Source organism: Schistocerca americana, chromosome 4 (assembly GCF_021461395.2).
Source record: "Schistocerca americana isolate TAMUIC-IGC-003095 chromosome 4, iqSchAmer2.1, whole genome shotgun sequence".
Classification (NCBI taxonomy): Eukaryota; Metazoa; Arthropoda; class Insecta; order Orthoptera; family Acrididae; genus Schistocerca; species Schistocerca americana.
In genome coordinates, this window is record NC_060122.1 from 462,339,620 (window position 1) to 462,411,708 (window position 72,089).

Below are 72,089 nucleotides of genomic sequence, written 5' to 3' on the forward strand. Positions count from 1 at the left end.
GTTACAAGAGTCATCTGCCCACTTTCCATTAAGTTGTTTTCCTATGCCCTTTCTTTCTCTCGGAATCCAGGAATGAAGTTGCATAGTACTTCTGTCAGCCACTCGTCTACTAATATGATTCACTTACCTCTACCTCATTTTCAGTTCCTTCATTATTATGTCCTCCAATTCAGTCTGTTCCCCGATCAGTTCGTTTGTTATCTTGTTTCTTCCAGAAACTAAGGATGAGCACTTCTCCATTGTTCGTTGAACAGCCCTCAGGTTCTGAAAAATTTTCTCATTAAGAGTCATTGCGTAGTTGCCATTAATAAGAATTTCTATTACACAATCACTGTTAGGTTTACGTTTGGCACGTACCAGTTAATTGTTTTCCAAAATATTCCACGCGATTCTTACTCTTCTATTCCTACTCATCCAGTCGTTCTATTTTACAGCTCTAGCTGAGCTGGTGCGCCGTTGGCGCCAGTATCCATCGATTCTCATCTCGATCGTCCGAGTCGATTTTCGATGCCTGCTTGGCTTCGCATCTTTGGCGGATGGCTATTTAACTGCGGCGCGCACGCTCTCTGGTTCTTCAGTTCGGATATGAGCTGTGTCAGCGACAGTCACATGTTGCGTTGTGCCTGTATGCATCGTGGCGAGTGGCCGAGTCGGTTCGACGAAGGAGCGTGGGCCGCTGCTGCGGCGTGTTCAGCCGTTGTAATGCAGATCCGCTGCCGATGGTGATTGGATATGTGAAGAACAAATTTACTTCGTGTCCTTTGCATGTAATTCAGAGTCAATGAACTGGGGTCGTCGAAGTGTCCATCGGTGGGTTCCGTTCATGATAACTGATTAACCCTGTGCACTGAAAACTATCTTGGCTGTTTCAGTAACCTTTGATCTTGCTGCCTGATATGTTGACGGCATTTTAGGCAGTGCCAATGACGCACGACCAATAGACATGAAGCCGTGTTTAATGCATACCAAGTAGTGCGTAAGTTTGTGCCTGGTGTTCAGAAATGGGCCGAAATATTTTCCCTAATTCCTTTTCTATTTTACCATTTTATTTGTTTATTTAGAGGTTGTCTAATCAAATCTTAAAGAAACACTGTCACGTATTTTAAGTCTGCTTAGGGTTCATTTGTACCGCTTAGAATTAAAGGTTTATTGATAACTGGTTAGGTTAATATCCTTGTGTATCTGTTGCGTCTGAATGTTGTCTGCCGCTGATGTGTTTGTGTTTCTGATAATTGGCGGTGGTCGACGCTAGCAAGCTCCGATCGGGGTATCACGGTGGAAAAGTGAAAATTAAGGACCTGGATCGGTGTCTACGGTTATGTTGTGAACGTGAGGTAATTTCATCGTGCCGGTGGAGCGTTGTGGTTTTCCGCAAGCTTACTTGTAGATCAAAGTTGAGTTTATTTTTATTTCACCTTCTGGTCCTTGCACCTCCTCTGTCTGTTAGAACCTTTCGGTTTGCTCGCGTCCATTACCAATTTATCGTAAAGTTGAGGCGGTCCCATGTTTAGACGATTTCATACGTTATTATTAAATGTATTACAATCCTTTTAATTTGTCCGGAATTTTAAGACCAATTGTGGGAAAATCTGAGCTTATTGGACTTAAGTGGATTAATGTTCTTAACCGGGTACTGAGTTACATGAAAGCCAGTTTCTATGTTAGTTGAAGCATGTTTGGGGTTTGATAAGTTGTGGTTTCATGGATATTGTTTTAATTAATGAAAGTTGGCTAAGAAAATTTTGAAATATTTGTTTTTGTTGGACTTTATGCACCACCTCAGTTGTGGAAGTAGTTTTAGAGTTTTGAAGTGAATTATGTGAAAAACAGTTCCAATCTAAGTTATGAAGCTTGTGAGGCTTAGTTACGGCTGTTATATTTTATAAATAATGATTTTATGAATATTGTTTTATTTAATGAAAGTTGGTTAAGCAAATTTTGAAAGATCTGAGTTTGTTGGACTTAACGGATTCTTAAGCTGTTTGAACTAGTCAGAGTTTTGATGTGAGTCAGGTGAAAAACTAAGTCATGAAGTTTGTGTGATTTAGTTCACTCAGTCATATTTGATTAATGATGCTTTAATGAACATTATTTTAATTAATGAAATTTTGTAGAGACAATTTTGAAGAATATGTGTTGCTACTGTTAATTTGATAAGAACAATGTTTTTGTAATAAAGAAGTGTGTGGCAACTACAAATTAGTTATGTATTTAATTTCGATGTTTCGAAAGAGTTCCATACATCAATGGTAGCAGAGCGGGCTTTCGATTCACGGACCTTTCGGTTATGGGGCCAGTACGCTTCCACTAACCACTAAAATTCACCATCTGATTCTGTGCTCTCGTTTCTAATTGCTATAATTTTCTTTCCAGTTCCCTGATCGTACATAAATGTAGTCTCAGAATTGATTTTCAGATCTACTTCTTAACTTCCTTGATTAGGCATTTCTATTCGTCATTGGAGTTTAGCTACGGTTGACATAAACGGAATAAACCCTTCAACAAGTAGCAGTTGCTTGACTTGCTTTCCATTAACCATAGTTTTAGTGATGTAAGAGCGGCTAGCATGACTAAAATTTCTCATTGCTCTGATTCAATGAAATGGAAGCAGTAGCACTGACACATTATTCTTCAGATTCATAACATAACCCTAATTATAGCTTTTTTAAAGACTATTGCAATGACTATTACAATGATTAACGATCTACAAACCAAATCCTAGAGATTTTCGTGCTCGCATTAAGAAAAAATTTCTACTAAAGTCGTCAGTTTAAGGTGTTGTTAGCACTAGCTCTATAGTACACTAACGGGAGAGTTTCTTGACTAGTTTTTAGATTTGACTGTTCTGAATTTGTGACAGAGGCTTTCCGAGATTTTAGCGCTTACTTGTTGGCGTCTCCTACGCAGAATTTGCTGTTTTGCACAACCTTCTCTCGCTGTCTAAACGAGATAATCATGAAGCGCTCGTCTCACCTTCGAATCTTCCCTCGCTTCTTTAGCACATAAACAATACTTCCTTAGTCCGCTTAGAATAAATCTGGAATATACTTTCCCCGGCTAGACATATACACTCCTGGAAATTGAAGTAAGAGCACCGTGAATTCATTGTCCCAGGAAGGGGAAACTTTATTGACACATTCCTGGGGTCAGATACATCACATGATCACACTGACAGAACCACAGGCACATAGACACAGGCAACAGAGCATGCACAATGTCGGCACTAGTACAGTGTATATCCACCTTTCGCAGCAATGCAGGCTGCTATTCTCCCATGGAGACGATCGTAGAGATGCTGGATGTAGTCCTGTGGAACGGCTTGCCATGCCATTTCCACCTGGCGGCTCAGTTGGACCAGCGTTCGTGCTGGACGTGCAGACCGCGTGAGACGACGCTTCATCCAGTCCCAAACATGCTCAATGGGGGACAGATCCGGAGATCTTGCTGGCCAGGGTAGTTGACTTACACCTTCTAGAGCACGTTGGGTGGCACGGGATACATGCGGACGTGCATTGTCCTGTTGGAACAGCAAGTTCCCTTGCCGGTCTAGGAATGGTAGAACGATGGGTTCGATGACGGTTTGGATGTACCGTGCACTATTCAGTGTCCCCTCGACGATCACCAGTGGTGTACGGCCAGTGTAGGAGATCGCTCCCCACACCATGATGCCGGGTGTTGGCCCTGTGTGCCTCGGTCGTATGCAGTCCTGATTGTGGCGCTCACCTGCACGGCGCCAAACACGCATACGACCATCATTGGCACCAAGGCAGAAGCGACTCTCATCGCTGAAGACGACACGTCTCCATTCGTCCCTCCATTCACGCCTGTCGCGACACCACTGGAGGCGGGCTGCACGATGTTGGGGCGTGAGCGGAAGACGGCCTATCGGTGTGCGGGACCGTAGCCCAGCTTCATGGAGACGGTTGCGAATGGTCCTCGCCGATACCCCAGGAGCAACAGTGTCCCTAATTTGCTGGGAAGTGGCGGTGCGGTCCCCTACGGCACTGCGTAGGATCCTACGGTCTTGGCGTGCATCCGTGCGTCGCTGCGGTCCGGTCCCAGGTCGACGGGCACTTGCACCTTCCGCCGACCACTGGCGACAACATCGATGTACTGTGGAGACCTCACGCCCCACGTGTTGAGCAATTCGGCGGTACGTCCACCCGGCCTCCCGCATGCCCACTATACGCCCTCGCTCAAAGTCCGTCAACTGCACATACGGTTCACGTCCACGCTGTCGCGGCATGCTACCAGTGTTAAAGACTGCGATGGAGCTCCGTATGCCACGGCAAACTGGCTGACACTGACGGCGGCGGTGCACAAATGCTGCGCAGCTAGCGCCATTCGACGGCCAACACCGCGGTTCCTGGTGTGTCCGCTGTGCCGTGCGTGTGATCATTGCTTGTACAGCCCTCTCGCAGTGTCCGGAGCAAGTATGGTGAGTCTGACACACCGGTGTCAATGTGTTCTTTTTTCCATTTCCAGGAGTGTATACCACTTTAATCTTAAACAAACCCAGGCGAATACTTTGTGTTAGTTGACAGTTGTGAACTGTTCCATTGTCTCATCCCCGACCGCCATTTCGAACGACATGGATTTATCCCGTTCATTTATGCATTTTGCATTAGAGAAATGCACCTACGTTCTGAAGAGGACAGTTTTTTGGTTTTACGATGTGATAGAACTGACGTCTTTTTTCTTAAAGAAAATGAAATGCTGAAGCTACCTGGCTACAGGAATAATGCCGGGAAAGAAGACGCCACTGAAGGTGTATCTTTGGCACTGAAACCCCGCCGTTGAAGGCGGGTTGTAGGTAGAGGTTAACGGCACTAAAAATAAAAAGAGGTAGCGTGCTTGAGAAATAACCAAAATAACTTAAATACCAGGTTCATTCCCAGCCACTGCTTAAGTTATCATTAAAAATGATCAGCAATGGCAGCCGTAGACTTCCGGTATAAAGAGACACCCTCATCTACCAACGGCAAAATGAAAAACGGCGAACGAGCGGACATAGGCTCAACGCATCATTTTATTCTGTGTATGGAAACCTGCCCGTATAGCGCAGAAGAATCAGTGATGTTCAACGGCATGAGGACGTACCGGGTGTTCAGTAAGGAAATATTTAGTGCCATGTTACGGTGTGATTACTAATAACTGACGTGACTGTCAATTATCAATATATTATTTTCCACTGTTTAACGTATTTGAACCATATTTGACCAGGTATTTGTATTTGTTCGCAGGCCCGGTTTGATTGAAGAACAATGTCTTGTGTGACATCATTGTGATCCAGGTCATCATACTGACGATTCCACAAAGAGTGTTTCTTGTGGAGCGTGTGTTCAGCAATGGAGACAGGTTTACCCCAGCAGTAGAAGCTGCACTTGCAGCAAAGTGCTCAGGATTGAAGATGAGTAAGCGCAATGCAGTACGGAACCTCATCACCAAGTTTCGAAAGACCGGAAGCGTTCATAATCGTCCGAAACCAGGCCGGCCATCCACATCCACATCCGAAGAGAATGTGACGGAGATGCAAGACGTGATGCTGCGAAGTCCAAATAAATCGATTAGGCGACTAGCTCAGCAGGCCCACGTGTCCGTGGGTTCCGCTCACAAGGTTCTCCGGGAGTTACTGTCCATGTATCCGTACAAAACGTCGGTCGTGGATAAACTGAGAGACACTGATCGCCTCGCAAGTGTGAACTTTTGCAACTGGTTTCTGTCCTTCCTGCAGGACAGTAGTGAGGGTATTCTTGACACAACGTTTTTCACACATGAGGCACGATTTCACCTCTCCGGTTACATGAAGAGCCGGAATAGTGGTGTGTGGACTACGAAGAATCCGCATGAATTTAAAGTGTCCCCACCGCATGATCAAATGGTTGGTTTTTGGTGCGCCGTAAACGTATCATTAGGCCGATCTTCTTTGAGGACGCCATAAATGCAGAACGGTACTTTACCTGCATTCTAGAGCCCTTCGTTGGTGAACTGAATGAGGACGAAATTGAGAATGTCAAGTTCCATCAGGATGGGTCGACTGCACATCCCGCTCGCAAGGCGATGATCTTTTCAAAGGAAGTCTTTGGTGACCGCATCATCTCTCGAGGACTCTGACCTCCGCGTTCACCCGACTTGGCTCCACCGGATTACGTTCCGTGGGGTACGTTGGAAGGAAAGGCCTGTGGACGCAATCCGCACACCATACGAGAACTCCAAGCTGCACTAACGCGTCACATTTGGAACATCAGTCCCGATGCTCTGCACAACGTCATCAAGAACACGCAGACACACGTGCAACTGTGTCTTCAAGTTTAAGGGGCTTACTGCCAGCATCTCTTGACTAAAATATGACAAGTTATGAACTGCATAGTTACTTATTGAATACCCTGTAGAAGGCGACGAAAACTACTGCATTAAAGACTCATAATGTGTATCCACAAAAAAATGTGAATTGTAAATGAAAAAGTATCATAATGATGTCTCCAATGGCAAAAGACTCCGGATTAGTCCCGCATTCCTATCTGCGAGAGCGTACTGTCAACAATGATAAAAGGGTTGAATAACAAACGAAAGGGTAACGTTCTACGAGTCGGAACGCGAAATGCCAGATATCTGAACTTGGTAGATAAGCTGGAAAATCTGAAAACAGAAATTGAAAGGCTTTATTTGGCTTTCCTTGCAACATTTGTTGAAACGCTTTCCCCTCAGTCTCGAAATGAGTGTCAGATAAGGCATTACTCAAACAGCGCGGCAAGAATTTAGTAGTTTACAAATGGGGCAATTTAGAACAAACCGAACTGTCACGACATGGAGGGAACGTTCATTGATGATGGATGATTTTAGTAAGAAGTGCACAGTGTAGTGCGTCACAGGAAAAATCATTGGTTTAACACAACAGTTTCTCTTTTGTATCTCCACCTTCTTCATTTTTATCTGCAGATATACGTAGTATTAAGCCACTGAGTAGGCTGGCAGACGCGATTGCGCGAAAACGTAAACCGATCAGACATGCGTAGTTTTAATTCCAAAATATTGCAAGCAGTCGACAAATGATCGGAATAAGCCGGCCGTTCTGTCCGAGCGGTTCTAGGCGCTTCAGTCGGGAATCGCGCTGCTGCTACGGTCGCAGGTTCGATCCCTGCCTCGGACATGGAAATATGTGATGGCCTTAGGTTAGTTAGGTTTAAGTAGTTCTAAGTCTATGGGACTGATGGCCTCCGATGTTAAGTCCCATAGTGCTTAGAGCCATCTGAACCATTTGACCGGAATACACATCTCAGGGGGTTCGGGCTCTTAACTTAAAATTAATTAACGAATAGACACTATTTTTGATCGATCGTTCGGGTCCAAATGATCCGCCGCCAACCTCGCCTATTTTGCCTGCAACATGAGAAGAAAACAGCATAAATAATTAAAAGACAATGTAATGGCTTGAATTAATAACGGAGGCGACACAACAGATAAATGTAAATACCCTTTGTCATACAGATACTAATATACACTTACATCCACTCGATTCTATCTTCAAAGATGAAAACGCAATAGTACAAGCAGAAGATAAAAGAACAACGCTTTGTTTCATTTGTTCTGAGTGTCTTTGCATTCACCGCTTTTGCAACTTCTGCACGTTTCGGCATGTTAAAAACAGTCTTTGAATATATATCAGCCGGCACGTGTAGCCGTGCGGTTCTAGGCGCTTCAGTCTGGAACCGCGTGACCGCTACGGTCGCAGGTTCGAATCCTGCCTCGGGCATGGATGTGTGTGATGTCCTTAGGTTAGTTAGGTTTAAGTAGTTCTAAGTTCTAGGAGACTGATGACCTCAGAAGTTAAGTCCCATAGTGCTCAGAGCCATTTGAACCAATATATATCAAAATCATAGCTCCTTTTATAAGTTCAGAATGGCTCTAAGCCGTATGGGACTTAACATCTGAGGTCATCAGTCCCCTAGACTTAGAACAACTTAAAGCTAACTAACCTAAGAACATCACACAAATCCATGCCCAAGGCAGGATTTGAACCTGCGACCGTAGCAGCAGAGCGGTTCCGGACTGAAGCGCCTAGAACCGCTCGGCCATCACGGTCAGTCCATTACGAGAGCAATAATTTAGGGCAGAAACTGTGGTGTGCGTACTGTAAGACCTCCAGTACACACACCATCAGATTATTTGACTTGTCGCTCTAACGAAGTAGGCGAGTGTCATCAATATGTCTCGTGGTCTTATCGTGGCGTGTTTATCTTCTGCCGTTAGGTCAGACGATAGAAATGTCACTTGCACGCTTAGAGTAGCAGATTGACGGTGACCAACTTTAAACAGAACTTGATTAATTTTCGCACACATTTATTAAAATAATAACAAGCATAAAAATTACTTAACTTGGTTCTGGACGCTATTTACAATTGATAATCTGAAGTTCCTTTGGTATTGGTACATTAATTTTATTCTCACATGTATCTCTGATACTTGACAAAAGTATCTATACATTTATCTTCATGGCTATGTACAGGAATATGGTAATCTGATTAGGTGCAGACTGAAACCTGACTATAGACTGGTGGAGACAAATGAGGACTGACTAATCAGAGGTCTGTGCACTCGTTTTAATACCTGGCGCGTTCATGTATCACTGCGCGAGTGTGATCCGTGAGGAGAAAAGGTTCTACGTTGGCAGCAATCTCATTGGCTGCGTTACATATTAATAAGGGGATCGGCGGAAGCAGAATTAGGTCCGTGTCTATGGTAGCGCCCTCTCGTAGTGCGGAGACGGACGAGCGCTGCGCCTGCGCTACTGTGCCTAGCAGGGCGCACTCCAGTGAGAAAGTTGTGTACACACTGACTACGCGGAACTATGTACACAACACTAACGAAACGTTTTACTCTCTTTACCTAAAGGGTACAAAATAAGTATTTCAAATCAACTCATGCAATACTTCGCACATTTTTAAACTTGTGTCAACTGTGTCGTTAGAATACTGGAGCTTTATTCTGGTCTTAATGACACTATATCTTCTTAATAATTTCAAAAATACCACAGCCTAAAATCAGATTTTTTTAATTTCATTTCTCATTAAACACGGAACTCCAGTGCGGCGGAGCAAGGATTTATCTGGTGATTAAAATGCGAAGAAATCTCTTGCCACTTTGATAAGACATTGCCGCGGACGAGATGAAAGAAGGTCCCCTGTTATATATGTACAGACAGCAGCGACCCGCTGCGCGCGTCTTACTCTACTCTCGCAGAAAGGAAAAAAAATAAAGAGAAGCGCGGGCGTCGGAGCAAACAGCTGGGCGGCGCGGCGCGGCGTGGCGCGCGGTAATTTTCTGTCTGTCTTTAGCAAAATTTTTTAATTTCGCCCGCTAATTGCTTCCTTTGTGAGCGCGTCGGGTGCCGATGGCCGTGCTCCCTGTACCCGTCTCCTGGGAGCGCCGCGGAGCGGCCGCCTACCACGCAGCTCTCTGATCGCGCTTCCCGGCGCGAGGAGTCCTCTCCGCTCCTCTCTGCCCCTCCCCCCCCCCAACTTCCTCACCCACAACCCCCCCCCCCTCCACCCACAATTCTGCTTCAGATGGTCTGCGGGCTCTGTGGCTGCAGTCCGCCTCCGCCTGTGTGCGGAATTCCGCGGTCGCCAGTGTTGGAACTTCTGTCGCAAACGCGCTGAACAGAGGGGGAGAGCCGTTAGTGCAAACTGAAACGAGGTTTTTTCCTTTATGTTTCTGGATCAGTCGGCAGCCAGAGTTTCCCTTCCACCTGCCCTCTCTCGGGCGAGCGCCGGGAAATGATTTCCTGTCTCCGGCTCCCTTTTTCATACAGTCGTGTCCGGCTCTGAAAACCTTTGTTGTCCACTCGTTTCCACTCGTGGAGTTCGGGATTCCACTAACTATCCACGAAGCATTAATGTTTTTGTTAGTGACAGAAACATTGTCTGGCACGCACTCAACAAGAATCAGCGATTGATTCTGCTAATCATTAGAGCGAACGTCATAACTGATGATCATTTCGTGGAAAAATGGGTAATTTCCAAGAATGATTGCCTATCGAAGTCGCTGGGTCCAAACGATGCATACCGAAAGTGCGATCGGAAATCGATCACGCGACTCTAATGGCGGGCGTTATGAGTATGTTTACGTTGGTCACTACAGCAACGACAAAAGAAGAGCCTTACAAAAATACTTGTAATTGCAAGGGAGACGACTTACCATTTTCGTCGTCGTTGTTGTCGTCATGTGAAAATCCATTACGGTGGTCTGGATGGATAATATGGAAGAGTCAAACCATGTATTCTTCCTGATACTCTTTTGTTTTCCGCACTGTCCGCAATGAAATTTTAACGGTATTTCAGCATCGAAACTGTTGTTACGAAGTTTTACACACTTCGCACTACCACAGTCTACACAGTCCCTTCCTTCCTCGTCCGGTAGTACTCCATATTTGCGATAAAAAGTCGAACAATTTTCTACACTGGATAAACATGCAATTAGATTCTTCTACATCTACATCTACTTTTACATCTACATACATACTCCTCAATCCACCATACGGTGCGTGGCGGAGGGTACCTCGTACCACATCTAGCATCTTCTCTCCCTGTTCCACTCCCAAACAGAATAAGGGAAAAATGACTGCCTATATGCCTCTGTACCAGCCCAAATCTCTCTTATCTTATCTTTGTGGTCTTTCCGCGAAATATAAGTTGGCGGCAGTAAAATTGCACTGCAATCAGCCTCAAATGCAGGTGCTCTAAATTTCCTCCGTAGCGATTCACGAAAAGAACGCCTCCTTTCCTCCAGAGACTCCCACCCGAGTTCCTGAAGCATTTCCGTAACACTCGCGTGATGATAAAACATACCAGTAACAAATCTAGCAGCCCACCTCTGAATTGCTTCTATTTCCTCCCTCAATCCGACCTGATAGGGATCCCGAACGCTCGAGCAGTACTCAAGAATAGGTCGTATTAGTATTTTATAAGCGGTCTCCTTTACAGATGAACCACATCTTTCCAAAATTCTACCAATGAACCGATGACGACTATCCGCCTTCCCCACAACTGCCATTACATGCTTGTCCCACTTTATATCGCTCTGCAATGTTACGCCCAAATATTTAATCGACGTGACTGTGTCAAGCGCTACACTACTAATAGAGTATTCAAACCTCACCGGATTCTTTTTCCTATTCATCTGCATTAATTTAAATTTACCTGTATTTAGAGTTAGCTGCCATTCTGTACATCAACCACAAATCCAGTCCAAGTCATCTTGTGTCCTCCTACGGTCACTCAACGACGACACCTTCCCGTATACAACAGCATCATCAGCAAACAGCCGCACATTGCTATCCACCCTATTCAAAAGATCATTTATGTAGATAGAAAACAACAGCGGACCTACCTCACTTCCCTGGGGCAATCCAGATGATACCCTCACCTCCGATAAACACTCACCATCGAGGACAACGCACTGGGTTCTATTACTTAAGAAGTCTTCGAACCACTCACATATTTGGGAACCAATCCCATATGCTCGTACCTTAGTTAGGAGTCTGCAGTGGAGCACCGAGTTAAACGCTTTCCGGAAGTCTAGGAATATGGCATCCGTCTGATACCCTTCATCCATGGTTCGCAAGATATCATGTGAAACAACGGCGAGTTGCGTTTCGCAGAAGCGATGCTTTCTAAAGCCATGCTGAGGCATGGACAGCAACTCCTCTGTCTCAAGGAAATTCATTATATTCGAACTGAGAATATGTTCGAGAATCCTGCAACAAACCGATGTTAAGGTATTGGTCTGTAATTTATATACAGGCGTCACCTGAGCTTTTTCCATGTGAGAGAATACGCCGAAGAAACGTCAAAAACACCAGACATTCTGCTCACTAACGACATAAACCGCCTGGGTTTTCCTAGTAACTCACAAATAATTCGCGGAGGTGTGTAATGTAGAGCAAGTTAGGGAACGACGGAAGACAGATAAAAATGACGATCACAAACAATTGATAGCAACGCCCGCCACCGGAGTCGCATGATCGATTTCTGATCGCACGTTCGATACGTATCGTTTGGACCCAGCGACCTCGATAGGCAATCATTCTTGGAAATAACCGAAAAATGCATCTCGAAGCCTGTAACTTTCGCTCCTGTGGGATAGTAAACTGTTAACTGTATCATACATTAATTTTATTAGAGAATAAAGTTGAATTAAAATAAAATAAACCTTATCTCCCGATTATGTGTAAGTCCCGAACACTAGAATTAGACGGAAATTACAAGTCAACATGCCGTACTTACAGGAGTAATTCTGGACCAGGTTAATCTTACGCAAGACGCTAATTATCAGTGGCCCCGAGATCTCGATGAACCTCAGAGAAGCTACTTGGCTCAGTGAAGGAGGAGCCATGACCGCAGAGGTTCTTTATTTATTTATTGCAAATTTAAATACCTGTATCTGATACTTTAAAACCGGTCGTTTATATTACACTTATCATTTGTCATCTTTTTTTTTGTTCTTTGTTTCTTATTTCATCAGCAGCATTTGACACGGAATAATACTTTAAAAAAAAAAAAAACACACAATTTGAGATTGAAATACGGATGAAATTGGGTTGTTCTAAGAAGAATATAAAAAGATGATAATAGAGAGATGAGATTTGTTAGTCCCAGCACCGACTGTGACTAGCAGTGAATACCTCAGACCACCAGTCACAACAAAATAGTTCATTGTTAATAGTAAAGAAATGATATACATCCCTGCACCAAACTGGGTTCTTTCTTTCCTGGATTGCCAGCACTTCCCTTAAATATTAAATGACTCATATGCACAATTTGTCACTGGATTTTGGCATGTTAGATTGGTTCACAATTCTCAGTGTGTCACGCACTGTTACATCTCATCTTCCTCTTCCTCATGTTTTACACCGCCCCTGTTGTCACTGTCTCTGTGGGTGTCACTTTCTACCCTCTGGAGATACGTTGTCACGTTGTATATAAGCACGTCAGTTCAGTCGTGTCTGCAGCTACTCCTCATTTCTTGTTTTTGAAATACTACCTGTTAATACGTTTAATTGTGCCCGTTGTCCTTCATCTCTTACTGCTATGTATATATGTATTTCTGTTTCTGTGTAGTTTAAGTTTGGTGTATGTCTATATATCGCTAATTGCCTGCAAAAGAAGACAATGTTCTGGAGAATCTTCAATCTTTCATGTGTAAGGGAACGGATACCATGGTGGTACTTGACGATTAGGACCACTCATCACTCAAGTTCGGTATGTTAATTACAAGCTGGCCGAGTTGTTCTCGGCGCTTCAGTTCGGAACCGCGCTGCTGCTATGGTCGAGGGCTCGAATCCTGCCTCGGGCATGGCTGTGTGTGATGTCCTTAGGTTAGTTAGGTTTAAGTAGTTCTAAGTTCTATGGGACTGATGACCTCAGATGTTATGTTCCACACCTCTCAGAGCCGTTTGAACCATTTGTTAATTGCAAGTTGGCCAATGACTGGGGTGGCTCAGAGTGGAGAAAGCACGTGCAGCCCTCACATAGGCCTCTTGGGAAACAAACCCTGCCTCGGGGTCCTTTTCTCTATCTTTCGGCCACTCTTCCGATCGGATCGGTAGGCAAGTGCACCGAGCCGCATTGTTTTTGATGGAGGGCCCCCATGTTATTCTGTACGCATTTCGCAAGCGATGCTCTACGGTTCTAGTGAGCTGAAACGCTGTTGCCAGTTCTCCTCGCACCTACCAATAAAAAGTACTCTGCCACTGATCCACAGATGAACATTGCAGCACGCCCAGCAGTACAGGCCCACTATTCTTCGCAGTGCCGTAAAGTGTGTTTGGAGTACATAATAATGCTCAAATTTCACTGACCACATGTTTCCATGCACGCATAATAAAGATAGGCTATTTGACTGTGCTCTGGAAACTGTAATAAATATTATATTATGTCATTTTATTCTCATTCACATAATATTTTTTTAGATTTTACGTTTAAGAATATGAGTTAGGAATGGTGTGTAGTACCACCTTGTACAAATACATCTATAAAAACATCTAAAAAATTCTTCATTTTTTTCAGTTTTTTGTCGTTCCTTACTTGCTTCAAAATTCTTGGAGATATGTTCCATCTGTGCAATTAATTGAAGGCAATTTGTTTACTGCAATAAACAAACTGCTTTCAATTAGTTTCATGGACGAAAAATACCTTCATGGAACCAAAGACTTGTTTAAGAGATTATCAAATAATACCAAGATGCATAGAATGTGGTTGTCACTCACTCCTAGAGATCCAAATTATGAAGAAGCCTATTTCCCTATATGATATATTAACGATTTGGGTCTTAAAAACAAAATTTATGAAACGCCTTTTCGAGAGCGGGTGGACCAATGCAGCTAAATAAGTTCGTGGTAGTTTATAACATGCATCTGATGAATCAAAATGTTTCCTGTATCGTGGTATAGTCTAAAAATGTTATGGCGGGGATCTGTCTAGTGTTGTTAAGGACTCGATTGCTGATAAATACTTGAGACAAGCAAGAGTATAAAGATGATTACTGCTAGTTTCATTCGCAGTAATTTAATTCTTACTCTTAGATTCCTGTCTGACCACGCACTCGGAAATCCTACAAATTCCGAAAAATATTGTTGAATAACTTGTGACAACAAAAAATAGAAATGCCAATGTCAGACATTTCATTTTTCATTTCTTAAACGCATGGAAGTCAAGAAATCGAAAATACTCATTACTGAGAAAGTGCGCTCTTACATATAAATAAAAACGAATATTTTAGAAAAAATTTCATTTTATTGACAAGCTCGCCTGTGACGTGAAGTTTATGTCAGGGATCCTGCGCCCTTTGTACAAATGGACTACCGTTCGCCAAAGCATTGACCACCGAAAGCGAACTGGCGAGTGAAGCATTCAGTCCATGGTAACAGGTGGAATAGAAACAATCCTTGTAGTGCGTGATCGCAGCAATATCAGGCATATGATAGGCGTGTTACGGAGAATACGATAATCAGAGACAATAGGATGTGGCAATCATAGAACTATGCGGCCCAGTCCCGCGAAGGAATCCGCAAGGAAATGACAAAGAAAGGAATATGAGCAAAGACGGACTAGCGTCGATGGCTCTGACTTTAACCGCTAGTCGGAATTCAACGGCAATGAGCCTTACTCGTCAGTTAAGAAGACTTAAGGAGGAAACTTTCAGAAGGTGTCACTCAGTTCAACAACAGAACAGAAGACGTTGCTTTACACAGTGTTTGATGTGACATTGGAAGACGTAACTATACGACACATTTTGGGTTCAATCACCGGTGTCTCGGTACTCGATACGGATACGTATGGCATGTGTGATAAAGATAAGAAGAGGTCGATATTTAGGGTGTGTTGCTGTTCTGACTGTAGAAACAAGTTAGAAAAGTCTTGAACAGCAATGACGAAGATGAGCCATGGGGCACGTTGTTTGACATCAGAGATGAAAATAGTCAATAGGCACTGAAAATACGATAGATTAGGTAAGCAATCAGTTAATAATAGGAAACTGTACATTATGTGCGTGCAGAAGATAAACATTTACTTTGAAGTGAGCTATGAGACGCCTTGAAAAACTGGTGAGTGCAACGCGAAGATGTGAGTTCTATGATGACAATGTAGCGGTACTGAGGAGAAGAAAGAGATCTCACGAGAGCACATTTATGAGCCTTAAATTTGTTTACACGTACTGTGGACGATACAGTAAGGTATATTATACGTAAGAAATATGCTGAATTTGAGACCATCAGTAGTAGCACATGAAAAGATCGACGTCACATTTGACAGCTCAAGACATTCGTTGAAGAGATACTGTATAGAAAACCAACAACCACTGTCGTAACCATGGACGAGAGCACAAGGAAGAGTAAAAGAGATGATTTTTTTGTGAATGACTTCCTGGTAAGGTTTAAAGGTTTAAACTATTAAGGCAGTATTGGAAGATTACAGTAACGTCTCCGCTGGACGATATGTTGGATAAGTTTATCCTTTAAGAATAGTTTGCCTGATACTTGATGCCAGTAGCGAAAAGCAATGAGTGGTAATTAACTGTGGCAATAGAGCACCAAGGTTATCTTTGCAAACATATTGCGAACACCAGAGATCACAATGACCTAATAGTTAGTTATTATGTACATAGGTTTTTATCACCTAAAAATACTCTTTCATTGATAAATGATGATCTTTTCGACACAATTTGGATAAAATTCGGATCACTATCCAGTGATGACCTGTGGAGACAATGGTACAGAGTAAAAACCGTGGATACCATCTACTGAGGTCGACGTCGGTGGATGGAATCCACAGTTCTTGCGTCTTGCCATATGTAAGTAGCCTGTTTGTACGTTGGCAGCGCTATGGACTGTGTAAATATCGCTGACAGCGCTCTGCGCCCTCGGCAAGAGATTCTGTGGTTGGACGGACTAGCGAGTGGATAGGGAAGTGTATGGACATGATATTCCTAGTGGAGACTCTGTGTTGGTAGGACATGCATTGTAAAGTGAGATGAGATGGTGTGTTTATAAGAAAATACGCAAGGAAATATATGATGATGGATGTTTGGTTGGTAATGTTTGGGCACTGGAATTGTTGGCAACTATGTAATTTTTGGAACTGGATGTAACATGAATAAAGTAAAATTTTCTAAGTACATCGTTTGCTCTTCAACAGAATCTTTTTTCCACTAACCATATGCCTCCTAGTACTTAGAGTCTATAGCAGTTAGAATATTTTTATTTACCTGGGTGTAGATGCTGCTTGCTGTAATTGCTGTAGTTCGTGTTGTAAAGATTTTCTGTGAGTGATGTCAATTTACAGCAGTCACACGACGTTGGGCTTATATATTATGGGTAATAAATCAACAGTTTAAGTTTGAGTTGTCTTTGTCAGGAAAAATTCTGTAGGGCAGTATTTAATAAAAATAAATAAAGAAGTAGTTTCAGAAGTCGACGCTTAGCCGAAGATACTTCACTGTAATCTTCTAATTTCCTTGTAGTTTGAGTAATTAGTGCATCATTAGAAATTAGTTACTGTTTACTGCTAGCGCTTGCTTCTATGTATGTCATGGGAAAGCAGTTGTGGCATGCATGTAGGCTTGCACTGCGTATCTCGCAGTCGCTTTTGTAGCTAATTATATATTTATTATTTTCAGTGCTACTTCATTTTTTTGTTATATTAGCTTTTCAGTTGTTTTAAGTTTGCTATTGTGGGAAATAGTGTGATAATCACGGCGAGCGAAAAGCGTTACACTACGCTGCAAAGGAAATTGAGAAATGACAGTGACGACGAGCGTAGCGACACCTAGTAACGAGTTGACAAATGTTCAAGACACTAATTTGGTATCAGAGCATAGGGACATGGACCAGACAGTAAACAGTGGGGTAGAAATTGAAACAATAAGTGAACAGGGAACTGTTGGCGATCGATCGGTCAGTATCAGTTCGCCTCAGGTATGTGAAATAACAGAACAAAATCTTGCAAATACCGCAATTACAGGATTTGCATCAATACGCTTTTCTCAATTAAGTCAGGACGAACTCTCTGCTTTTCAAATAGGAATATTCCCGGTGCAAACGCACTGTCGAAAAATACAGAGGAACATGTTTCAGTTACTAACGCACTGTTACTGAAATTAATTCCAAAATTTGATCAAACAGACGAAAAACTTCAAAAGTTAGATACAATGGAAGAAAATCAGAAACAAACACAGCAAAAACTTCAAAAGTTAGACACAGTTGACGAAAACAAACAAACACTTTAACAAACATGTGAAGATTAACCACTGAGATACACAAAATCAAACCGAAATGTCAAACGTTTCTGAAGATCAAAAAACACAAATTTGTGAACATTTTCAGCCTATTTTTTCGGTCCGCCCCCCCCCCCCACCCCCCTTGAACTATGGACCTTGCCGATGGTGGGGAGGCTTGCGTGCCTCAGCGATACAGATGGCCGTACCGTAGGCGCAACTACAACGGAGGGGTATCTGTGAGAGGCCAGACAAACGTGTGGTTCCTGAAGAGGGGCAGCAGCCTTATCAATAGTTGCAGGAGCAGCAGTCTGGATGATTCACTGATCTGGCCTTGTAACACTAACCGAAACAGCCTTGCTGTGCTGGTACTGCGAACGGCTGAAAGCAAGGGGCAACTACAGTCGTAACTTTTCCTTTTCCTGGGGGCATGCACCATTACTGTATGGTTAAATGATGATGGCGTCCTCTTGGGTAAAATATTCCGGAGGTAAAGTAGTCCCCCATTCGGTTCTCCGGGCGGGGACTACTCAGGAGGACGTCGTTATCAGGAGAAAGAAAACTGCCGTTCTACGGATCGGAGCGTGGAATGTCAGATCCCTTAATCGGGTAGGTAGGTTAGCAAATTTAAAAAGGAATATGGAAAGATTAAAGTTAGATATAGTGGGAATAAGTGAAGTTCGGTGGCAGGAGGAACAAGACTTTTGTTCAGGTGAATACAGGGTTATAAATACAAAATAAAATAGGGGTAATGCAGGAGGAGGTTTAATAATGAATAAAAAAACAGGAGTGCGGGTAAGCTACTACAAACGGCGTAGTGAACGCATTATTGTGGCCAAGATAGGCACGAAGCCCACGCCTACTACAGTAGTACAAGTTTATATGCCAACTAGCTCTGCAGATGATGAAAAAATTGATGAAATGTATGGGAGGTAAAAGAAATTACTCAGGTAGTGAAGGGAGACGAAAATTTAATAGTCATGGGTGACTGGCATTCGAGAGTAGGAAAAGGGAGAGAAGGAAACATAGTAGGTGAATATGGATTGGGGGTAACAAATGAAAGATGAAGCCGTCTAGTAGAATTTTGCACAGAGCATAACTTAATCACAGCTAACACTTGGTTCAAGAATCATAAAAGAAGGTTGTATACATGGAAGAATCCTGGAGATACTAAAAGGTATCAGATAGATTATATAATGGTAAGACAGAGATTTAGGAACCAGGTTTTAAATTGCGAGACATTTCCAGGGGAAAATGTGGACTCTGACCACAATCTATTGGTTATGAACTGTAGATTAAAACTAAAGAAACTGCAAAAAGGTGGGAAATTAAGGAGATGGGACCCGGATAAACTGACTAAACCAGAGGTTGTACGGAGTTTCAGGGTGAGCATCAGGGAACAATTGACAGGAATGGGGGAAAGAAATACAGTAGAAGAAGAATGGGTAGCTTTGAGGGATGAAGTAGTGAAAGAAGCACAGGATCAAATAGGTAAAAAGACGAGGGCTAGTAGAAATCATTGGGTAATAGAAGAAATATTGAATTTAATTGATGAAAGAGAAAACATAAAAACGCAGTAACTGTAGCAGGCAAAAAGAAATACAAACGTCTCAAAAATGACATCGACAGGAAGTGCAAAATAGCTAAGCAGGGATGGCTAGAGGACAAATGTAAAGATGTAGAGGCATATCTCACTAGGGGTAAGACAGACACTGCCTACAGGAAAATTAAAGAGACCTTTGGAGAAAAGAGAGCCACTTGTATGAATATCAAGAGCTCAGATGGAAACCCAGTTCTAAGCAAAGAAGGGAAAGCAGAAAGGTGGAAGGAGTATATAGAGCGTCTATACAAGGGCGATGTGCTTGAGGACAATATTATGGAAATGGAAGAGGATGTAGATGAAGAGGAACGAGAGATACGATACTGCGTGAAGCGTTTGACAGAGCTCTGAAAGACCTGAGTCGAAACAAGGCCCTGGGAGTAGACAACATTCCATTGGAACTACTGACGGCCTTGGGAGAGCCAGTCCTAACAAAACTCTACCATCTGGTAAGCAAGATGTATGACACTGGCGAAATACCCTCAGACCGCAAGAAGAATATAATAATTCCAATACAAAAGAAAGCAGGTGTTGACAGATGTGAAAATTACCGAACTATCAGTTTAATAAGTCACAGCTGCAAAATACTAATGCTTATTCTTTACAGACGAATAGGAAAACTGGTAGAAGCCGACCTCGGGGAAGATCAGGTTAGGTTCCGTGGAAATGTTGGAACACGTGAGACAATACTGACCGTACGACTTACCTTAGAAAACAGATTAAGGAAAGGGAAACCCACATTTCTAGCGTTTGTAGACTTAGAAAAAGCTTCTGACAATGTTGACTGGAATACTTTCTTTCAAATTCTATAGGTGGCAGTAGTAAAAATCAGTGAGCGAAAGGCTATTTACAATTTGTACAGAGACCAGATGGCAGTTATAAGAGTCGAGGGGCATGAAAGGGAAGCAGCGGTTGGGAAGGGAGTGAGACAGGTTTGTAGCCTCTCGCCGATGTTATTCAATCTGTATATTGAGCAAGCAGTGAAAGAAACAAAAGAAAAATTCCGAGTAGGTATTAAATTCCATGGAGAAGAAATAAACATTTTGAGGTTTGCCGATGACATTGTAACTCTGTCAGAGACAGCAAAGAACTTGGAAGAGCAGTTGAAGGGAATGGACAGTGTCTTGAAAGGAGAGTATAAGATGAACATCAACAAAAGCAAAACGAGGATAATGGAATGTTGTCAAATTAAGTCTGGTGATCCTGAGGGAATTAGAGTAGGAAATGAGACACTTAAATTAGTAAAGGAGTGTTGCTATTTGGGGAGCAAAATAACTGATGATGGTCGAAGTATAGAGGATATAAAATGTAGACTGGCAATGGCAAGGAGAGCGTTTCTGAAGAAGAGAAATTTGTTAACATCGAGTATAGATTTAAGTGTCAGGAAGTCGTTTCTGAAACTATTTGAATGGAGTGTAGCCATGTATGGAAGTGAAACATGGACGATAAATAGTTTGGACAAGAAGAGAATAGAAGTTTTCGAAATGTGGTGCTACAGAAAAATGCTGAAAATTAGATGGGTAGATCACAAAACTAATGAGGAGGTATTGAATAGAATTGGGGAGAAAGGAGTTTGTGGCTCAACTTGACAAGAGGAAGGGATCGGTTGGTAGGACATGTTCTGAGGCATCAAGAGATCACAAGTTTAGCTTTGGATGGCAGCGTGGAGGGTAAAAATCGTAGAGGGAGACCAAGAGATGAATACACTAAGCAGATTCAGAAGGATGTAGGTTGCAGTAAGTACTGGGAGATGAAGAAGCTTGCACAGGATAGAGTAGCATGGCGATCTGCATCAAACCAACCTCTGGACTGAAGACCACAACAACAACAACATTTTCGGTACATAAAGATGCATTACAGAACAATGAAGCAGCAATAAAAGAACTGCAGACCATTGTACCGAAAATCATAACACCTTGCAGGCTAAAATTTACTGTGTTGGCTCTACCGATACGGTTGCGCAACTTGCAAATCTTAAAGGATACAGTGGGTACGATTACGACAGAAATGGAAGCTCTAAAATGACTGGAAAACTTAAAGGACACAGTAGGTACGATTACGTCAGAAATGGACGCTCTAAAACTTGCCTGAGCGAAACACAGGGAGGACATCAGCACATTATCGGGAAAAGTAGCCGAAGTTTCAGATCAGTTAACAAATTCATCTACGAAGGTAGATGATGATTTGAATGATACAAGACCGGTAGCCTTTACTGACACAGAGGAGTACGAGGTAATTTATACAGAGTTGGAAACAAATTTGTACGCAACACAAAAGAGAAGTGTGAGAAGTACAAGATCTGTTGGCACAGATGATACAAGAACTTCATATTTCAAAGGATACTCACGCTCCGACACGGGAAGAGGGATTTAGAAATACGGAAAAGTCACACAGCAATAATACATGTCATTTCGGAGATCTTGAAAGGAGTCGGCAGGGTGCACCGGGCCTTGAGATGTAACCGCCGACACGACGTAACAATGACCGATTTGCGACTCGCCGACACGATGACTTCATCACAACGCGTAAATTTAAAACATTCAAGAATTCTGGTAATGATATACATCCACGAGCTGGGCTTCATGAATTTTCTCATTATTTTCCTCCTAATTGGTCATTAGAGCATAGATTAGAATTTGTGTGGCTATTTGGAAAATGAACCAGCTTTAAGAATGCGATCGGTTATTCCCGACTGTCACAGTGAAGAAGATTTTCATCGTGTCTTCCTTTCTGCATATTGGCCTCAGGCTACAGAAGATCGAGTAAAACATATTATTAACATGATGAAGCATTTCGAATAGTCTGAATTTTCCAGTCCTGTAAAATATTTTGAAGGTATGTTACACAAGAATAAGTATTTTTCAAACCCGTACAGCCATTCGGAACTTATTCGCGTTTGCTTAGTTAATTTGTCTGAATACTTAAGACATATTATTTTGGAGAGACGTTGTAAAGATGATATCGAAGCTTTTCAGAGATTTTCGCAAGAACAGGAAATCGACAAGGACAATTGCATGAATCGCATGATGCGAAAACAGAAAAACAACAAAAATTCCAGGTCACTTCCATCACAATTTCGTGACGACAGAAACAATAACCGTAAACGACAAGTCTACCGTTATAACGCAAATACTGACGAAAAAAGACACCACCTTTATGAGTACCATTTGCAGAGTAACAATAATTATAGAGACACATCACATTTCTGTGATAATGACAACGACAAGGACAACCGTAGAAACAGACAATATGAGAACCAGAATAATTATTATCAAGGGAGACAAAATGACTTCAGACGCAACAGTCGACATCGTAATTATGATCCCGGGAGAAATTCTCCACCCCGTAACCGACAAGAAAGAAAGTACAGAAATTACCGACAAGACGACAGATGCTATAGTCATAACAACAGACCTGAATTTAATGACAACTGGCGTGATCCAAATAGCGCAAGACCCTCTTTACAGGTTGAAATTTTAGAAATTAGACCGCCAAGTCCCAGTAACGACACGACAACAAAGAGATAATAGACAATGATCGCACCACTGGCAGGTACAAAACGTACTTACGAGTCTGACGATGTAGCTGCCATGACTATCAGTTATGTGAAAATGGAAGAAATTAGGGGCATTCTACTCCAGGAACATGACATGAAACAGAACAATACTGCATATCCTGTAATTCACATCACAACAAATGACATAATATTTACAGCGTTACTTGACTCTGGCAGTCCTATTTCGGTACTTAGTGAAACAGCTTTCAGTAAATGCAACAAATCGAACGATCGCACCACACTTCCTTTACGTAAAATTAAATTACAATTTGCAAATTTTGGAAGAAAGTGTAGGTGTACACCAACAAACTAATTCAGAATTCTTTTGTCAAAGCCACAAATTTATTATGAACTTTCTAATTGTTCCATTATTATTGAAGGAGATTATATTAGGTGTGCATTTTGCGAATGAGTATAAAGCAGTTTTAAACTTTCACGACTCTGAAATAAGTTTAGAGAAAGAAGGTAAGTCTATAGCTTTGAAATTTGAAGATTGGATTACAAACCATGACGAGGAACACAGTCAGCCTTACCTTTTGTCAGATCACAGATTGCAAGATTCGACAGAATTTGAGACTAGTTATCACTTTCCAGGTACTGACAGGGATTATAATGATGATGTATTACATACTAACGTTTTAAATCAGGAAAAAATAACTGAGAACTGTAACTAGACTGATAGGAAGGACCTTTCTGACATCTTGGAATCACATTCCACAGTTTCTACTCACAAAACAGGAGCAATTAAGGGACTTCATTATAAATTTAGTGTTCGTGAGCATACAAAATTTTGTGTCAGACCATACGTAATATCAGCACGGATCAGGTTAGAACTGAAATACAATCTATCAACCTATGTGTGACGAGGGCATTATTGAACCAGTGGTAAGCTCATACATTAATCCATTACACGTTGTTGAGAAGTAATCATTCCTGAAACAGACAGGCCGCAAATGTTGAAAGAACTTTTTCAGAATTTCAGTGGCGTAATAGTATTGTCTTCTATCGATCTCAGTTAAAGCTTTTGGCAAACTGAACTTCATCGAAAATGTATAAAATATATCTTTTCTTTGTTTCGGTGTTTGTTATCAATTTCGGAAGCTTCCTTTTGGTCTGAATATTTCTTTGGTAGCATCCATTCATGGGCTAAATTCCATATTACCTGAGTTTTTAAAATGACACATCACCTCGCACGTGGATGATACTTAACAGCAGAAGAATGTTGGGAATAACATAATCGTATCCTCAACAGTTTGTTATGTATGTTTGCTGAATCTGGAATGTCAGTCAACTTGTAAAAATATGAATTCGCTAGGACCAAGGTGAAGTTTTGGCTCACGTTATTTCTTCTGAGGGATTCAGCAGGATCCTGAAAAGTTGCAAGCAATCTGAGCTATTCCTCTTCCATCCATAAAAAGACAAATTCGCAGCTTTCTAGGTCGATTGAATTTCTACCGTCGTTTCCTGAATATGCAAATTCCAGTAACTAAAAAACTTTGTTCTCTTACTGGCAAAAACAATTGTTTGGGACTGGGATGAACAGGCACAGTTGAATTTGATTCACTGAAAGAAATACTACTTAACCCACCAATTTTAGCTCACCCAGATCTGTCGCAGGATTTCTGTTTTAGCACGAACTTTTGCAAAGTAGGCCTTAGTGCGCCAGCTGCGTGCTAACAGAAACTGGAAAAACTATTCGTTACTGAAAGGGAAGCTTAGTCATCGTTTGGGCATTTGACAAATTTCGTTTCTTTCTTTCTGACAAACATGTAAAAATTTATAGTGACCATCGAGCATTGCAATTTCTTATGCCTTAAAAATTAAATCATGAGCAGTTGAAGCATAGGATATTACTTCTGCAAGAATTCCGCTACAACATAGTCTACATTCCTGGCACAGAAAACAATCTTGTGGACGCACTGGCTGGTCTTGAGAAAAGCAGCACAAAAGGTAACCCTGAGAAAATTTTCAGTACTCTTTACATTCAAAAAATAGCTTTTGAAAACTTCATAACAGCATCTTTAAAGGACAGTGCCCTGTTGATGACAAGATATGAGTATTTTGTGTTCCTGACGATTTTTTTTAATAAACTCATTCGGTACATTCATTTCAGCTACGCCCATTTTGGCCCACGAAAATGTTATCATATTCTTCGGACGACTTGTTATTTTAACAACATGGAAAAGAGAATTAGTAGAGTTCTGTCTACTTGCAAACTTTGTCAAAAAGCTAAACCGTCTGCCATGTGTCAACGTGCTCCATTGTTTCTTATTATTCCTATTAGATTAAAAGAGTTAGCTGCAGTTGGTCTTCTGGGACCCCTTGTTAAAACATTGAGAGGATTTTCGTACGTTTTCGTTGCTGTTGAACTTACTTCAAAATTTGTCTCTTTCACACCATTACGTAAATCCACTGGACGTTCTGTATCCAACGCCTTTGTTAAAAATTTCTTACATGGAGTTGGCCTCATTGACAAGGTCATTTCAGATTACAGATCGCAATTCAGATCTGCTATTTGGTCACCCATGCTTCAGAACAGAAAAATCAAATCCTTTTTTTTTTTCATTGCACTCTCCATATTATAACCCGTTTGAATGCATTATGAAAGAAGTTGATACGTCTTGCAGATTTTATTGTCTACAGGAGGAATCAGTATTGGGACAGATACTTACACTTACTTCAAAATATACTGAATGAAATACCTCATGACTCCACAGCCTTACCAACTACACTTGTGCTGAAGAATGAAGAATCTCCGAACAGAATCAGAGAGCTTGTACCTTGCACGAATACACTTAACCTATGACATAAAGACATAATTTATTTCTCTATCAAAAATATAAATTCTGCTCCAGACAAAAGGAGAAAATTACACGGTAAGACAAATACAAAGAAACTACACATAGATCAAAAAGTTCTCATTGAAGCCCATTCATTGTCACATAAGAAGAAACATTTGAGTGAGAAATTCTTTCTGATTTATAATGGACCTTGCAGGATCCGATGTATACTGCATTATAATTGAAGTTGAATCTCTGCATACTAAGAAATGTAATCAATTACACGACATTAAAGATTACTCGACATTTCTCATGTAAAACGGCTTATTGAGAAATAATTTGCCTTTTGACTCAGTCTTTGCTATAAAATTTTTCACTTCAAGTTACTATTAAGCTTTGTCACATTTAGAAACTGTTAACATGCAGCGATGTTATGGAGTTAACTATCCAGTCAAGAATCTATGGAACATATTAAGACAGTAATTTTATGAGTACAATTTCGTAGAGAACAGACGACAGAGTCTTATTTTGAGTACATAATTGCTTCTCAGTTGCACTATTAGATCACGACTATAATGCTCACATTCTTGGAACATATACTGGTAATGAGGTTCTACTGAACTATTTTGGTTTACTTGAAAAGACATTCTTAACTACAGTACTTTCTGAGAGATCACAGATGACACAGTATTTGGTTTGTTTGACAGTTACACGATTATATTACGGCGCTACTAATGAATGGCACAATTTTAATTATTGCTCTTACCCTGTACGTGTTTTATGTCTGCAGTTTCTCTACGTTCTTCTGAAAAATTAAACACGTTCTGGTAATGACTTTCGTGACATGGCTACAATGAGTCAGTTATTTTCGTAATACAACAATACATTACAGTATTGTACTTTCAAGGTCATGCCAATGGACCTTATATCCACAACATTTATACGCAAAGGACTTTACTTTTGTATATAACAAGGTAAATACATTGTTTTCTGGAGAACTTTGCTTATGAACGTCGGTAACTACGGCACTTGGCACATTTTTACCGTTAGGTGATGACTGAAATTTTCTTACAGCAAGAAGTACAGTTTAGCGAATGGGGTTTGCACAATTGGCATTCATTACTGAAATGAGTTTAGGCAATTAACATAGTTGGAGGTACTTTCATGTTTCTTTAATTTGATATTTTTTTATTTTTGTTATTGTTAGGATTTCTTTCGACTCAGGGCAATGTGTGTTAAATATTGGAAGTGATGTTGTCAATTTATGGCAGTCAGATTGCATTGGGCTTATATATTGTGAGTAGTAAATGAATAGCTGAAGTCTGAGTTGTGTTTGTTAGGGAAAATTTTGTAGGTCAATGTTTAATAAAAATAATTAAAGGGATAGTTTCACATAGTCTGGTATACGGTCCAAGGATGATCCACATCGGTACGACATTGGTCACCACTTATGAATAAAATCGTGTTTTTATGCGATAAAGACTATTCTTTATCATATGTTATTACTAACACCAAGATATAGTTATGTTTACCAAGACTTGATGGAGCACTGAGCTTGTGACGTATTTTTGTAACTTTGGTTAAACACACCAATTGAGTGAGCACTGAGCAGTAGTGAACACCATGATAAAGGTTCGTGTTTTGTGATGTCGTCTTACATGTATTATGCACACGTGTCTTCATGTATGTCAGAGCTATCAACCGGGACATTGATTAAATGGATATATTTATTACTTGAGGATGGTTAAAGTAAGGAAGTATTAGAGAGAGAGAGATAATCAAGGAATATGTCAGTGACCGTATTAACGCAATAGATACCTGTAGGGCACTGTATGGCATACCAATAATCTATGTCAAGTATTTCCTAAAATGCATAGAGAGGATCACATTTAGCATTAACTGCATGTCCACTAACTGTTGATACAGAACTATTTGATCAGCTTTATTCCAATGTATGTTATAGGTAGTAATTCATAAAAGTTTAACTGACGTAAAGTCATGTTTACATTTTGATGAATAATTGAGTTGACTATTTCATAAGAAGCCCAGTAGCTTGGAACTAGACGTTCCACTTTTAGAGGGCATGGGGCACAGTCATATTTGTAAGGTAATAAACACTTCATAGAAATTTGTATAACTTTTGAAGACATAACAGCTGTTTTTGCTTGACATTTGAGCCCAAAAAAGCCATAATTTGTAGTTGTATCATCCAAGAATATTGACTGTAATTGTTTGTATGTAAATTTGATTATGGCATGCAATTCTTTTTAATGTAAAATTTATTTCTGTGTGTTTAATATTGTCACGTGACACTGTTTGCGGACTTTACGAGTAACATGCACAATACGACCTGCATGAGAACACGAAGCCGACACTTGACCTGAGAGGCAGCTGTCCAGCATTCTTTATGGGACTGGTGAGCTGTTGAAGGATGCCATACAGAACAATTTCTGTGAGGAGAGTGCACCCAAATGCACCTCATCTGTGACCAGCTTTTGAAAGCCACATACCTATGGCACATGCCAGCTGCTCCTTCCAGCTGGAGTCGCTCCTCTTTGCAACTGTTTCTCGCCAGGAGCGGCACCTGACTCTACTCACCTCGGGAAACCTCCGAAAGAGATTATGCCGTGTTTGACCGACTTAAGATAGCCGTCATACCAACCATTCATCAGACCACGATGTGACACTGCAAAGGTCATCTGATCAACTTCGACAACATAAATTATCAGGCAAGCTGTAGGACGATCTGAATCATTAGCAAACCCATGTTGAAGGCCTGAACAACGAACTATGAACATTGTGAAGTTTACTAGGTCATGCTAAACATATAAACATTACACATCTGTCAATGGACATGAACTCTTGCATGATTATCCATTACGGTTTTGAATAATGAGGCACAGATAAAAGGATTGTACTGTTGCAAATTTTGCGATCTTTCTTCAGGGCTTTTGTGAGGGAGAGTGAACATTATAATGACAATCGCCACAACATCAAATTGTTGGTGTATGGAGACATTTTTCATTGTTGCTGACAAGGTAATCGAAGACCAGTCAGATATTCCTTGGGCTCGACAGTGTCCGTATGTTAATTGCAGCCTTGTATATGAGTACCAGGAGAAGACATTGGACCGTACAGGGCACGTCTGTAACAAGCAGCTTGCTTGAGGTCCTCCTGCCTACTTCCACCTCACCAACAGTGTCTGTCAGCCGCAATGTGCCTCATTTGTCTCACATTTCGACCTTTTTTGTCCACTGTAGCTACATACATACCTTTCTCCCAGATAAGAGTTCACCCAGGAATAAGTATTTTTACATCCTAATACTTCGCTGTCTTCCCCAGAATTTGATCGAGACCAAACATCCCTCCATCCAGTGGCCCGTTGTGTGTATTACCATCCACTACCCCTTGCTCCCTATGGATGTCTGGATACTGTGGTATCACATAGTCAACAGGAAGTTTACCACAGAACAGCGACTGCACAACATTGGTTTCTCGGAATCCCCGTTTTGTCTGTTTTGCCAGCACCTCCGCACTGATGACCAACATCAGGCATGTGCCTCTTCGCAAGGTGTCTGACGGTTCATGCAGCAAATCATTGTCATCTCGGGGTGTCACCAGACACAACCAAACCGCGTCGGCAGCTAGTGGTCTAGTAGCTAGCGTTGCTTCCTCCATATCACAGGTTCTCAAGTCCGATTCCCAGCCAGGTTGGGGATTTTCCCTGCCCGGGGACTGGGTGTTTGTGTTGTTCTCATCACTTCATTATTGTCATCATTCGTGACAGTGGCTCGATTGGATTGTCTGAAAAATTTGACTGTGAAAAATGGGGACTTTGTACGGCCGCTGATGACTGAGTAGTTGAGCACCCCAGAAATCAAACATCATCATCATCATCATCAAGACGATACCCAGAGGACAAACATGTTGCCGCCTATGAGTATCATGTATTACGTGGGTCAAGGAGGTGGGCAGTCGCTTAGCTGTTTCAAAGAGGGCCTCGATCCTACCTCGACTTCCGAACCTATTTAAAAACATCTCATGCAACTCTCAAAAACACGCTACATTGCTGAATAGTATTTGCTAACTATCTTCGAGGGGTCTTTGTTAGACCTCCACTGAGGTGGGGGGGGGGGGATGTCTGGAGCTGAGGGCACTTACCCGTCCCCCTCCCCGTGGCGGTGTCTGAGCTTAGGTCGCCTATGATCAATTCTGCCACCGACCTCTGCAGATGGAAGACCGTGTCGTAGATTGTGCAGATGTTATTTCTTTTTCTTCTTCTTTTATTTTGTTTACCCAGCATTTATATTTTATCTCTGTTGCCAACGTACGTTCTCCACAATTTTATAATAATAGTGAAAATTCCAAAAACAAAATGCAAATAAATAAACAACAACAAAACCTTCCACTTCTATTGATCCCCTGTGTCTCCCACTTTCCTGTGATCCACAGACTCAGTGGCGGTGAGGGGGACAGTGTGGTCAGGCCCCAGGATTCAACCCCTGCCCACTTTGATCCCTGAGACACCACTGGTCCACTACCCTTAAAAAAAGGTGTTGATATAACACTTTCCCGCAAAGGGCAAAGCTACCAAGTTCAAGTCTTGGTCTGGCACATAGTGTTAATCTCACAGGAAGTTTCATATCTGTGCACCATCTGCTGCAGACTGAAAATTTCATTCTGCCAGTAAAACGTATGTTTAGCAATCAGCATGTTCTGGTACATATTTTATTCCCATGTATCATTTGTTCCTCTGTAAAAAATTGAATATTTTGAAATGTGTACTTGTGGTGTCTTGAGAAAGTAGTATGTTGGTGTACATCAAGCTGTGGGGGATGGGGCGGGGGGGGGGGGGAGGGGGGTTGAAGGAGTTAGAAGTCTTAAATACTGAACTTTGCTTAACACATACCTCAATATGATTTTCTAACATAGCTATTACCCATTTTTCACAGCACTAAAAAAGATGATTATGTGTCAGGCCATATGAGGTAAAGCAAATCGAATTCATTGTATATGATAGATATAGTCATTAGAATATTTTTTATTCTTTGAAAATGTAGATTTGTCACTATACTGCGTGTAAAATTCAGATATTTGTAAAGAAAGTTGGGAATTCACCATTTGTATGTACTTACGTACAGTAAATTCTCGAACTGACACCTATTCTAATCCTTTTCCTTTTGAAACAGAGTTCTCTCAGACCCACTGTTCATTTTAAGGCTCGATAGTGGTAGCATTGCAAAATACACAATCTCTCATTGTCTGTTCCTTAGTCTTAATAATTGTTTCATGTAATGTAACATTCAACAAAAAGTCTATAAATAAAATATATTATTTTGCGCTGCCTGTCAAATTGGATGTCATTATATCCAGTAATTAGGGAAGTCAAATAAACTACATGTTTCTAATTAGCATATATTTTGTTTTCAGTTTCTTTTCTGGATTGTCGTATTTTATAGTATTTTAAATATGCATGAATTTACTTTGCTGCTATAGCATGGAGTGAGTTTCTAAGACAAACAAGATACCTTTTGGTGATCCAAATTTTGAAGCTTGGGAACAACAGCTGTTATGAGCCATTGGTGAAGAGGAAAATGGGAATGGTTATGGCGCTTACCAAGGGAGAGAATGGAAAAGGGGAAGACATACACATAGTGGTCAGGGTCCGAGAAAGGGAAAACAGTGTATAAGTGCACCAATGTGGTCAACCAGTTTATGTGGAATATATTAGGAAAATGTGCTTCAACTGTTCAAAAGTACTGTGATTTAATATTTTCAGTTCATTTCATTATCAACTGCTATTACATTTTCTGCAATTATTCATATTCATGCATGAGAACTGTGACTGGTATAACAGTATTAAGAATCATCTGAAGACAGACACTAAATGACTGTACATACTCATGATATTTCGTGTTCATTTCAGGTAATATAAGCAAAGAAGTTATTAAAAAATTTACTTATTACATGAATTATCGGATAATCCTCTTGATTTTTGTCAACTAATGTGGAGTTACATGATATGGAAACAGTATGAGGTCTTATAGATCACTTATTTCTAGTGATACCATCTAATACTTATTTCAGTTTTAAGGTTTGAACTTTTTTCATTCAAGAATAATTACTCATTTTTAAAATAATTTCAGATGAAATGTGGGACTTAGGGAAAACAGAAAAAGGTGTGGACAGGGCCTTACTCAGTTACTGTTGGTTGCTCTGTTTCTTTTTTTTTTTTTTAGTCACCTACATTTTATTTGGAATCAATTGGAAATAAGCTTAACAACAAGGAACAATTACGAAATTTGACTCTTAAGACAGTATCTAATTAAAAATTCCTTGGACAAATTGTATTCATGGCTGAAAGCGTTATTGACCAGATACTCTGATTATTTGTAGGCTGAAGGTCTGAATAATAACTACTCAAAACAGTCTGATGCCTGAAGGCCTAGATAGCAAATTCTTACTAAAGTATTATAAAAAGAACAATCATATCAAGAAAAAATATCTAAATTAAAAAAAAAATTCCTAAGTCAAAATTGCATTCACAGCTGAAGGCCGTGTTGACCAGATATCCAGATTATTTGTTGGCTGAAGGCCAGGAGCAATACTTCAGAACAATTAATGGCTGAAGGCCTGAATTACAAACGAGGAAGACACACTGTAAATACCAGAATCATTTTTTAAAACAATCATATTAAAATATTGACTGTAACACAAGCTACACTGACTGCCGAAGGCCTCTTTAAGAAGAATTCAAATTATTTGTCGACTGAAGGTTACAATCAACAGGAATAATTCAAACAAAATATTATTTTTAAACAATTAACATAATCAGACCAAGTAAAGAAGGAAGCGATCCACAGATAATGCTCCAAATATCGACATGAGAAGAAGTCGCTACAACTGCGTAAGCGGTGAGACAGGAAGCCAAGTGTTATGCTCCCATAAGAGGGTAGCAACTCGAACTTGGGACAACTTAAACGCCAACCAACACGCTCGCAAAATCCAACTAAGATGCGATAACCAATACTACGATACAATAACAGTTCGCATCGTCAAATGACAAGCATTTAATTACACAAGTTGGCTCCACCAAATCCTAGTATGCAGACAGGGTCAAGACCAAACTGACTATTCAAAATCTGACTAGATGCACGTAGAACCGCGAAAGACAGTTCCACAAACTACTCAAACAATGCTAAAACAGTCACTACACAGCAACAAGACGAATTGCACGTAGACATGAAAGCTAAGAACACAGAAACGGTCGAAAGACCAGATACACGTCGTCCACTGAGACGAACGATGAACCATCGGTCGTTACCAGTCAAGTCACGCAAGAAAACGTCGGAGTATAAAACCGCCAACTGACAGCTTGATGGCATGAGGTCACTTCGACAGACGGACACACACACAAGTGAAAGCTGCGCTACTCGAATATAACGATCCATTCAACTTAAAATCACTGAATCCGGACCTGAACGTGGTCGTGGTCTCTCGCAACCACATCCTTCCATCAGTCAGTGGGCGAGTACTGGCGCTGTCGTACCTCACTGCTGCTCCGTCCCAACTGAACTCCGACACACCACGGCCCGGAAGTACTAGAGGTCGCTTCAAAGATAGTACCACGGTACTCCCTATTGATCAACTCTGCTGCTGCCATTCACGGACAGACAAAGCGAGCAAACGTAGTGGCGTCAGTGAACGGACTAAGAAAACGAGAGGTCACAATCCGAATACACGATGCCAACCTGTCCACGGCACAAACGCGAGCCGGAACACGGCTCACCAGTCTTCCATACTAATATAAAGATGAAAACATTTTTAGAAACTTGTATTGATATCATTGAATAGATAAAGCCACAGGAAGGAAGACGCTGAGGATAACTTAAGTTGTGATGTGAATGCTGAAAACAAGGAAGGGGCTAAAACAGGATAATGTAAAGAACATCAATACTACGAATAAAACTGGACTAAAGACAATGAGTATATAAAGACAATTATTTTGCCTTGTTAAATATTTGTGAACTGGATGATATCTGAACCATTATTGAGTTGTGGTGAAAACAAAGAGGGAGTGTTATGGAGAAAGAATGTTTTTTGTATGTGTGAAATTTCGTGCATTATTTGTATTTTTTTTAACTGTAAGAGTGCAATAGCTGCACGAACATTAGTTTAAAAATGAAAAAAAAACATAATAATACAAATTTTTACAACATTTTTAGGTATTTGTAAAGCATTATTTTTGCATTTGAGCTAAAGAAAATTATGATTTGATTTCACACTGTTGTGTTTTACTAAATTACAGAGTATAGGAATATCTGTCCAAATATCTCTTTGATATCTACTTCAGTATATTATATTACTTTCAAAATAACGAGCAAAGTACTTGAAGCATCATTTAGCTAAAGAAATCATCAGTCTGTATTAGTTTTACGAAAACTTGTATATGTGATCCTTATGAGATACTGTAAAATTTATTACAGTATCAGATCTCCCTTAAAATTCAGATTAATGTTGACAGAATTAAGATTAAATAATACATTATAATTAATGTTATAATAAATACCCATGCTGCATAGTGACGCAAAAGCCCATGCACCATTAATGCATGGTACTGTGTGTAGGTTGGGGGTATTGAAACGAATGTGTACTATTATGTCAGTTGATCAATAGTAGTCGACAATACATCTCTGATTAATCCACTATTTGATACCATTAAAATATGGATGAAGTTTGTCCAAAAGCTGTATATCTTATTTTAACTGGGTGTTTTTGGGAGCTTTATATGCTTCGGTGACAAGTAGTTGAAATTCCATTTCTCTTTTTATATTTTTCCCTTTAGATTTTGAAAATCCCTTACTTTAACAATTGTTACACTTATGAAATCGTTAATGTTTCTGTGAAGTAGTATCTGTTACTTTCATCAGTAAGTTCCATACAACTGAGTATTTAAAATCATTTAAATAGCAAAAAGGGCTTTAGAAAATTAAAGGCAACATTACTTTATTGAATTATTACTCAAATATCTGTTAATGACTGGAGTATCTGTTTCGGCAAATGTTAACTTAATTGTTCTTATTGACACATTTTACCAATGATTCATATTATCTTTGTTTACTATGCATCCTGTAACAGTTTTTAGAATAATCTTTGGTGTGTGCTGGTAGAGGACAGATGTGGCTAGAAATGACAGTGACTTGTTTCTAAGTTACATGCAGTATAATTTTTGCGTTGTGAACTGAATAGTGTCAGATATGTGTGAAACGCAAGTGTTAGTTCTTGTAATTAAACAATTTTGAGAAGAAATGTGAGTACAAGAAACGGAATGCCAGTGTTTGTTTCCAAAGTGACCAACTACATTCAGACTGTAATGTTATCTGAGAGTTATATAATAACAATGAGAATAAGTACCACAGTTTATTTATTAACAATGGAGTATCTTCATAGAAATTTATCAGATCTTGGCCCATTTTAAATCATTACCTAGTAGACTACAGGACGACGAGATGAGATACCGATTCAGTGAAAAAGGCGAGATGAGTATCTCCATTATTTTATATCTTAAGTAACAACAATTTCAAAGTGAATATTTACAGCTCTTTTACCGATCAGATGCTATTATACATTCATGCATCACATTTTACTGAGAGGAATGTGTTAGAAAACTATAGCTTTATGATTTTTATTTTCTCATTATTAATGAGATGAAGTGGGTGGACTGTTTAGAAGTATCGTCTGGTTCCACTCATTTCCCCAATGCTAACCATTACAGGAATAGCTTTGTTAAATGATTTGGAGGAAGTTGTTAAAAAGATTAGACACAATTTTTTTCTCAGTTCAATCAAAGATAGGACCCATTGTGATTCTTAGATGACAGTAGCAATAAATTTAGCCTTCATGCACGAGCTTTATTATCACTCACTGCTTTTGAACGCTAATGTGTGTTTTATAAATTAACCCTCATACACAAGAAGCCTTAACAGTAACCGACATTTTAAGTAAACTGGAATCCATTTGAGACCAGCGATCTACAGTGTCCGCTGAATACTGAAATGTAAATACGAACGGTAGTCAGTTGCAGATCTCGATTTCGACTGTAACATATTTGTCACTGGAGCACTACCAGAAGAGTCGGAACTGAAGCTTTGTTTCTGCCATTAGATGTTTGCATTAGTTGAGAAATGTTTATGCTCTGACATAGTTAAGCCAATATGAGTCTTCTGGCAATGCACGAATGATAACTATTCAGAGTGGAAATCTAGATCTATAATAAATTATGGATTCCGCGACTGACTTTGTCCTTCAAAAGGTGGTGAGCATCCTATTTAGAATTACAGAGATATTTATTTACTTATCTCGAGTTGTAGGCGAATGGAGTGTTTTGTGTAGAGTTTGAGTCTGTTTGCTAGTATTTTCAAGTGATATTGTGAATTTTTTTGGGCAGGATAACAGCTGTTGTGTGACAGTGTCAATTTTAGGCTGTATTGTCATCTATAGAAATAAATAATTGGCTTGAAATCTATCTCTGAAAGTTGTTTAAATGAACAATATTCTGCACCATATTGACTCCTGAAAATTGTTTAAGTAAGCAATATTCCAATGCCCTACACAATTTAATGCAATGTGATTGATGATCAATTAGTGTACTGTCATGAGATCTTCCTAGTCTAACAGTCAAAAACTGAGTTAACAATTTTTAGCGCCATCTCCAAGGATGAGGTGCTGGTGGGTGTAGTGTGGCGTCACAGGGGTTTACGGGGGTTAGGTTACTGTAGGTAGTCCTATCGCCCTATTTTTCCACTAAAATTTGAATTTCCTTCTATATTTTTCTATGTAGATGGGAGGGGGGAAGGCTGCCCATGAGAGGGACATGTGCCAGCAGGGGAAACCCATGATGTCATCAGCAGGAGGGAGAATTCATTGGTAAATTAGTTAATTTACATAAATAATTTGATATCAATTTGATATCAAAAGTGCGCTCGTTCCCACTTTGCCCTACTAATTTCCTGTAGTGTAAATTCTCTTTCACTATAGCATTTGCACTGGAGACAGCATCACCTTCTTCAGTATGAGGGCATACTGGCTATTATGAAGAGTTTCCTCAGTTCTATGAAACATCCCTGCACCCCTTGCAGATATCTAACCCCAGCAGAAACCCATTATCCGGCCACCTCATGTGGTCGTCAGTACGTATTCTTCATAACGTCTTGTCTCTCGAGGCCAGTATAGTACTCTTGGTGTGTCGTTGCTCGTGGAAAACAGCTTCTCAGCTGTGAAAATTGGGTTATCCCACGCCGTATTCAGATGGAGCTCTGCGAGTTTTCCTCGCTCAGTTCCTGTCCTATGGCAGATCTTCGAGTGTGCAGTCCAGCTTCACTTAGCCTTTGGCGAGCTGTGTCATTGGAACTCGGAAAATTGCATCATCCATAGACAGAGTGAATATAGGCCCGAAAGACTGCATTCCTGTTTTACACACTTATTAATCCGAAAACTCCATCCCTGGTCTTGGGGTCTTCTTCTTCCCCTCTTATCTACTGCTCGTACTGTAACGAGACGTCGGGTCTGTGTTTTTTTTTCTTCTTCTTTTCATTGTACCTCAGCAGCGTTAACGAGCTGTGAACTATGTTTCCACTCCAGAATAAATACGTACTGCAACAGAAACTGGCATTTGTCAGCTATGAAAGAGCAGGGAACCTGAAACGTATTGCACAATAATAATCTGAACGATGTTGACGGTATAAAATTTCCGTAGAAGCGACAAGCAGCGACGTAACATCTGGAAATAGGACCTCCCCATGTATTACAAGAAACCACTGAGCCTCTGTCCTTCTGAGCCCTCGTTAACTACAGAATAAGGGGACCGCAATAGGGACGGCGAAAGAATTGCGAATGGGCGGCTCACGCCCTCTTTCTCCCCTGCGCCTCACGAGTGGCTTCTCACGGACGTTGCTTATAGCAGAGTTGGTGAGGCACTGAAGCCGAATAGAAGACCTTCCCTCGGACGTTGTGGGGATTATCCGGGCAGGGCACGCTGTCTGTCATCCCGAGGGCTGAGGGCTGGGGTCTGAGGGCTCGGAGGACCACGGCCTTTCCTCCGCGGAACAAAGGGCGGCATTCTGGCCGAGGCACACGCACGTAACTCAGCGGACTCGCCGCCCCAGACTATGAAGAAGCGCTCATCCTGATTAATCGGCAGTGCTATCTGGCCCACGTCGTAATGCCAAGAGAGTGTACGTGTGTGCCGTGATTGTGGCAGATATTGCACATAACTTCGGGTGGCTGGACGCAAGGATTTTTCTCAAGATTTATTCAAAACTCAGCTACCGAAGCATTACATCCATACGTAATCAACACATGATTCTATTTCCGAGACAGTGAAATTTTAAAGAAGCCAGCTATGTTAAACCGTTCGACACTTATATACAAGGTGACCCAAATGTCAGTTTGCAAGACGTGTATATTTCTATTGTCTATTGTCAAATCACAATTTATGAAAGATGTTTATATTTTATTAATAAGATTAAGTAGAAATAATTAATATTTGTCATGTTGGAAATAATTATGGTAGCAGGGAATGTCTGCACCAAAGTATTGTTGACGGGAGAGACCGCACATTCATAAAATTTTAAAAAGGGCGGGAGAGACCGCGTATGGATACATTTTAAGAAAAGAGCGGGAGAGTCCGCGCATTGATACATTTCCGCACATTGATACATTTTGTAATGGTAGCGGGGATAGTCTGCAACAGAAAGCATTGTTGGCAGGAGAGACCGCACTTTAGCATTCGTAGGAAGTCAGTAGTAAGCGAGAAGTGAAGCGAGTCGGTAGCAGGTCTGAAGCAAGAGGTTGAGAGGAGTAGTGTGGCTGCCAGCCACCAGCTATGATGTACAAGAGATTATAAACGAATGTACAGAGACATCAACTAATTATTATCATAAGAGGAACTAATATTATTGAATTATTTTCTTTGCCAAACTCAGACTACTGAAGGTATGTTTGCGCAATGCTAGTTGTAAGATTATTGTAAAAAGTAAGTCCCATTTGAACGTTTGTAAAATCATTACCAAAAGTAAATATTTGAAGCGTTTTCTGAATATAATTAATTTTTGCCAGCAATGTTGCATTACTGATTATAATCCATCCCAGAAACCATCAATTAAAACTTTGCAAAAATTTTATTGTTGTCAAGAAAAAGAGTAACTATGAATTACGTAACTTCAGTCAAATTAATTAAAGAATAACGTCAGCTTTGTTATTAAAGAATAACGTCAGCTTTGGTAATAAATACAGCCACTTGTTACGAAAGCCCACCAGCAGCTAATAGAGTATAGTAAAACAGAGTAAGTATATTCATGACACAGTTCGATGTAGCAGTCAGATGGCGATCTAGTAACAGTAAAAAAAGGTAAGGAACAGTTTTGGGTCATAGCAGGTAACGACTGAGGGCCACGACGACGACACATTCTATGCTTCGTCGAAATAATCAGAAAATCACTTTTAATAAGCAGCAATTAAATTTGTATGCGAAGAGTGAGAAAGAGAATTAATTTCAAAGGGAAGATTTCATTTGTTATTATTAAGCAAGAGATAGAAATCCTAAGGGAAGTTTACATAAGTTATTGTAAAAGGGAAGGTTATCATTAACAAAAAAGGTATAGAGGAGACGGGAAGGTTTCAAGTTGACATTTAAAAATGCATTCGCCTAACAATGTAGATAGAGAAGTAAAACTTGACACAGCTAAAATAGCACTGGATGTTACTGAAACCAAAAACGTCTGCGAAAGCAGGCGAATAGATGGTCCTTTCTTGGAGGAAATGCTTCCCTGAATTTGTGAGTGGTGTGGCTTACCATGGACGATCTTCATGGTGAGCCAATACTGCTTTAGGCTGTTTACCATGTTGTTCGAAAATTATTGGACTGTAGAAACGTTGGAGCACCAAGCAACATAAATATGTCGATGAGGTTGTAGGCTACTTCTTCCTCTCTGAATGATTTTAGAGCGCTGAGAACCACAAACTTCGTGAGCTGATCTTAGTAGGTAATTGTTAACTTGTACTATCTATTAGGATGGAATTGAATATCAATGAAATCGAACTGACAACGGGAACTAAATTCCAGAAAAGAAACCACTGGCTTGACCACAAAACACTTTTTTCAAATTTTTTAATACCTTTTTGCTTCTTCTGATAAGGCTCACAGAGTTGAATTTATAGCTCAGTATCGTGACAGGTAATGTTATACTCTGGAGAATGTTCTTTCAACATCCAATCCCACCCACCATGATCAATAACCAATTAGGCCTTACGGAGTATGTCAAATAACTCGGAGCCCGCGAAGTAAAACTGAATAGCAGTCGTGCCTTCTTTAACGGGATAGATCAACTTAGTCTTATTTTCCACCACCAGTATGCCATAGTGTTTCAGCAGCCAATAGTTTCGTGATTTCTTCTTAATGGTCATCTTAGCTTTTTTCACATCGTTTGAAACGTAACCTTCCAGTACTGGTGGGGTAAAAGTCTACCTATGTAGGAAGATTACCGTCGCTTTGTCATGTCCTACCGCTCCTACAAGCTACCGTCTGTAGAAAGTGGTTTGTTTAATTCGTGTGGTCCACGAAATTACTGGCACCTGCGAGTTAGTTCCGGGTATTAATAATTTCTAGCGGACAGTTTTAACCAACCGGTAAAAATTTGAACGCAACGGATAACGCAATATTTTTTGAATCACTGTAGAAGGCAACTATACAGGGCTTAATAGAGAGTATAAAGCTTTTATTTGCTTTCATGACCCAGAATTCGACTGTGGTACTGTCTTTCACCTATTCTTTATGATGGAGGGAGCAAATAATCAGTCGAGGACAGAGATTAATTGATATTTATTCAGTACCGATGGTATTTCAGCAACTAGTCGCGCTCTTGCAATATGCATCATCAAAACTGTCCTCTCTAGTTACATGGTTGAGTTTCGCCATGTAATTATGGAATGGGACAGAGGAGAGCAGACCTGGCTTCAATGCAATTTTATACAAATCACAATTATACCTAAACCCAAGCTTATCACATTCAATCGCCATAGGTGACTCAGAACAAGTACAGTAAGGACACTACAAGCAAACTTAGGTTAGGGTGGAAGAGTATTTCGCAAGTCTTTATCAAATCAACGGGCATTAAAATCCGATACTTTTCCTAGTGGCACGAGTTTAAACCATGTATTCTACTTGACGCACAACATCGCCAAGAAATCAAATAGTTATGGGGGAGCACCAGAAACATCATCATTTCAATGCTATTCACACGCGGTCAAGTTTCGGTAACCAACAGAAATCCAGAGAAATACGGACATACAAGATTATTCCTTCCTTATTTTACACTCGCCGACGTTTTCAGAACAAAACAAAAATTTATCAATGTTGCGGTGGCTCTAACTGACCACGTGGCACGAAATTAATTTCACAAAGGACACATGCGGAAAATAAATAAAAATGCCCCAAAATGAAAGAGCAGATTACAATACATTCTCAGACCAAAACTACAGTTTATCAAGGTGGCAGTTGCTCCAACCGCCGACGTGGGGCGAAAGCAGGTTCACAAAGGGAACATCCTGCTGGAACGTAGGGTTTTCAGGGATCGAATGAAGGTTAGAGCCACATCTGAAATGTAACGTCCACTGTTCACAGTGCCGTCAATGCGAACAAGAGGTGAGCGACATGCAGCGTCAAGGTTAACTGCAGCCATGCTCTCTGACCTGATAGTCCATGCTGCTACAAACGTCGTCGAACTGTTCGTACAGTTGTTTGTTGTCTTGCAAACGTCCCCATCTGTTGACTCAGGGATGGAGATGTAGCTGCACGATTCGTTACAGCCATGCGGATAAGATGCCTGTCATCTCGATTGTTAGTGATACGACGCCGTTGGGATCCAGCACGGCGTTCCGTATTACCCTGCTGAACCCACCGATTCCATATTCTGCTAACAGTCATTGGATCTCGACCAACGCGAGCAGCAATGTCGCGATACGATAAACCGTAAATGCGATAGGCTACAATCCGACATCTACCAAAGTCTGAAACGTGATGGTATGCATTTCTCCTCCTTACACGAGGCAACACAACAACGTTTCACCAGGCAACGCCGGTCAACTGCTGTTTGTGTATGAGAAATCTGTTGCAAACTTCCCTCATGTCAGCACGTTATAGGTGTCACCACCAACGTCAACCTCGTGTGAATCCTCTGAAAAGTTAATCATTTGCATATCATACCATCTTCTTCCAGTTGGTTAAATTTCGCGACTGTAGCACGTCTACTTAGTGGTGTAGCAATTTCAATGGCCAGTAGTGTATACGCACATCTGCGTCACGGTATTCCGTTCGCACGCTTATAAACATTAACGCGATTCTGCCATTCCTAATTGAAGGAATGAGTGAGGATGAAGCAGCAGAGAATGTCAAGAATTTGGTTCATTTTATCAGATAGCAAATAGCACCTGAAGATACGGCAGGTGCGCTGTCTGACGGGGACGGACGTGGCGGCAGGAGCACCCAGCGCAGCACGGTGTGGCGTGCGGAGGCAGCGTCTGAGGGCGTCGCTGATCCAGATTAATATCGCGCTGCGGCGACCGAATACTGTCGGCGGTGTAGAGCGGCGCAGCTCTGCGCGGCGGCCGGATAAGGTAATCCCATTAGGGCGCGATACGTCTTGCTTACCGCTCGCCGGCCGCCACAGCACGCCCGGCACCGTTAATGAGCATAAGTCCGCGAGCCAGACACGCCTCCGGAGCCGCAAGTGCCTCTCCTCAGCCAGGAGGGACGTGCGCCGGCACCGTCTACGTGTCTTGTCGCTAGAGCTGCTGCGGTTTAACGAGGCAGCGTGAACGCAGTGTTTGATCACGCAGTGAAGATTGCCATAGCTACTGGTGAATCTTTCGTACTGTACGCTAGGGGTCCACAAACGTTTTTGTTGTTTTTTTTTTTTTTTTTTTTTTTTTTTGCACTTCGGCCATAGCTTTGTTGTACAACTTAAGAGGTTCACCTTGTTCCGCTGAACCTAGCCGACTTTCTAGTCGGACATCGTAGAGTGTTATAAATATCGCGATAGGGGAGCGTGGTGATGGAAGTTGGTTCGTGATCAGCTGAGATGATTGTTCCCGAAGGTGAAAGTAAGCTACGAACTACTGTTTGTCAAAGATACACTATGTGATCAAAGGTATCCGAACATCTCAAAAAATATACGTTTCTTAGGTGCTTTGTGCTGCCACCTACTGCCAGGTACTCCATACCAGCAACCTCAGTAGTTATTAGACATCGTGAGAGATCAGATTGGGACGCTCCGTGGAACTCAGGGACTTCGAACGTGGTCAGCTGATAGGGTGTCACTTGTGTCATACGTTTATACGCGAGATTTCCACACTCCTAAACATACCGAGGTCCACTGTTTCAGATGTGATAGTGGAGTGGAAACGTGAAGGGACACGTACAGCACGAAAGCCTACAGGCCGACCTCGTTTGTTGACTGACACGGACCGCCGACAATTGAAAAGGGTCGTAATGTGTAATACGCAGAAATCTATCCAGACCATCACACAGGAAATCCAAACTGCATTAGGATCCACTTCAAGAACTATGACAGTTAGGCGGGAGGTCAGAAAACTTGGTTTCCATGGTAGAGTGTCTGCTCATAAGCCACAAATCACGCCGGTAAAAGCCAAACGACGCCTCGCTTGGTGTAAGAAGTGTAAATTTAGGACGATTGAACTGTGGAAAAACGTAGTGTGGCGTGACGAATCACGGTACACAACGTGACGATCCGATTTCAGGCTGTAATAATGGCGACTGTCCGGTGAACGTCACCTGTCAGCGCGTGTAATGCCAACAGTAAAATTCGGAGGCGGTAGCGTTATGGCACGGTCGTGTTCTTCATAGAGGGGGCTTGCACTCCTTGTTGTCTTGCGTGGCACTATCGCAGCACATGCCTACATTGACGTTTTAAACACCTTCTTGCTTCCCACTGTTGAGGAGAGATTCAGGGATGGTGATTGCATCTTTCGACACGATCGAGCACCTGTTCATAATGCACAGTCTGTGGAGGAGTGGTTACAGGACAATAACATCCCTGTAAAGGACTGACCTGCACAGAGCCTTACCTGAATCCTGTAGAACAGCTTTCGGATGTTTTGGAACGCCGACTTCGTGCCAGGCCTCATCGACCAACATTGATACCTCTCCTCAGTGCATCACTCCCGAGGAATGGTTTGCCATTACCCAAGAAACCTTCCAGCACCTGATTGGACGTATGCCTGCGATAGTGGATGCTGTCATCAAGGCTGTGGCCAGCACCATATTGAATTCCAGCAATACCTATGAAGGAGGCCAGGAACTTTTATTTTCAGCCAGGTGTCGGATACTTTTGATCACATATTGTATGTACGTGTAATTGCTGAAGACAAAGGAGTCCATAAAAGGTCAAATGGTGGAAAAACTCATGCAGTCACTATTTTTTTATGCAGTGGTAGAATGTAATGCCATCAACAATATACTAAAATTCCTGACCTGTGGGATGTGAGCGCGGAGGTGGGGGAGTATCTGAAGGTGACTTTTTTATATTTTCTCGAAGAACTCGTAAATCGCGGCCCTAGTGTAAACGTATGAAAGTACAAAATAAAACGACATTGAACTTCCAAGGAACAAGATCCTATTCATATTTTCTTTGGAACTAATATCTTCCAAGATGCAAGGGATTAGTAAATAGCAAATCATTGGACATTGATGTCCATTGTTTAAAGAAGTGGGGTAAGAATAAAATTTCATACCACATCTAAGTGCAGAAGTAGAGTGGTACCATAATAAAGCGGTGTAGGGAAGACGCTTGAGGGAATGTACGAAGGTTGTTCAATAAAGAATGATCTTCTTTTTTATGGTCATAATTTCTCGTGCTAAAATTTGTTCTTATGATATTCTGTTTGCTTAATGCGCAACAAACACGCCGTAGTCACTGTTGGGACTCTTGGTTCCCGCCTCTGAAAGGCAGCCTACCGCTGCAATAGAGGTAACATCCGAGGAACAGTATGCGGCTTCGAAATTCTGCTGTCGTCTCAACAAATCTTCAGCTGAGGCCCATACAGTGTTACAGGAGGCCTATGGAGAGACTATTCTTCCCTACAGCACAACTCGAAGGTGTTTTAAAATGTTTAGAGAGGGGACACTACAAATTTCAAAGGAAGGTGGATCTGGTGCTCCACTTACTGCTCTTACGGAAGAAAACATCAACACTGCTGCTATCATTGTGAGAAAAGATGTATTTGCAGACTGGCAGAAACGCTGGGACAAGTGCATCGCATTCATGGGACACTACTTTGAGAAGGACCATCAAAATGATGAGGATGAGTAAAGGAAAGTTGTTAAAAAAATTGTGATCATTCTTTTTTTGAACAGCGATCGTAGATGGATTCTGGTCGTGCGGTTTCCACTTTCGTACGTCTGCAGACTGAAGAATGAGCACGCGATTCCCCATTCCACACACCACACTGTTTTGGAAGAAGAAACTACAGTGTGTTCCACAAAGGTATATCGCCTCTTGCTACTTACGAATCACTGGCGATGCAGTGAGCAGGTACGTCTAGATGTTTGTTTGCATGTTTTTTCACGACTGCGTTAACAGTGCATGGAATACAAATTATCAATAACAATAACGTAATAAACGCATACAAATAGAATTTACGGAAATCTCTGAACACTGTTCTACATTGCTAGAGCACAAATTAATTTTTAATCATATAGTATGACAGCTGTAGCGTTTTCCCGGGAAGAGCTATTTTCCCAATCAGGAACATTGTTCGCTTTTCAATTTACGGTCATACTATACATCCGCAGTATTTGCGACCCAGTTCTCATGTGAGAGTTGACGAGATGACGTCACTGCCCCAGTGTTTTTGCTAATAGCTACAGTCAGTTTATTCAGTGAACACTTATTTCCAGGAGGTAAGTGTGCTGGTATACAAAAAAGAAAGGTAAACAGCAGGAGCTGCCAGCTATCTACCATTTCGAAGAGCGTGGCGGAAGGGTAACATTCTGTCAAAACGTATTCAGTAATGTCGATGTCATAGACATTGCTCTCGATTTCTGGATTACTTTTCACAGCTTGAGAGTATCAAATGCCGCACTCCAGTCTCAGCTCTCCTAACATCTGAAGAGATCCAGAGCCTTAAACTGTCTCCCTTTGCAATGAAAGTAGGTCATCTAAGTATTAAGGACTTTCAGATAGTTCAACGTAAGTCAAGCAATGCATTACAGCAGATTAATCTTTAGACCTCTAACACAATCTGTTCCAGTCCATCAGAAACATTGGCACCCACCTTGCAAGATATACTGTGTAAGTTTAGTACGTGGTGCCACAGTGCAGATCCCTCTAGTATGCCAGCAGTTTCTGAAAGGAAGAGAATGGTGTAGTCTAACATTACCACGGGCCTTGATTAGAGAAGTGCAGCAACATTTTGGGAATTAGTTAATTTACCACTAACTGATTACAACACAGCTACACAGATTTACAGCACGTTGTCAATGACAGACACAGCAAGTTGCCACATTTAGCAATCCAATACCCTCTCTTCAACGCACGATTGGTTACTGACAATATCACCATTATAAATAAGCATATAGGGACGCATTTTACATAATATCTCACTTAAGTGCAAATAAATACTCAGTAAACTAAAAATAACTACACTATATAAAGACGAGCTCAATGAAATTATTTGTCTAATGGCATGCCCTGTAGTTGCTTCTTGCAACGTAGTGCGATAGAGGGACTTGCCTGATCGCGCTTTAGTTTGCAGAACTGCGAAGGAGAGGAGTGCATCTCTACAATCCGGCAGCTTGGTTTCCCTCACTGACCTATCTTCCACCCACCCACTCCCCCTCTGCATGCCGGCCGGAGTGACCGAGCGGTTCTAGGCGCTACAGTCTGGAACCGAGCGACCGCTACGGTCGCAGGCTGTAATCCTGCCTCGGGCATGGATGTGTGTGATGTCCTTAGGTTAGTTAGGTTTAAGTAGTTCTAAGTTCTAGGGCACTGCTGACCTCAGAAGTTAACTCCCATAGTGCTCAGAGCCATTTGTAACACTTGAACCCCCTCTCCATACCCCACAATGTATCGCTTACTACGGTAATGCTGCAATTAGACGTGGCACAGATATTTAATATTTGTCCTTAACCCTTTTCATTCAACAATAAAAGTCAACATTATACCGATAAAAAACATTATTCTTCATAATTTTCTACTGTTCAGTCCCCTGAATAGTGGAAACTATTAGTCCCAGAGAGAAAATCAATTGGATCTTATTTGTTGGAAATTTACTGCGGTTCTGTACTGTAATACATTTTCGATAGAGGTCGCAGTTTGCGTGTTATTCAACATGCAAAACATAAAAAGTCCACCTTAAAAACATGAAGAAAGAAAGATTCGGGTCTGACGTCCCGTCGACATCGACGTCATTAGAGACGGGGCACAAGCTTCAATTGTGTCAAGGATGGGGAAGGAAATGGTCCGCGCTCCTTCAAGGGAACCATCCCGGCATTTGCCTGTAGCGATTTAGAGAAATCACAGAACATGTAAATCTAGATGGCCGGACGAGGATCTGAGGCACTGCCCTCCCAAACACGGGTCCAGTGCGCTAACCACTATGCAGCCTTGCTCCGTAAATCACCTTCAAATGCTCCCCAGTCTCCAAGCTCACACAACACACGACTTTTAGCATTTTGTTAACGGCACTCCTTTCTACCAACGCACGAACAATGGCGAATACGCAGTTTTCTTTCCTATATTTATTTCGTTGACTGCGATTGTGCACAGTTCCTCCCACCATATGGTAACAAGGAAAATGTAAATCGAATAAATATAGCCAAATCCTGTCCGTTCTAATGCTCTGATCGCGAATATCACAAAGACAATTCAAAATTAACTCTAGTTTCCATTTTACACCGTTTTATCACGGTGAGATAATTATATACCGATTTTCCTGTTGCGTTTAAAATCAAGTATTATAATGGTCTGTCAAAGTCATAATAACTAGTAACAATGGATTATATTATTGTTTCTGGTCTTACTTGTGTGCAATATTTTGGAGATAAACATTTTTGTAACAGTTTTAGTGATCCTTTCGTCTCTCTCTTCTTCAAATTCAGGGACAGATTTGTCGTGACTGGAAAGCGGTTGCATTGTTAGGATATACTAAATATTGCTGCTTTCTCTGTGAATGGGATAGCCGAGCTCTTGCACCTCACTACAGTAAACATGAATGGCCCATCAGAAAATCTCTTCAACAAGGTGTAAAGAACATTAAGGGTGAACATCTAGTAGACCCTAAAAAGATTCTCCTCCCGCCCTTGCACATCAAGTTGGGTCTCATGAAAAACTTTTTTAAGGGGATGAACAAATATGGTGACGTGTTTAAGTACTTAAGGCAAAAATTTCCTTACTTAAATGGCGCCAAAGCAAATGGGGGCATCTTGGTACGCCCACAGATTCGAGAGCTTTTTGGAGACCATACTTTTGATGGAATCATACAATGTGATGAGAAGGGTGCATGGGAATGTTTTAAGACAGTCTGTTTACAGTTCATAGGGAACAAAAGAGCAATTAATTACAAGGAGATTGTAGATAACCTGTTGTCATCTTATGAAAAACTTGTTGCAACATGTCACTGAAAATGTATTTCTTACATAGTCATCTTGACTTCTTCCCCAAAGATAAGATATTGCCTCATTTGAGAAGCGATATGCCGGAAAATTGACCCCTACGATTTTAGCAGATTACTGCTGGACTGTAATAAGGGATGTTTCCGAGTATGTGTATAAACGTCAAGCCAAGCGAAAACCGTCATCTTCTGAATTTATCTCTCAACAAAATATGTAATTGTATATACTCTACATACGGACATATAACATTTGTAATCTTTTATATACAGTTGTGACCAGTTAATTTACATATTTTCTTTTGTGCTTTACATAGTTCTGGCACAAAGTAGACTTAAAAATTATTTTCATTCAAGTAATATTCATTTTTTGTTAAAATTTTGCTTTTATACTTCCGCAGTTGCACTGAAATTTAACAATGCATAACACATAACATAATTCAAGTAATTATACTGAATGTTGGAACACGATGCTTAATTAGTTAATGAGTCATTTATACAAAAATTTAGATTACTTTTTAAAAAACTAGAGCTAAATATTTATAAAGATGATGATTTTGTATCATTTTATATTGAAAAAAACATAACCAACTCAAAATCACGCAATACAAACATTTTCACTGAATATTTGTTGTTCAGAGTAATTATTCGGAGTGGTTAGGGAAATGTGCAGTGAGTTTATATTAAATACAAAAGAGTGTAAGTAAACACCATCTAAACCATCTGCCACTTTCTGTCAGGAAATCAGAATACCGAAATGAATTTGACCCATGACATGGAGTGTCTGATCACTCTCATATTCACATTTCAGTAATTTGTAGAACGTTTCTTGGACAATTAGTCATCACAGACATAGTCTTAGGGTGCCTCTTGTCCAACTTGTGCACCATGATTCCATACAGAACACTCAAGATATCTGTACAACAATTCTTTGTCTTAATCTCCTTCTCCAAAGAAACAGAATAACTCATTAGGTTTCTGTTACGCGCACGTATTGATTTCAGTGCGCCAGTAGCGCCATCGTCGCAAATGCTGGAAACGTCCGATACTTCCAATGACTGGTATTTCATCCTTACTAATTGTTTTCCCTTTCTTTTTTTCTGACTGCTCAGTATAGCGCCCGCGTACAGTTTTACTATTCTTGTTCTTCAAGCCAGTCTGGGGATTGTTTTCGGATTTTATTTCCTTCTTAATCTCAGTTTAAAGAAGCTTCTTTTTCACAAAGTGCTCGCCTTTGTCTTTCAGCTCACCATTCCATCAGAACCCAGCAGTACATACTAACTCGATCAGATTCCTTAAGTCAAATTGTTGTAAACTCTAAGACAAAGAAAAGACGACGCACCACAGAGGAATTATTCAAATTGGACGGAAATCGATAGAGATGACGTACATGTGAAGACCAAAAAATGAGTACAGTTTCAGAAAAACTGGATGATTTATTCGAGAGAAAGAACTTCACACATTGAGCAAGTCAATAATGCAGTGGTCCACCTCTAGCCTTTAAGGACGTTGTCATTCGGTTTGGGACTGATTGAGAGAGTTGTTGGAAGTCCTCATGAGGGATATTGTGCCAAGTTCTGTGAAACTGCCGCGTCAGATCGTCAAAATTCCCAGGTGGTTGGAGGGCCCTGGCCATAATGATGCTACAGTTCTCGATTGGTGAGAGAACGAACGACTTTTATGGCCAAGGTGTGGTTTGTCAAGCACGAAGACAAGCGGTAGAAACCGATGTTCTGTGCAGGGGTGCATTATCTTGCTGAAATGTAAATCCAGGATCGCTTGCCATGAAGGGCAACAAGACGGGGCGTAGAACACCGTCTACGTAGAACTGTGTTGTAAGGGTGCCACGGATGACGACTAAAGAGGTCCTGCTATGAAGAGAAGTGGGACCACAGACTATTATTCATAGTTGTGGGGCTGTATGCAGGGCGATAGTCAGCATGGTATCCCCCCTCAGTTAGGGGCGTCACCAGACACGTCTTTCTCCTGGAACCTCATTGCCTGAAGTAAAACTGTCTTCAGTGAGGTGTTCCGCTTCCAATTGAGCCCCCATGACATCGAAGACCTGTCTGGAGACGTCCCTGACAGCTATGGGGTACCAACCTGATTGTTGCCTGCCGTACAGTCAGTCAATGAGGAGTGATGGTATGGCGTATCATTTCTTAGCGGGACCCCTGTTGTTGTCTTCCGAAGCACCCTTAACACCACAGTGGCAAGTCGATGATACTCTATGTCTCGTTCTTTCGCCCTTATTGGCAAGTCATTCTGGGCTTTGGAACATTAAGGGCAGTGTCCTCCAACCAGCTCGGGTTTTGGCGATATAACATGCCATTTGGACATAATTTGCCACGATATCGCTCATAAGGATATTCAACAATTCTATTAACTAATGCCAATGCGTTATTCATTCGCTCAATTTGAAAAACTCCTCCTCTTGAATGATTTGCATCCCATTCGGATAATTCCTTTGTGGCGACTCGTTTTTCTCTCATACACACACACACACACACACACACACACACACACACAAACACACACATACACACACACAAATGGTCCAAATGGCTCTGAGCACTATGGGACATCTGAGGTTATCAGTCACCTACAACTTAGAACTACTTAAACCTAACTAACCTAAGGACATCACACACATCCATGCCCGAGGCAGGACTCGAACCTGCGACCGTAGCAGTCGCGCGGTTCCGGACTGAAGCGCCTAGAACCGCTCGGCCACTGCGGCCGGCGCACACACACACACACACACACACACACACACACACACACATATATATATATATATATATATATATATATATATATATATATATGTGTGTGTGTGTGTGTGTGTGTGTGCGGGGTTGGGGGGGGGGGAGGGGGGCGCTACACGATATTAGGCGGGTGTACACATTTATATATATACCGAAAAGCGAAAGAAATGTGTACACTTGCCTAATATCCTGTAGCGAGTATGCAGAAGTGCCGCAACACGACGTGGCATGGACTCGACTAATGTCTGAAGTAGTGCTGGAGGTAACTGACACCATGAATCCTGCAGGGCTGTCCATAAATCCATAACAATAAGAGTATGAGGTGGTGGAAATTTCTGAACAGAACGCTGACACTTTTTCATGGCCCGGCATTGAAATCTGCAGGAATTTATGTTGAACCATTCTCTTCAGTCGTCATTGCTACCGTTCTTGCAGGATCTTTCTCCAGCCGCAGCGATGTCGGAGATTTGATGTTTCACCGGATTCCTGATATTGACGGTACACTCGTGAAATGGTCGTACGGAAAAATCTCCACTTCATCGCTACCTCGGAGATGCCGTGTCGCATCTCTCGTGCACCGACTATATCACCACGTTCAAACTCACTTAAATCTTGATAACCGACTATCGTAGCAGCAGTAACCAATCGAACAACTGCAGCAGACATGTGTTTATAAGCGTTGCCGACCACAACTTGGTATTCTGCATGTTTACATATTTCTATATTTGAATACGCTTTCCTATACCAGTTTCTTTGGTTGCCGTATTCTGGTTCGAATCCTGCCTCGCGCATGGATGTGTGTGATGTCCTTAGGTTAGTTAGGTTTAAGTAGTTCTAAGTTCTAGGGGACTTAGGACCTCAGATGATAAGTCCCATAGTGCTCAGATCCATTTGAACCATTTTTTGCGGTATTCTGCCTGTTTACATGTTTCTGTATTTGAGTACTCTTGTCTATACCAGTTTCTTTGGTGGTTATATACTAGGTTGTCAATGCTGTAACACAACGAAATACAGGCTTTGACAACATATTCAGGTGAGAGTATGTCAGCAATAGCTGTAGACTTACCCTCTTATTTTCTGTCTGCTGAAAATAGGAAGAAACTAATGACTTTTATAGGCCCCATGCGCACTCAGCGGGGGATGGCCTCTATCTTCTTGTTTCTGCTTTTTACTTACAGGAATTAGAAGGGGACAGCAGTAGCTAGGATTCGTCAAAATATTGAAAAGTGTAAGACTACTACCCACTGTGCACAATTGCCCAACTCTCGCTTACAGTTGCTCTTACCTAATACACTCTATTTCCGCTTTTAGTTGTAGCGATATTGTGCCAGTCCTTCCCGTGTTTTGTTATTTCGTTTCTCGTGTAGCACTGACTAAAGCAGTTGGACGTTCTGGAAGGCCACCCGCAGACCTGTGCTCGCTGTTGATGGTGGCGGGAGGGGAGGCGGATAGGAAGCCTGCTGCCGCCCTGCGGGAGCCTCGTGGCGAGCGCCCCTTCCGTCACCCCCCCCCCCCCCCCGGCGACTGGCGCAATATTCTTGCCCGGGATTTTTATTAACGGTGCCTCCTCCGTGTATAGGCCGTCCGCTTCACTTGAGACGCCGCGCAGCGCAGCTCGCCACGGCAGCGCCCTGTGCGGCGCGGCGCGGGCCAAAGTTAAAATTAAAACCCGCGCCGGAAGGCGCCCTAAGCTGCCCCACACCACCGCCGGCCCCACAACCCGTGCACTCCCCTGCCCGCCCCACACCCGCACTGCTCAACCCCTCCATCAGCCGTAAGCTGCTCCGTCAGTAAATTACGTCTGCGGATCATAAACTGGAACTCGCGTAACGACGTGATAAGAATGACGCCGTGTTACGGAAAAAGGGGTACGGTGGTTGCTTAGCATTTCACAGTGACGGTAACGTGAAAATTCAGTTGTATCACTCCCACCGCTTGTATTATTTAGACATTTTAATTATTTCCAAGCCACATTAGCGCTAGTCTGATTCAGGCGTAAAAAGGAACGGCAAGGGAGTAGGAGGAAAGAACTTTAAAAGACACAAGGCGTTCCACGGGGTTAATCATCTTCACTTCGCTTTCCTCGGACTGGAAAAGCTCATGACAGAATACCATTTGGTTTCATACGGTTTTCCCTCCGAGAGAAGAGAAGGACTTGAAGAACTGGTTGCAACAGACCAGCTACTCAACGACGATACCAAAAGCTGAGTATTATGTGCAGCTAGGGTATCACGTGACTTTATTGTTTCGGTGAATGTCCATCGCGGATCTGCCCCTTCTCTTCATCATACACTCCTGGAAATTGAAATAAGAACACCGTGAATTCATTGGCCCAGGAAGGGGAAACTTTATTGATACATTCCTGGGGTCAGATACATCACATGATCACACTGACAGAACCACAGGCACATAGACACAGCCAACAGAGCATGCACAATGTCGGCACTAGTACAGTGTATATCCACCTTTCGCAGTAATGCAGGCTGCTATTCTCCCATGGAGACGATCGTAGAGATGCTGGATGTAGTCCTGTGGAACGGCTTGCCATGCCATTTCCACCTGGCGCCTCAGTTGGACCAGCGTTCGTGCTGGACGTGCAGACCGCGTGAGACGACGCTTCATCCAGTCCCAAACATGCTCAATGGGGGACAGATCCGGAGATCTTGCTGGCCAGGGTAGTTGACTTACACCTTCTAGAGCACGTTGGGTGGCACGGGATACATGCGGACGTGCATTGTCCTGTTGGAACAGCAAGTTCCCTTGCCGGTCTAGGAATGGTAGAACGATGGGTTCGATGACGGTTTGGATGTACCGTGCACTATTCAGTGTCCCCTCGACGATCACCAGTGGTGTACGGCCAGTGTAGGAGATCGCTCCCCACACCATGATGCCGGGTGTTGGCGCTGTGTGCCTCGGTCGTATGCAGTCCTGATTGTGGCGCTCACCTGCACGGTGCCAAACACGCATACGACCATCATTGGCACCAAGGCAGAAGCGACTCTCATCGCTGAAGACGACACGTCTCCATTCGTCCCTCCATTCACGCCTGTCGCGACACCACTGGAGGCGGGCTGCACGATGTTGGGGCGTGAGCGGAAGACGGCCTAACGGTGTGCGGGACCGTAGCCCAGCTTCATGGAGACGGTTGCGAATGGTCCTCGCCGATACCCCAGGAGCAACAGTGTCCCTAATTTGCTGGGAAGTGGCGGTGCGGTCCCCTACGGCACTGCGTAGGATCCTACGGTCTTGGCGTGCATCCGTACGTCGCTGCGGTCCGGTCCCAGGTCGACGAGCACGTGCACCTTCCGCCGACCACTGGCGACAACATCGATGTACTGTGGAGACCTCACGCCCCACGTGTTGAGCAATTCGGCGGTACGTCCACCCGGCCTCCCGCATGCCCACTATACGCCCTCGCTCAAAGTCCGTCAACTGCACATACGGTTCACGTCCACGCTGTCGCGGCATGCTACCAGTGTTAAAGACTGCGATGGAGCTCCGTATGCCACGGCAAACTGGCTGACACTGACGGCGGCGGTGCACAAATGCTGCGCAGCTAGCGCCATTCGACGGCCAACACCGCGGTTCCTGGTGTGTCCGCTGTGCCGTGCGTGTGATCATTGCTTGTACAGCCCTCTCGCAGTGTCCGGAGCAAGTATGGTGGGTCTGACACACCGGTGTCAATGTGTTCTTTTTTCCATTTCCAGGAGTGTAATAATGGACACGATCCCCGAGATCGCTGGCCGAAGTGGCCCAGCGGTTCTAGGCGCTACAGTCTGGAACCGCATGACCGCTACGGTCGCAGGTTCGAATCCTGCAGCGGGCATGGATGTGTGTGATGGCCTTAGGTTAGTTAGGTTTTAGTAGTTTTAAGTTCTAGGGGACTAATGACCTCAGATGCTAAGTCCCATAGTGCTCAGAGCCATTTGAACCATTTTTTTGATCCCAGAGATCATCAGAATTTATAACGGTGGATGTTGATGTATGCAGATGAAGTTCTAATCGCTGCTCAAGACAAGCATGGGTGAACCGTTCTGAGCATTCTGGATCAACATAAACAAGACAACACTTTTGTCAACAAAATTCACCAACAGACACCTAATTGAGGAGTTATTTTATTTTGTTTGATTGCCAGTTTCGGCATTTCACTATGACATCTTCAGGACCCTTATGAATCCCTCAAAAATAAACGATATATTTTTTTTGATTACCAGTTTCGGCATTTCACTACGACATCTTCAGGACCCTTATGAATCCCTCAAAAATAAACGATATTATTATACAGTGTCATATATTCCTAGATGTCGTGAATTTAGAACCATATCCTAAGTGTTTTATTCGAAGTAAGTCTTCGGCAAGTCATTACCCACCATTTTAGCTGGCGATCGAAAAAGATATATGTGGTGTCTTTTACCAGATTCGGCATTTCACTATGACATCTTCAGGACCCTTATGAATCCCCCAAAAATAAACGATATTATTATACAGTGTCATATATTCCTAGATGTCGTGAATTCAGAACCATATCCTAAGTGTTTTATTCGAAGTAAGTCTTCGGCAAGTCATTACCCACCATTTTAGCTGGCGATCGAAAAAGATATCTGTGGTATCTTGAGAGGCGTCTTTCGTAACAGAGGCTGCACTGTCTCATGGAAAGAGCTGACACCACGCACAAACTGATGCAGATGTACACTACGGTCCATAAGTTTGGAAACACCATGCTGTGTATTACTGGGGGGCAAGATGGGAGTGTAAAGGTTTTTTTTATAATTACCGCTACCATTCAGTGGTAGTGGTTGTGGTGTCACCGCCACACACCACACTTGCTAGGTGGTAGCCTTCAAATCGGCCGCGGTCCGTTAGTATACGTCGGACCCGCGTGTCGCCATTATCAGTGATTGCAGACCGAGCGCCGCCACACGGCAGGTCTAGAGAGACTTCCTAGCACTCGCCCCAATGGTACAACAGACTTTGTTAGCGATGGTTCACTGACAAAATACGCTCTCATTTGCCGAGACGATAGTTAGCATAGCCTTCAGCTACGTCATTTGCTACGACCTAGCAAGGCGCCATTACCAGTTACTATTGATATTATGAATAAGAGCGATGTTCACCATTTATGGATTAAAGTTAAGTATTCCAGCAGCTACGTACGTTTTTTGCTAAAGTCTAATTTCCTTGACCTGTTCCAGACCTCACGCCAGCCTGCGTGAGCTAAAACGCGTGCCTTTCGGCTTCCTCTCAAAATCGGTGTTGGCTCTCCTGCCAACCCACAACAGTGCTAATTTAAAAAAAAGAAAAAAGAGAAAACATTACATATTTCTTAGCATAGTCACGGTCGAAAAATAGTCGAAACGGTTAAAAAATGGGAGTGATCTAGATGATTTATTGGTTAGTTCGCAAAATAGTATGCTCAGATGACGAGTAATAATGACACCTACAGCATATGAAGAAAAAATGGTACATATGCATACACATTCATATATACTGTGACTATTCAGTATCATATAAACTAATTTCACCTGTCCAAGCAGTTCTGATAAAAAAAAAAAAAAAAAAAAAGCCAGGTGGTGTCAGTAGATGGCACAGCTGTGTAGAGGTTCGTTTTGTCCAGATCTGTTCAGTTGTAGTTAAACTTGTACGAAGGTTGGACACGCTGCAAAAGATGCTAGTATACCCACTGAAAGTAAATTAAAATGGCCACAGGGCACCAGATTCCTTAGGATTCACTGATGAAAATAATCACTTTCCACAGAGAAGGTTCAAATGGTTCAAATGGCTCTGAGCACTATGGGACTCAACATCTTAGGTCATAAGTCCCCTAGAACTTAGAACTACTTAAACCTAACTAACCTAAGGACATCACACACACCCATGCCCGAGGCAGGATTCGAACCTGTGGCCGCAGCAGTCCTGCGGTTCCGGACTGCAGCGCCAGAACCGCTAGACCACCGCGGCCGGCACACACAGAGAAGGCAATAGTGTATTACAAATGTCAGAGAATCAAGATTTCCGTCAGCGTTGTTAAGGCCGTGCACCAGCATCAAGGCTCATATGTTGACGAAAAAATCAGAAATCCAGGAAAAGTATTTGGTAGTGAGCAGTAAATGTAATAGATTCAAAAACGTCTATCAACTAACTGCTGAACTACTTGTCAACACATCTAGCGATATACCAGTGGCTGGGTCAACTATGAGATGGTGCCTGGTAGAAAACACCCTCCTGCATTATGTGGCAGCAAGGAAACCGTTCTCGCGGCCTGTTTACACCACAAAAGGCTTCAATGGTTTACGTTACACCAAAAACGGACAGCCAGGGATTGGGAAAGAGTCTTATTCCCTGATGAATCCAAGATCGAAAAACTGTGACGGAAAAAAATCGCAGCATCAAGAAATAATTAATGTAGAGTAATGAAACTTTGGAATAGCATTGCAAGATCACAGGTTAATGTAAGCGCAGGATAAGTCACTGAAAATGTAAAATGCTGTTGCATTAATAACAGGGATAACAGCCAGAATGTTGAATGCAAACATGCAAAAGTGGATACATTGTGTTGTACAGGTGCCGGATATCAGTTTGTGGAACGGAGTTCCTTGTCTTTTGCACTTTTTTGGTCAATACAGGGACGCTCAATGCTGTCTGTCGAAGACTCTGGAGTTGTTCCATACGTGCTGGATTGGAGACAGGTCTGGTGATCGAGCAGTCTAAGGCAACATGTCGGCATTCCATAGAGCATGTTGGACGACAACAGCGGTATTTGTGGGAGTGTTATCTAATTCCAAAACACCCCCTGGAATGCTGTTCATGAATGACAGCACAACAGATGGAATCATCAGACTGATGTAAATTTTGCAGTCGTGGGATAACCACGTGTTCAAGCTGTTGTAAGAAATCGCACCCCGCACCATAACTGCAGGTGTGGGTCCAATGTCTCTAGCATGCAGCAGACAGGATGGTAGCAAGTCATCAACTGACTTCCTTCTAGTCAACACATGGCCACTACTCCCACCGAGGCTGAGTCAGCTTTCATAAGAGAACACAACAGACCTCCACCTTGCCCTGCAATGATCACTCGCTTGAGACCATTGGTTGCAAATGGCAGCTGTTCGGGGCTATTGAAATGCATGCTACAGGGTTTTGTTTTTCTTGATGCTTTCGAAAAGTCAAATTACAGCAGGGATAATAACAGGAGGCGATGCAGAGTGTAGGGGGAGGTCGGGTAGTACTGGACAGCGGACTGAATTGGACAAGAGATGTTTCTATACTGTAGTGCTGGTGGAAGCACCGAAAGTGTCACTATAATGTGCCATATGGAAGAATAAATGTTCGTTGAATAAACAGAACAGTGTATTTCGGAGCAGCCACACGTCAACTGTTTCTAGTGAGCTATTGGTGGTCGGACTTAGGTGCTGTGTTTTATTTGTAAGAATGTAATATTACATTTTTTGTATCCTTAGGAGCAAATAATATCTTGTAGGAAATGACAACGTCTAGCCAAAGCAATACCAATGACAACGATACACTACCACAACGGTATGTACAGGTTGTATTGGAAAACAAATATCAGGTAGTATCGGACAAAACAGATACCATACAAACTTAATTTAAATGCGATGAAAATAACACGAAGGAAGCCGTACAAAATGTCATATTTCTTGAAATGAGATTCAGGGAAGCGAATAAGAAACATTCAGTGGCAAGAATTAGGTTAGGTAACAAACTGAAAGCTTCAGAAGGAAATAAATGGGTACCCCAGATATCTGTAGTAACATCTTTAGTCCACGAATATTCAGTGGTAAACAGAAACAGTATAGCACAATCAATGAAACGTTCGAAGAGGACTGGATTCAGTGCCGCATCTAAAAGGGTTGCGTCCATGACAATTGTTTCCATGTGGAACTGAACATTCGTAACTCCACGTGTGATAAGTTTTCACCAAAGGTAAAACCAGTATTTTGATGTCGGTTTGCTCTGTGCAAAACTTTTACTTCAAAACTTTATTATGAATTTGACACATTGGATTGAGCTTTCTCCCGACGTGGAACTTTAGTGCTATGATGTATAAGGAGGAGTCAAATGAAAACGAGACACATGGGGAAAATGTAAGGAAACTGTTTCTTATATCAAAATTGACCATCGCAACTGTTAAAACATTTATCTCACTGTGAGAGAATTTGATCTATACTTTCAGGAAAAAATGTTTGCCGTTGGCTACGGAACATGATTTTACCCCGGCGTACTCCCCTTCGTCCGAAGGAAATCGATGGACGGCCCACGTGTTATCAAGGTTTTCTCGACATTGATGCGTGTCACTGGGAAGCCTTACACGTTCCTCATTTAGTAACGATCTCTCCCATGCGTTTTCCATATTTTGATGCGATGAAGAAAGACACCCGCGGCCGTCGATTTACTTCGGACGAAGAGATGTTCGCCTGTATACAATTACGTTTCTGTTGGCAACAGCAAACATTGATCCCTGAAAGCATTGATCAGCTTGTCACACAGTGAGATAAATGTGTTAACAGCTGTGGAAACCACTTTATTCAAGAAGAAAAGCTCCACAAATTGTACAAACCTCTGGACCCTGTCCAAGCATTGATTCAGCTTGGTATGGTTTGGCAGATTTGTTGCATGTCCTTAGAGATATCGTACGAAATTCTGTCCCATTGGCGCGTTACATAACCAAAATCCGGATCTGGTTGAAGGGCTCTGCCCATAATGCTCCAAAAGTCGTCAGTTGGGGAAATATCCGGCGACCTTGCTGCAAGCATGAAGACATGCAGTAGAAACTCTCGCCGTATGCGGGGAGGGCTTTATCTTGCAGAAATGTAAGCCCAAGATGGCTTGGCATGAAGGGCAACAAAACGGGACGTGGGATACCATAAGGGTACCGCGGATGACAACCAATATACTCGTGCTGTGAAAAGAAATGGCACCAAAGACTATCACTCTTGGTTATCAGGCCATATGGTGGCGACAGTCCGGCTGCTACCCCACCGCTGACAGATGCGTCACCACAAACGTCTTTGGACTGAATCCTCATTTATTGGAATTGAATTGTCTTCGTCATTAGTCGCGCTTCGAATGTAGCCCCGATGGCCAGCAAAGACGTATCTGGAGACTCCCAGGACGGAAGTGGGATACCAACCTGATTGTCCACCGCCATGTGGCTCGGTAACTTGAAGTGATGTGGTCTAGGGTCCCATTTCTTTTCATACCAGGTCCCCTTTGGTTGCCACTTGAGGCACCCTTACAGCACAGCAGTACGTCGTCGATATTCTATGCCTCGTTTTGCTGCCCTTCATGGCAAGTCATCCTGGCCCTAGATTTCAGCAAGGATAAAGACCAGAGGTAAGCAAACGCACCATTGCCCTGTTCAATTTGTTAAGCTCTTTCTCTTAAATAAATCATCCAATATTTCTGACACTTGAAACACTCATTTATTTGTGCACGTACAGCACATCTACAAATTTTCCGCTTATTTCGATAATTCCTTCGTCAGACGACAGTTTTTTTAAACCGTTGTGCCGATAATTTTGAAATCATTAACAATTTACTTACATTTTTTCCATCTGGCTTGGTTTCATTTGTCGGCTCTTTGTATTCTACGAGCTAGAGTGGTCCAGTTAAAACAATAAAGTAATGATTTATTTACACATCACAGTTTCATATCTGATGATACACTTCAAAAATTTAGACGACCAAAATGCTAACTATGGATAAAATGTGAAACAAGTCTGAACATTCAGTTTCATAAATCTATTAAGTTGTTGTTGGTGTTGTGGTCTTCAGTCCTGAGATTGGTTTGATGCAGCTCTCCTTGCTCATCTATCCTGTGCAAGCTTCTTCATCTCCCAGTACCTACTGCAACCTACATCCTTCTGAATCTGCTTAGTGTATTCATCTCATGGTCTCCCTCTACGATTTTTACCCTCCACGCTGCCCTTCAATACTAAATTGGTGATCCCTTGATGCTTCACAACATGTCCTACCAACCGATCCCTTCTTCTACTCAAGTTGTGCCACAAACTCCTCCCCAATTCTATTCAATACCTCCTCATTAGTTATGCGATCTACCCATCTAATCTTCATCATTCTTCTGTAGCACCACATTTCAAAAGCTTCTATTCTCTTCTTGTCCAAACTATATATCGTCCATGTTTCACTTCCATACATGGCCACACGCCATACGAATACTTCTAGAAACAACTTCGTGACAGTTAAATCTATACTCGATGTTAACAAACTTCTCTTCTCCAGAAACGCTTTCCTTGCCGTTGCCAGTTTACATTTTATATCCTCTCTACTTCGACCATCATCAGTTATTTTGCTCCTCAAATAGCAAAACGCCTTTACTACTTTAAGTGTCTCATTTCCTAATCTAATTCCCTCAGCATCACCCGACCTAATTCGACTACATTCCATTATCCTCGTTTTGTTTTTGTTGATGTTCATTTTATACCCTCCTTTCAAGACACCATCCATTCCGTTCAAATGCTCTTCCAAGTCCATTGCTGTCTCTGACAGAATTACAATGTCATCGGCGAACCGCAAAGTTTTCTCAAAGTTTTTATTTCTTCTGTTATTTCTTTTGTTTCCTTCACTGCTTGCTCAATATACAGATTGAATAACATCGGGGATAGGCTACAACCCTGTTTCACTCCCTTCCCAACCTCTGCTTCCCTTTCATGTCCCTAAATTCTTATAACTGCCATCTGGTTTCTGTACAAATTGTAAATAGCCTTTCGCTCCCTGTAATTTACCCCTGCCACCTTCAAAATTTGAAAGAGAGTATTCCAGTCAACATTGTCAAAAGCTTTCTCTACGTCTACAAAAGCTAGAAACGTAGGTTTGCCCTTCCTTAATCTAGCTTCTAAGATGAGTCGTAGGGTCAGTATTGCCACACGTGTTCCAACATTTCTACGGAATCCAAACTGATCTTCCCCGAGGTCGGCTTCTACTAGTTTCTCCGTTCTTCTGTAAGGAATTCGCGTTAGTATTTTGCAGCTGTGACTTATTAAACTGATAGTTCGGTAATTTTCTCATCTGTCAGCACCTGCAAATTATGGATAAAATATGAAACAGTTCTGAACATTCAGTTTCATAAACCTGTTAAGTAACGTGTCAGAGTATTGTTCAATTTGCAGATTGTTCCACTACAATTTTTTAATAATATCATGCTTTTGAAAAGTTTAAGTGTCCCATACTACTTGACTTTTCTCGACCTTGAACAGTTTCGTTTGCCAGTAGTATACGACAGTGTCTTCTTATTGTCTGATCTGAAAGCCCAGGCTCTAATGTTCTTGGTGGTTTCGAAACTTTAAAATACAGTAAGGGAAAATAAATTGTTTGGAATGGGAAGTGTATAGCTACGCGTAGCTTCCAAAGAGAGCGTTTCTGACTGCTCGGTAGTCAAGGTGCGATTCCGTGAGCGCTGTAGGGACGACTGCTCGCGGAGAGAAACCCGCTGCGCTGCAGCGGATACGGCCCGCCGCTGCTTCTGAGCGCCGGTGAATGGCGTGGGTGGCAGCCTTGATGGATTAGGCAGACCGCTGGGATCCTCCCGCCCCCCACCCCCAGGCCCCTCCTTCCCCGCCACAACACCACTCCCCTTCTAGCCTGCACTCGACCTACCTGGGGCTTGCGGGCGCACCGCGCAGGATTTAATAAGCAGTCTTGCGGTACTGCTCCGGTTTCCTGCCACTACCGGGATTCTGGAAGCCACATCCGCTCTCGGCTAGTCGCAATAAAGCGAACGCCCGAAATTGAATCTGATAATTGCAGAGGAAAAGTCAATAAAGTTTGCAGAAAATTATGACCGAAGTAACAGAATGGGACGGGGGAATACGTCCCTGTAGGCAGTGTCCTCTGAAAGACGGAGAATTAGCGGCGAAAAGTGTCTGTGCAGCACAGCGCAGCGGCGCAGTTCATTGGTAGAATTTAATTAACTGTTTCAGTCCTCTAATTACTGCCGGAAGCCAAGGTTCGACTCTGTGTGGGTTACTAGGACAGTCTTAGCGACGTAGCCCTTTCATCCTACTGTATCACACTTTCGCAACGTAAACAAAGATGTTGCAGGTATACATAAGAGGTTTGAACGGTTCTCGATGCACTTAACGAGTTAATTCCCGATGAAAATCCAAGTTTTGGGCAATAACGATCATTGCAACGCTCAGGAAGCAATAACCGAATGACAGATGTTATATTTCCCACTGCGACTAGTCATGGACGGTGACCTTTCTTTTTCTTTTTTTCCTTTTCTTCTTATTTATTTATTCAGTTCGGACATCAGTCTTCCAACTGCTTTGATGCAGCTTATGTTGAATCCTCTCCTGTGTCAAGCTCTCCATTTCAGAGTAACACTTGAACCTAAAGTCATCAGTAATTTGTTGGATGTTTTCCAGCCTCTACCTTCCACTACAGTTGCTGGGGTAGCGACACTTGTGAGGAGCGACAGTTGTGAGGAGCGACATTTGTGAGGAGACCCAGACGAACAGGTAGCGGGCGGTCTAGAGGGACACCAAACAGGCAGTTCAGTACTGCATCGTCACATCACTGCCGTCACACAGGAGTGCAAAACGATCGCTGCAACCCATCAGGTAAAAGGCATGGGATCTATACAAGATCCTATTGACGCTGCAGGAATATTTCTGCAAGAACATAATCTGCTAATGAATGATGCGTGCATAATTTTACTTGCAGATGACGACAGAAGACCAAATGATAGGATATTGGTGTTCGCCAGCGAAAGGGGAAAATCTTGTTTAACGGACTGCAATTCGTTCTTTGTCGATGGAACGTTCAAAAGCTCCAGCAAGGAATTTGTACATATATTTTTCATTCCAATATTTCTTGTTCTGAGGAGGAAACAAACACAGTTCCAACCGCATACGCCTTGCTACCCAACAAAAAGTGAGAAACGTACGATCGCTTTTTCACAGCTGTTGAGAGCAACGTACCTGGATGTAATCCTACAGCTATTATGATGGATTCTGAAATTGCAGTCATCCTATAAGTAACACATTTGTTTCCTGATGCAAAGATTAATGCCTGCAGCTACCATTTCAATCAGTGCTTGTAGAGGCAAGTGGAGAATTGCAGCCTTGTTGCTGCCTCAAGGAAAACGAAGAAATTTGTTTTCACATAAGATTGTGTTCCGCTTTGGCTCACATTCCCCTGGACATGTTAGATGATAGGTGGTTATGCATTCAGGAGAGCACGCCAGATAAGGAAGAACTGCAGGATTTCTACGACTATTTTGTTGAACAATGGCTGGATAATGAAGACATGCCGTGAGATATATGGAACTGCACAGGAAGGCGTCACCGCACCAACAATGTTTCAGAAGGATCGAATCTGAGGATAAATACATTAATTTTGAAGGTTCATCCAAATTTTTAATCCTTAGTAAAAATTCTCAGAGAAGACGCAGATTATCATGGGCCCCGACTAGTTTTAAATCAGTTCGCGCCGATAACCCTATTGTAAAAATTGTAAATAAATGATAATCCTGTAAATATTGTAAATAAATGTAATGCGGGACGAAGAAACAATACCTCCTTGTGGTGTTCCATGGAAACGACACAAAGTCGGCTAAATGTCCCTTGCAAATTGTAAAAGATTCACTAATGAAGCCTGAAAAGTCATAGCTCTTCTAACAATCACAATCAGCATTTTTGTGTAGAGAATTTTAGAAACAATGTCTGTTTGAGTGGACGATGAATACATCTTGTTTCAATACACAAACTGCATTCCTTAACATTAATTGCTAGCAGGACTCGCATTAGACCTCAGTACGCTTCCCTGCGTGATACGGAAAAGTTGAGGTTTATTTCGAAATAATTAAAGGAAAAGCTTCTACCGAGGACCAAATAATTTAGTTGGCTCCTCTTAATATACGGTAAAAGGTTGCTGCCACTCTTATCATCAAATTTTGGGTGAGGGGTTGAAAAATGGAAAACATTTTCGGTTTCTATTTTTTCTTTAAAATACATCGTTAAGTATGAGGTTGAGCGAAAATTATACCCTATGTAAGATTAATCAGAACAAAAATTCCAATGAAAAAGGTCTTACGCATAACCGTGCTGCAACTAATGGTTGACACGATATCATGGGCGCAAAATCAGGTCTGTTTTCTAATTTGACTAAGGCTACTCCTCCTTGCCCAAAAAAATTCTGAAATAATGTAACGTGGCTGCACTGGAGGAGTGTGAGTGTCCCTCGGCAGCTACCCGGGCCGGCACAAGCCGGGCACCCAGTCACACTAAGCGGCAGCAGGTAGCGGCCGAGCAGGTAGTGGCGCAGAATTTGCGACACACCCTGTGGCAGTCCTTTAGCACCCCTGATTTCTGACAAGTGTCGCCACATTCCAGTTTCTCACAAGTGTCGCTTCTCACAAGTGTCTACAACTCACAAGGATATTCTCAAGACAAAAACCGAAAGCTACCATTAATTTTCTAACTTATAGTCTACACTTTCTTCTTTGCAGAAGCATGTGAACAAAAATACAAAGACTAAATTAATTTACAGTTTCTCACACAAGTGCTGCTGCTGCTCTGCTGCGCGTCCTCTCAGCTCGTTGGCTGCCAGATGTCGCTTTACTGTATTTTCTGCGTCATCACTCACTGGCCCTGATATTAGCGTCACAGCGTCGATGCCGCTAACCTATCTGATTGACTAAAAAGTCCAGAATGTAAGATTAAAAAATTTTCCTACACTGGATACGACAAAATGGCTGCTTCGCGTGTTTACATCAGCCTACATGATACACAGATTAGTCACGCCAGCAATACTCAAGGGAACCACGGTCGAAATGCTCTAATTTCAGAGGTCGACGCCGACGTGCGGGCAGTGACATCAGCCCAGTTTTTGGCCCAGAAGTTCTGCAAAACAACAGCCCTAGATGTTTGCCCCGTATTCAAAGCGTCCAGGCTTTTCGCAACATACTCACTCAGGCCTGCTTCAGGGAAGAGGAATTTAAGAATCTCATTCTAGAAGCCGCAAGCTCTGTATTTCACTTCAACAAAGTTATGAAAAGATAGCTATGAAATTTAAGTAGAATCGCAAAGCGATATTTGACAGTATCGTCACAGTGACTACTTCAAAATAATGTGTTAGATACCAAGGTGTCTGACACCCACCTATCTCTGACTTCTACTACATTTCAATGTAAGATGCGCACAAGTGTGACAGAAACAGTACTAGCAGTTGTTGAATATCCTTGCAAGTTTTAGCTTATACTATGAGAAAGTATCTAACGTTTAGAAGTACTGCGGTGGACCAGATAGTAATGCAACGCATTCTTCTCCTCAGGCGAAAACAATGCTACGAATGCGAAACGTTATGTGTGTATTATTTGAAGTCTCTTGAGTGAGCGCGCCAAGTTTCCATCGCTTCCGACAGATAGCGTAGCTGCAGGACGGTTTGAAAATGGTGTCTGATGTACGTTACAAGCAACTTGCTGCCATTGAATGTCTCACTGCAGAGAAAGAAACTGGGGAAATATTCACAAACGCTTGTGCAAAGGCTATAGAGCAGCTGCTGTCGACAGAAGTACAGTTAGTCGCTGGGCACGGCGGCTGAAGTAATCAGTAGGCGGTTCGGCGCGGCGCGGCTCCGCTATTTGCAGCGGTCGGGGAGACTATCCACGACGTGCCCTTAGCGCTAGGATTTCACCCGGAACAAGTCCCGCCCATTCACCCCCCTCCATGCCTATCCGTAGTGTAAGGCCCTCCCCTAAACAGCCGCCAGTTCCGCGAACTGGAAGCTACAGCGAAGTTGCTATCGTCTTAGTCCAACACACTTTAGACTGCGATGAAATTCAGTAATGATAAGAAATTTAAGTTTTTCTGGATAGTAATATAATATGAATGTGTATTAATAAAGAAATAAAAATATTTATAGAGAATTGAAAGCATCGCCAGCAAGAGAAAACAAAAAAATAACGTGATGTTATTTAAGGGCAATAATGACAAATTTTCATTAACTAACTCACTTATTATAATACGTTCATTTGAGGGATACAACAGAGCAAACATACGATGCGAAAACAATGGTCTTCAATCTGTTATGTTGGTAGTAAAACCACGGAAGCAGTCGAATAACTCTACTGTCTAAAATCAACATTATACAGATATAAGTCAAAGTCGTTTTGTTTATGTAGGCCCTCATAGTAGCTCACGAACATTAAAGAATATAATAATACCGTAAAGTAGATATGCTTAATGAAAGCAGTAAGATATTTGCTTAAATGTCATATTTCGTTAGTATTTGTATGGGTAATGGGTGAATTTTAACTTGTAAATTCTTTCAGTGCCATCCCTGCGCATTATAAACGAGGTTATAAAGAATTGTGGCTGTTTCTGTGTGATTAGTGTCCTATATGCAGTTGAAAACGTTTCAGGAAAATAATCTGTCGTTATTCTCTGCCCTGTCTGTTTTTAACCAATAGATTTATTAATTTCGTAATTGTCAGTCAAACCATTTTTACAAATAATAATGATGATGATATGTTTGTTTGTCACGGAGTAGCTATGGAGGAAATACATGCTGCAGTGTTTCACATATGTAAAACGTCCTTCATGTGGTGCAAAGTAATTTTGATGCACTTTGGAAGTATAGTGAACATTGGTGCTTGTTTCACGTATATTGTCTGAGTTCTGAAACTGAAGTGTCAAGTATACTGTGGTTCCACTTCCTCCAAGCAATTTATTCTTTTAGGGTAGGTTTTTCCAGTTTTAGTTTTGGGTGCTTTTTTTCGCATAGAAGCATGTTTGTTCATAGGCTGTTCATGTGAATACTGAGTTCTCGTATTTAAAGAATTCATTGCTAACTTGTTTTCTCTTATGTTTGCTGTGGAAGTAGCTGGCACAGCTGAGGCCAATTGTGGACGTTTTTTGTAACATGCCTTCTAACTATCTGGCAAAATTTAACACCTAAGAAGATATTAATTTAACATTCACTCCAAAAAGTCTGAACATTATGTCTGTTTGCATAATCTATTGTAATTTCACAATTGTGCCTTGGAATCAATTTTTAATGTGCTGGAAAAACTTTTGAACTGTACATATATACTTCGCCACAATATGAATAAAGAGGCACTTCTGCTTTTTAATTGTTTGTTTTTATATGTTAACGAGTACCTGCATCATTGTATGTTCTACAACTTAAATTAATTTCACTGGCAAAGTGCTGATAATAGGGTGTGAGGGAGAGATAGGTTGTATACTATAATTTTTTTAAAACATCTGTGGACAGTTCCATCCTTAGAGACATAACATTGGTACTATTGAAAGTGAAGGAATAACATGAAAATAAAATCCATATGCTACTTAGCTTTGTATGGAGATACCTCAATATGAACAACATACAACCAAGATCTTATCAAGCACTCCACACACATCTTCTCCTAAAAAAAATAAAAGTTAGTGTTAATATAGAATGAGGGAATTTAATAATACTACTGGCTCTGTGTTGGGCTTGTGGAACTCGGTATATGAAATGTTGCAGATGTAACATGTTTAGTATAACTTATTGTGAAAGACTGGATTATATACTTGAAATGTTAAAATAATTGTGCAGTTTAAGGTTTATGACCAAATGAAGAGCATTAAAATAACAGATTTAATTTCGGCACTGAAAAATTTAATCTTTCCCTATATTCTGTGATAGGTTCTTGCCAACTTGTATCATCCTCTTTTGGCCATACAAATTATTTCCCCTTTCTGTCAAGCGATTTAACTAAATTTTTTTCACGTTGTTCCTTGGCATGTTGTCCAACAAATTAGTGCTAATGTCCTCATTCAGAATCTGGTTTAATAATAACCCACTGCACATTAAACAATGACAATTTTTCACTAATGTAACACACAATGAAAGAATTTAGGAATGTTTCTTCTTGATTACTCTGGTTGCTGTTAGGTATGAACTGGAAGTCTGTGCCATTTCCAAACAACAATCTCATTTACTGTTCATTTCCTGATGGTGCAAAGACTGTGCACTTGAGTGCTTGGGAGAGACCTGGTGTTATTCCGGTGCAGCTGTACCTGGTCAGCTCAGGTTTTCACCTTCACCACTGGAACTTACGTTATTACAACTTTTATTTAGGGAGTTTGTACACTGCACAGAAGACGTGCAGTCAGTAGTGAGAGTTTGTCTAGCTTTCACACGAAGCCAAACCTGATGATCTGTTTCCATCGCAGAATATTTCCATCACTTTAAGATAATAAGTTTTTTTTCATGAAGTACTCTTTTCTGATTAATAGCATGAACACCTAGCTTATCATCTTGCAGACAATCAGATACAATGGCATACGAAATAGGACTGACAACTGTGTAAATAGTGATTTGTTTATTACTTCAGCGTGTACTCCTTGACTCATTCTGATGACCAATATGATCTCACTTAAATCAGTCTGGAGAGCACAATAATGTTTCCTTCAAACACTCTGAATGCTGCATCCACAGTGATGGATGTTTCACCACCATGCTGGCAAGCACACAGCATCAGCCTCTGTTGTGGGAACCTGCAGCCATAGTGTTAAATATAAAATTATGGCAGTAAATGAGTTAAATGAACTACTTTATTGTATCATTTCTAAAATATAAAAAGGTGTTTCCAAATATTGTATGAAATTTTTTAGTGGTCTCTAAATGATTTACTAAAACAATGAAATAGCAAAGTAACATTTTATATCAAATGCAGTGTACCAAAAGTCATGGTTTTTATCCATTTTCAGTAAATCATCATCTGCCCATTTTCTATAAAAATATAAATTATACCTCTTTATAGTGTTAAGTATTGTATAATTTCAGAAATTGTACATTATGACTTTTGAACTGATGCACAGGAAGACAAGCTTTTTTATTTGACTGTTTGTGGAATTACAAACCACCCGAATGGATTGCTGTATCATCTATGCATTTAAGAAAATAAACTGATTAAAAAGACAATTATTTATTTTCAAATGGTTGAAATGCCTCTGATCATTATTGGACTTAAAATCTTAGGTCATCAGTCCCACAGAACTTAGAACTACTTAAACCTTACTAACCTAAGGACATCACACACATCTATGCCTGAGGCAGGATTTGAACCTGTGACCGTAGAGGTCCGCGGTTCCAGACTGAAGGGCCTAGAACTGCTCACCCACACTGGCCAGCTATTTATTTTACTGATGAAAATGGAAGTGAAAGATATCATACACTCCTGCATGTTATTCAATTAAAGGAAACCACAGAAGAACAAATTGAAATTAACAGAGGTGCACCACACCCATGGCCATCTTTATTCTTAGCCAATACAAATCTGTAGTAGGGAGGGACACAGTGAAGGGTAACTGGAGTAAGTGAATTCATGTATAAAACCATGCAAATTTATTTTTCAGTAATAGGATTTCCATTGCTGCACATGTGTTAGAATAATAATTATAGTCATTTATCTTGAAATATGTTAATTTGTTTCCAAACTTGTAAATTTCCACAGAGTTGCCATATACTTCTACAGATTGTTAGTTTTTCATCACTAACCATGATCATTGAACGCAGCAAGTGTGAAAGAAATCAGATATTTTAGTTGAAAATGTTTACCTTTTGTGTTGTTTTCATCGAGTGAACCATTAATGAATGTGTTCATTACATTTGTCAGGCAATTGACCAAATACACAGTTCCAACCCATCTGATATAAAATGATCTTCTGGAAGTGAAGTATGTTGTCAATATTTGCTCTCATAGAAGCTGCCACTTTTGGAACAGCTGCAGTCAAGGTATTAATGAATTGTTGATACCAGTAAATGCACAAGTAGGTACATACAAAAGAAATTTATTCTTTCTCTGATATGTAGCCTACATAGTGACTCTGGATTAACATAGTCTTTTACAGATCCATAACTTTAAATGGTGATTACTGAGTTATGCAGTTAGCTTGGTTTTAAATTTATGTTGGTTCAAAACTCTAACTTTCACATGTGTTGCAAGTATATTGTAACACAACAAAAGCACTTCCCTAGAATTTGAATATGGGTGGGAAGCCTACGTGTATTGCATATTGTAACTTGTAATGATTATATATTTCATGATTTATCTAAAATTTATTGTAACTAACAGAGACAAATATCACTAGTATTGCCACTTCTCTTCAAAGGCCTTCTGCATAGTGCTCCAAGTGTCAAAAAATTGCTTGTTCATGTCAAAGTAAAAGGTTTGGTTATTTTAGTAAATAATAAAGTTTTTTGAGCTAGTAAAATATTTTGAGAATATGAAAATTTTTGTTATTCTAGATTACATCCAGTCACACCTAGACCATATAAAAAGGCTCTTGGGTAGCACTTTCATTTCTCTGTAGCTAATGAGACCACTTGCCATACTTCAGGTGCATAAGTGCAAACTTGTTACAAAGATCATCTGAAAAAGTCAGCTAGTAAGAAATGGTTATGAAGTTACTTGTCATCCAAAATAACAATACTAATCCAAATGAAGGGGTCTTCAACTACTGGTGTCTTTTATGCAGAACAAAATCACAAAGCTATTATATTATTGTGAAGTTTCAGCAGCACCACTTCAGATCTCCCACAAAATTACCAGCTTCGAACTATGTGAAATGAGCAAGGAAATAAAAAAAAAGCACAAATTCTAATACGACATACTTTTATTGCCTCAGTAAAATTTTTATAACAACTTAATACATCAGAATCAAACAAATGAGGAAACAAAGTGTAAGTGACATACAAGTGGACATCTGATAGGTCAAATAGTCAGTTGGCTTTGGTAGTATGATATGCACAACAGTAATGCAGAAGTTCAACAGTCAGAAATAATTTTGGTGTGTTAACTCTATTATAAATGATTAAAAGATTTTCAGTGCTTACTACAGTGAAACAACTCTGAACATTTCCAAAGGGACAGAAGCATGTGTTGCAGCTTCACCCAA